General features: G+C 34.7%; 2 protein-coding genes and 1 pseudogene across 2 annotated transcripts; all 3 read left to right on the top strand.

Annotated features, from left to right (window-relative positions):
* Window positions 1-16,255: 16,255 nt before the first annotated feature.
* LOC110619574 lies at window positions 16,256-31,201 on the top strand (annotated as a pseudogene).
* Window positions 31,202-42,497: 11,296 nt separating this feature from the next.
* On the top strand, window positions 42,498-45,263 carry LOC110625945 (NAC domain-containing protein 91). The gene is made up of 6 exons (XM_021771660.2): window positions 42,498-42,865; window positions 42,974-43,251; window positions 43,454-43,702; window positions 43,796-44,128; window positions 44,267-44,674; window positions 44,764-45,263. The coding sequence occupies exons 1-6, from the start codon at window positions 42,700-42,702 to the stop codon at window positions 45,073-45,075; spliced, it is 1,746 nt and encodes a 581-aa protein (XP_021627352.1). The 5' UTR covers window positions 42,498-42,699; the 3' UTR covers window positions 45,076-45,263.
* A 10,688-nt stretch (window positions 45,264-55,951) lies between these two features.
* Window positions 55,952-70,265, top strand: LOC110625936 (IAA-amino acid hydrolase ILR1-like 5). Its single transcript, XM_021771649.2, is given in 5 exon segments — window positions 55,952-56,483; window positions 56,593-56,718; window positions 58,565-58,879; window positions 59,059-59,187; window positions 69,466-70,265. Coding segments are annotated over 5 exon segments (1,287 nt in total). The 5' UTR covers window positions 55,952-56,147; the 3' UTR covers window positions 69,847-70,265.
* Window positions 70,266-72,089: the final 1,824 nt, after the last annotated feature.

The following is a 72,089-nucleotide window of genomic DNA, read 5'->3' as shown; positions in this document are numbered from 1 at the left end:
GAGATAGCTGCTTTAGAGTCAGTAGAGCTTCAGCCAAAGGTGAGTGGAATGAACCTTAAGTTTTTAAATAAATGAAATATAACTTTTTGGAGCATGTTCATGCATCATATATGCCATGTGATATTTTAGGTTGTTTACATTAGTATTCACGAATATGTTGCATTGCATAATATGATGTGGATGCGGATTGGTTATTGGATGATCCTCTGGTCCTCCTATGGTATGATATGATGATGATGATGATACGATATGGATTGCCAGTGAGGCCCATTCTACGCCCCTGGACTATGTTAAGAGAAAGACCAGTGAGGCCCATTCTATGCCCCTGGCATATTGGAATGTTATGTTATGTTATGTATGTAAGAGGAAGACCAGTGAGGCCCATTCTACGCCCCTGGCACGATTGGACTATGTTGAGGACTATAGGTGACAATACCATCCTTATGTGATATGTTTGTGATGTGTTGCATTTCATGGAAGCATGAAATATTTAATATATGTTTTCTCCATTCTGCTCACTGGGCTTTATAGCTCACCCCTCTCCCCTAACCCCAGATGTGCAGGTGCAGGGTAGATCAGGAGGTTAGCCAGAGTATGGAAGATATGTTTATGTAATAGTTAGATTGTGGACATGACAATTGTATTATGATGTAATGTAAAAGTGTTTTAAGTTATGTTATGTAATTTGAATATTGAGGATAGAGTTGTGCTTGACCAATACAGATTGTTAATCCCACTTGTATGTACATGGTCTTTATGATATGAGATATGAGGTTATGTTTCAACCAAGCTTATGTATGATGAGATACCCCATTGGAGCATTTGATGAGGGCTCCAGTGGAGGTTTATGTTATGTTCATGTTTATGCACAGGTTGAGCTTGGTTGTCATATGAGAATGTTTACAGGTTTATGAGTATTGTTGATCATGTATGGGATTAAACAGGATTACAGGTTATGTTAGGCTTGCTACGGGTCCCGGCGGCCTTACGCCGATCTGGATCCTAGCGCCGGTAACGGTCCGGACTTCCGGGCTGTTACAGAGTGGTATCAGAGCCCTAGGTTCATATGATCGGACCTAGAGTGTCGGGCTCATAGATGTTCTAGCAGGTCAAGCACAGTAGGAAAAGTCATGTCCACTAGGATAGGATATGGAGTCCTGTCTTGCATGATGATGTGATATGCCATGATTATATACATGTGCATAAATGATATGTTATGTATGCTATGTATGTGATGAGGGTTCATGTGTGCCCACATGAACCATATGATGCTGATGTTTGTGCTATGTGTGGTTTCTCAGAAAACAGGATGAGAGGAACTCGTCGATCTGCAAGATTGACTGGAGTGCCACCTGAGGATGAGGGCATGAGCGTCCGTCCTCCAGCATTGCCTAGGGCAATGTCTAGCAAGTCCAACAGGGACAGGGTAGCAAGAGACCCTAGAAGGTCTTTAGATCTGGGAAGAAGCAGATCAGTACGAGGAACAGTTCAAGGTGGTATGTCAGAAGATGTGGGAGATGACATGGATGTGGACCAGAGGAGGGATGGCAATTTGGGGATGAGTATGTCAGAGGAAGGTGTGGGAGAGTCCCAAGGAGGCACTCAGGCCTCGGGTTTTGTTCAGCCATCTCATTACCCACCTTTCTCACAACATCCCGGGTATTCGATGGGAGGTACGTCAGATTACCCTAGTTTTAGCCCTTACCCCACACAGATGCCATACCCACCATACTACCCACCATACCCACAGTATCCTATGTATCCACCACCACCCTATCACCCAAATCCAGCGAACCCTACCACAGAAAATGTTGCCCCACCTCCACCACCTACAGAACCAGCACCCCCAGTTACTCAACCTTCTAACCCTAGCTCATCCAGTGGGAGCAAGGTCAAGATGACCGACTACATGAAGCTGGGTGCTCCCCAATATGATAATGGTGATGACCCATTTGTGTATCTGGAAAGGGTCAAAATGATAACAGACGAGATAGGGGCGGATGACAGTAGAGCCATTCAGATGGCTGGGTTCACCCTAAAATGCAAGAAGGCCCGTGAGTGGTTCAAGAGCTATGTGAAACCGAGGGTGGATAGTCTTTCATGGGAGGATTTCGCAAATGAGTTTGCAGGATGGGCTTTCCCTGATAGTTCAAGGGAATTGAAGATAATAGAATTCGAGCAGTTGAGGCAGACTGATGATATGAGTGTAGACGAATATACTGACAGGTTTATGGAGTTGCTGCCATTTGCTGGGCAGGACCTTAGCACAGACCAGAAGAAGTCGAGGAGGTATATCATGAAGCTCCATCCCAGGTATTCCTCCTTGGTACAGTCAGCAGATAGAGAGAGTTTTCACACCATAGTCGATATGGCTAGGAGAATGGAGGCCAGTGCTATCATCAAGGGAGATGTCAAGCAGTCAGTGGCACAGCCTTCCGGTTCCAAAACCCCAGGTAGGGGAAAAGTGGATCCTTCTTCCTTAAGTTCAGGTAGTAAGAGGTGGAGCAGTACCACCAAGAAGCAGAAGAAGAACAAGTTCTGGAGCAAGATCAAGTCAGGTCTGGGTTTTGGAGGTGGCTCGAGCTCAGGTGCAGACAATGTAGCATGTGTGAAGTGTGGTAAGCCACACAGGGGAGTGTGCCTCTATGGGTCCAGAGCCTGCTTCAGATGTGGGCAAGAGGGACATATGGCTCGGGATTGTCCTAGAACAGCTGTTATGGCACAGTCCCAGCAGACAGGTTCAGGCAGTGTAGCTCAGCCAGTAGCTCCAGCACCAACTCAAGCCAGTGGCAGAGGTAGAGGGAGAGGAGCAGCCTCTTCTTCAGCGGGTTTCAGAGGTGAAGGTCCGTCAGCTCCAGCGAGGATCTTCACAATGACACAGCAAGAGGCGAACACATCCAACACCGTGGTGGCAGGTAATCTCATCATTGGTTGTTCTGATGTGTATGCATTGATGGACCCTGGTGCATCTCATTCTTTCATCGCTCCGAGAGCCGTACTGAGGTTAGGGTTGATGGTCTCTGAGTTAGAGTGTCCCCTCTGGGTCAGTGGACCCAAGTGTGACCGGTCAGTGGCAGAGTCAGTCTGCCAATGTAGTCCAGTTTTCGTGGAGGGAAGATGCATGTCCGCCGACCTTGTGGTTCTAGAGTTGACTGATTTTGACGTCATTCTAGGGATGGACTGGTTATCTACCCATGGTGCTACCTTGGACTGCAGGGACAAGGTAGTTAAGTTCAGATGTCAGGATGGGTCAGAAGTCGTCTTCAGAGGAGACAAAAGGGGTACACCTAGAGGTATGATATCGGCCCTACAGGCTCGTAGGCTGCTCAGGAGGGGTTGTCAGGGTTTTCTAGCTCACGTGAGAGAGCTAGACAGTCAGGTTAGAGAGCCCGCCTCAGTGCCAGTGGTCAGAGAGTTCTTAGACGTGTTCCCAGACGAGCTTCCAGGTTTACCACCTGCTAGGGAGATAGAGTTCGAGATAGAGTTAATGCCTGGAACGAGACCGATCTCTATCCCTCCCTACAGGATGGCCCCAGCTGAGTTGAAAGAGTTGAAAGAACAGTTGCAAGATCTAGTAGATAAGGGCTTCATCCGACCGAGTACCTCACCTTGGGGTGCTCCAGTGCTCTTTGTAAAGAAGAAGGATGGATCCCTCAGACTTTGTATCGACTACAGACAGTTGAACAAAGTCACTACTAAGAATAAGTACCCATTGCCAAGGATCGACGATCTATTCAACCAGCTAGCAGGAGCGGGTTGTTTCTCCAAGATAGATCTGAGATCAGGGTACCATCAGCTGAGAATAAGGGAAGAAGACACACCAAAGACAGCTTTCAGGACCAGATATGGGCACTATGAGTTCCTTGTGACGCCGTTCGGGTTAACCAACGCCCCTGCAGTATTCATGGACCTCATGAACAGAGTGTTTAGACAGTACCTGGACCACTTTGTTATTGTCTTCATAGATGATATCTTAGTGTATTCCAGGAATGCAGAGGAGCATGCCCATCATCTGAGGATAGTTCTGCAGACCTTGAGGGAACATGGCTTGTATGCCAAGTTCTCCAAGTGTGAATTCTGGTTGAGGAGCATCTCGTTCTTGGGGCATGTAGTGTTAGAGAACGGAATTGAAGTAGACCCCAAGAAGATAGAAGCTGTGACTAACTGGCCTAGACCCACCACAGTGACTGAGATCAGGAGTTTCTTGGGTTTGGCTGGTTACTACAGGAGGTTCGTTCAGGACTTCTCAAAGATTGCAGCTCCTCTAACCAGATTGACCAGGAAGAATCAGAAGTTTCTGTGGACCGATCAGTGTGAAGAGAGTTTCGAAGAGCTTAAGAAGAGGTTGACTTCAGCACCAGTGTTAGCTCTGCCAACTAGCAATGAGGACTTCACAGTGTTCTGTGATGCATCCAGAGTAGGCTTGGGTTGTGTGTTGATGCAGAATGGCAAGGTGATCGCTTATGCTTCTAGACAGCTGAAGAGGCATGAGTTGAATTACCCCACACACGATCTTGAAATGGCAGCGGTCATCTTTGCACTCAAGATGTGGAGGCACTACCTCTATGGGGTAAAATGTGAGATCTTTACTGATCATAAGAGCCTGCAGCACATCTTGAGCCAGAGAGAACTGAACCTGAGACAGAGGAGGTGGGTAGAGCTGCTCAGTGACTATGATTGCAGAATCCAGTATCATCCGGGTAAGGCTAATGTAGTAGCTGACGCCTTAAGCCGGAAATCACTTGGCAGTCTATCCCACATCTCGGCAGAGAGGAGACCGGTGGTGAAGGAGTTTTACAAGCTCAGTAATGAGGGTCTACAGTTGGAGTTGTCTGGTACAGGTACTTTGATTGCACAGATGAAGGTGACACCCGTGTTTCTGGAGCAGGTGGCTCAGAAACAGCATGAGGACCCAGAGTTAGTGAAGATTGCCAGGACTGTTCAGTCAGGCAAGAATGAAGAGTTTAGGTTTGACAGTAAGGGGATCCTCCGCTATGGGAACAGATTATGTGTACCAGATGACATAGGGCTTAAGGGAGACATTATGAGAGAGGCTCATAATGCAAGATACAGCGTTCACCCCGGAGCCACCAAGATGTATCAAGATCTGAAGAAAGTTTATTAGTGGCCAGCTATGAAGAGAGAAGTGGCACAGTTTGTGTCAGCCTGCGAAGTTTGTCAGAGGGTGAAGCTGGAACATCAGAAGCCGGCTGGAATGCTTAACCCGCTACCTATTCCAGAGTGGAAATGGGAGAATATAGCTATGGACTTCGTAGTGGGGTTACCGGCGACGTCCAACAGATTGGACTCCATATGGGTGATTGTGGACAGACTCACCAAATCTGCTCACTTCATCCCTGTCAGGAGTGGCTATTCTGTGGACAAGTTGGCGCAGGTATATGTAGATGAGATAGTCAGACTGCATGGGGTTCCTGTTTCGATAGTATCAGATAGAGGGCCCCAGTTCACCTCCAGGTTTTGGCGGAGTCTGCAGAGTGCTATGGGTACCAGATTGGACTTCAGTACTGCCTTCCATCCCCAGACTGATGGACAGTCAGAGAGGACCATCCAGACCATAGAAGATATGCTCAGAATGTGTGTGCTGGATTTTGGCGGTTCTTGGAGGCAGCATCTACCTTTGGTGGAGTTTGCCTACAATAACAGCCATCATGCTAGCATCGGGATGGCTCCATATGAAGCTTTGTATGGAAGGAAGTGCAGGTCCCCTGTTTGCTGGGAGGAAGTTGGAGAGAAGGCCTTAGCAGGGCCTGAGTTAGTTGAGATCACCAGCAGGGTGGTACCCATCATCAGAGAGAGAATCAAGACTGCTGCAAGCAGACAGAAGAGTTATGCAGACGTCCGCAGGAGACAGTTAGAGTTTCAGGAGGGGGATCTGGTATTGCTCAAGGTGTCTCCAATGAAGGGAGTGGTTCGCTTCGGAAAGAAAGGTAAACTAGCCCCACGATACATCGGACCCTTTGAAATCTTGCAAAAGATTGGGAATGTGTCGTACAAGCTGGACTTACCTGCTACCATGGCAAGAATCCATCCGGTTTTCCATGTTTCTATGTTGAGGAAGTTTGTGTCAGATCCGAGCAAGGTTCTTAGTGAGCCTGATGTGGAGGTCCAAGAGGATCTCACCTATGTTGAACAGCCAGTACGGATCATAGACACCCAGATCAGAAAGTTAAGAAACAAGGAAATCCCGATGGTGAAAGTCCTGTGGAACCACCACAATTTGGAGGAATGTACCTGGGAGACACGGGAGTCCATGCTCTAGCAATATCCCCACCTCTTTTAAGGTTAGTCCCTATGTGTTTTATATGTATGTATGTATGTTATGTTGTTTGTTATGCTATGTACTAGTCGAGGAACATTCGGGGACGAATGTTCTTAAGGGGGGGAGAATGTAATACCCGGCTAGACTCCGGTATCGGAATCCCTACCGTCCGGTGGGATCTCGAACGTCGGGAATCTCTAGAAGGGTAAGAACATGTTTTATAAAATGTTTTCATGTATTTTAATGTTTTAAGTATGAAAGAAAATGAGTTTTTACATGAAAATAGCATTGGAGGAAAACCCAGGTTCGGCCGCCGAAAGTCAAGTTCGGCCGCCGAACATGCATGCGTTTTGGAGGCACGTTAGGCCCCCGAAAGCATGAGTTAGGGAAGTCCAGGTTCGGCCGCCGAAAGTCAAGTTCGGCCGCCGAACATTGCATGGATACGGAGGCACATTCGGCCCCCGAATGTGGCCTGGCCAGCCACCTATAAAAGGGGCACTTAGCCGAAATGGGTGAGCTTTCTCCCATTTTCGGCCACAGCAAGCTTCCGACCTTCCCTTTGCAAATCTTGTGTTCTTCCTCCAAATCTCTTCCATTCTTCTTGAGTTTTAAACTCACATTGCAAGTTTTGAGCATTTAAACCAAGTTTTGGAGCTTTGGGAACTCAGGAGCTCATTTTCTTGGATCTCCAAGTTTAGGTCGTCTCTCTCTCGATCTTCAAGAGGTAAGAGCCGATCTTAAGCTCCTTATGCGTTTTAAATAAGTTTTATGCAAGATCTATGGGTAGAAATGCATGTTAGGGTATGTGATGAGTTTATGGGTTTTGATGCTTTGATGAGCAATGTAGCTTGTTTATGTGTTGTTTGAAGTGTTGTAGATGGGGTATATGGTAGTTTGAGACCCCTAGGTGTGATGTATGTGAAGTATGCATGTTGTAGAACAAGTTTTTGCATGATTTGAGCTTGGGAGGCGAAATGGGCATAGAAGAGCTGAGTTTCTGCCCTTCGGGAGAAGCTCAGGTTCGGCCGCCGAAGTGACTTTCGGCCGCCGAACCCTCTTTTGTAGAGGCAGCATTCGGCTGCCGAAGTTGCCCCCGAAAAGAGACTTTCGTCTCTGTCTGGGACTTTCGGCCGCCGAAGGTGCCGCCGAAAGTGCCTGACTTTCGGATCTGTCCAGGACTTTCGGCCGCCGAAGGTGCCGCCGAAAGTGCCCTGTTCAGCCATTTCATGCATATTTCTATGTGATGTTTTCCTGATGTTTTAGGGGGTATTTGGGGAGTTTATTAGAATTATGTTTATGTATGATTGGTCCCTCATTGGAGTCCACCTGTGTAGGTTCGGACCCGAGGAACCGAGGACCTCAGCAGTGAGATAGCTGCTTTAGAGTCAGTAGAGCTTCAGCCAAAGGTGAGTGGAATGAACCTTAAGTTTTTAAATAAATGAAATATAACTTTTTGGAGCATGTTCATGCATCATATATGCCATGTGATATTTTAGGTTGTTTACATTAGTATTCACGAATATGTTGCATTGCATAATATGATGTGGATGCGGATTGGTTATTGGATGATCCTCTGGTCCTCCTATGGTATGATATGATGATGATGATGATACGGTATGGATTGCCAGTGAGGCCCATTCTACGCCCCTGGACTATGTTAAGAGAAAGACCAGTGAGGCCCATTCTACGCCCCTGGCATATTGGAATGTTATGTTATGTTATGTATGTAAGAGGAAGACCAGTGAGGCCCATTCTACGCCCCTGGCACGATTGGACTATGTTGAGGACTATAGGTGACAATACCATCCTTATGTGATATGTTTGTGATGTGTTGCATTTCATGGAAGCATGAAATATTTAATATATGTTTTCTCCATTCTGCTCACTGGGCTTTATAGCTCACCCCTCTCCCCTAACCCCAGATGTGCAGGTGCAGGGTAGATCAGGAGGTTAGCCAGAGTATGGAAGATATGTTTATGTAATAGTTAGATTGTGGACATGACAATTGTATTATGATGTAATGTAAAAGTGTTTTAAGTTATGTTATGTAATTTGAATATTGAGGATAGAGTTGTGCTTGACCAATACAGATTGTTAATCCCACTTGTATGTACATGGTCTTTATGATATGAGATATGAGGTTATGTTTCAACCAAGCTTATGTATGATGAGATACCCCATTGGAGCATTTGATGAGGGCTCCAGTGGAGGTTTATGTTATGTTCATGTTTATGCACAGGTTGAGCTTGGTTGTCATATGAGAATGTTTACAGGTTTATGAGTATTGTTGATCATGTATGGGATTAAACAGGATTACAGGTTATGTTAGGCTTGCTACGGGTCCCGACGGCCTTACGCCGATCTGGATCCTAGCGCCGGTAACGGTCCGGACTTCCGGGCTGTTACATATATATACATAAATTTCAATGATATAAAAGAAATATCCTAAAAATTTATATTACAACATTCTACAAATTTTCATTTTCATTTTTAATCGTACAAATTTATTTTTAAAATATATAATCAACTCAAAAATATGCCTAAAAACCCAATTATCCTCTCCTTTTCTCACTTTAAAATATGAAATCTATTACTATCATAACTTATAATTTTCTAACATTTTAAATTTTTTGTATTAATTAAAAATAATAATGTAAATTTATCTAATCATGGTATATTTTATTTTATTTTATTATTAAAATAAATCAATTTATGCCACCCATTAATTTAAAATTTAATATTATACAATATATTTATAATATATTTCTCAACTATCATAAAATTTTTATTTTCAATATAAAATACTAATTTTATATATGATTTTTTGTTTAATTCATTCTTTTTTAAAAAATAATTTAATTTATGATAAAATTTCAATAAATAGAATTTAAATGTAAAAAAATCTTCTATAATAAAATTTAATTAAGAATAAATTCAATCAATTTAAATTTAAATAGACTAATAATATAATTAAATAATTAAATTAAAATTTTTTAAATAATAATAATAAAATATAATTATTTTTTTAAAAAAATTATAGTTTAACTTATTTTTTTAAAAAAAAATTATAGTTTAACTTATGACAAAATTTAAATATAAATAATTTAAATATTAAGAGAATTCTTTCTTGATAAAATTTAATCAATTATAATTTAAATGTTAAGAGATTTCTTATAACAAAATTTCAATAAATAGAATTTAAATGTAAAAAAATCTTCTATAATAAATTTAATTAAGAATAAATTCAATTAATTTAAGTTTAAATAGATTAATAATATAATTAAAAATTAAATTAAAATTTTTCAATAGTAATAGATTATAATTATTATTAAAAAAAATTTCTTAATAAAATTTAATCAATTATATTTTAAAATTTAAGAGATTTCGTGAATCAATTTAAATTTAAATAAAATACTAATATAATTAAATAATTAAGTTAATTTTTTAAAATATCTTAATATTCCCTTTTTTCACTTTTATATATAATATAAATATAAATAGATAAGAAGAAAAAGAGAAAATATATTTTTAATTAAAAACAATATAAAAGATGTGATATTAAATTTGCAGTTTCATTCATACAATAACTTTAAATTATTTAAATATTAAAATTAAAATTTATTTTAAAAATATTATCTCAAAGTATTTACTTTACTATTTATCTATGTTCTAAAATTAAAATAATTATTTATTAACTTACATTCATTTAGATAATAAAATAATTATTCACTTTAAATTTTTAATATAATGGTTAATAATATAAACACCAACTTATTATCTTATAACATAATATTACTAAATTTATTAATATTTTATAATTATCAATATATGCATATAATTAACTTTTAAAAAATATTAAAATAATTAACATTTAAAATTAAATTAATTCGTAAAACTATAATCTGTAATGATTCATATTTTTTATAATTTTAAATTAATTTTTTATCATTTTTCAAAATTCATTAATATTTAAATGTTATTTTAGTAATTTTATATCAAAATTTTAAATTTTTAATATTTATATACCTATATCTCATAATTCAAATATTTATTTAATTAATTTAAATAAATTGAGATAATAAAAATTATTTTCAACTCTTTTAAAAAAGTAAAACTACTGATTATATTAATAAAATTTCATTAAATAAAAAGAGATATCATTCTAAACAAAGAGACAGAGACGATTATACTGATAGATTCTCTAGTCAAAGTATGAGCAGTTAGAGTAGTATTACAACGAACTCATCTAATAGAAATATCAGTTTTAGAGTCTAATAAAGATTTATAATCATTCAAAATCAAACCCCTGCGTAAAATAATTTAGCACAAATATTCTTTCTTTCTCATCTTTCGAGTATAAATCATTAAAATTTTCTGAATAAAGTCATAAAAGAGAGTTTTTACGAGATAAAACTCGAATAAGATTTCAAGACTGACGTCGTCGTTGCGATTCCGGAAATCCATAATGTAACGACCCCAAAATGGACCGTCACCGGCGCTAGGATTCAGGTCGGCTTAAGGTCGCCAGAACCCGTAGCAAGCCTGCTATACTCTCTATGTACCTGTAAATCTCATACATGTTCATACATTTTCTGTGAAAATAAAAATTTTTTTCTGAACCACGGCTTAACCTGTGCATGCACTATCTCTGTACTCTGTACTCTGTACTCTGTACCCCTTACCAGAGCTTGCTCTAGATGGGTTAACTCGTATCTGTTAAGCCTGGTTTTGTTTTCACATACTCTGTAAACAGTTATATAAACAAACCATGTATACAAAGATTTACAACACAAACATAACTAAGTCAAGCACAACGTTAACTGTATACACAACTAGTACATCTCTTTAATATTACATGTCCACTCTAAGCTATTACAAATCTATTTACTCTTTCTGTACTCTGCTGATCTCCCTGTACACTGGACACTAAACCTGCAAGACTGGGGTTAAGGGAGTGGAATGAGCTCTATAGCCCAGTGAGTAGAATAGTAAAACATATCATTAAAACATGACCTTATCGAATGCATCATAACACAGACAATCCACATCAAAGGTAAACCTGTCACCAAATAGTCCCAATATCTCATACCAGGGCGTAGTCAAAGGTACCTGGATTTTCTGTCTCATATATGTATATGTGTATATAACACCTGTACTTACCATTGCCAGGGTGTAGTCAAAGGCTCCTGGACTTTACTATACCTGTCAGGGCGTAGTCAGAGGCTCCTGGACTTTACTATACCTGCCAGGGCATAGGCAAAGGCTCCTGGACTTATCTCAGTGACTATTGGATCATTCAGCATTCACCCACATCAACAAGTAACTATGCAATGCAACATATTCGTGGATTCTAATGCACTCAACCTACTGCATAACCATGATGCATGAAATATGCTAAAAACATACCATTTCTCAAGTAAAAGAATTAAGTTTAGTTCCACTCACCTCTGGCTATCTGGACTGACTTTGCAGGCTCTGAATGCTGGAGCAGTACTCACTGCTGCTCTCTTTGGTTCCTCTAGTCTGTGTAGGCACAGATAAACTCAAATGAGGGACCAAACTAACTCAAGAACAACTCTATTAACCTCCCCAAGAATCCCCTTAAACTCACTCAAACATCCATGCAAAGCACGCAAAGGAAGGCTGGACAGAACACTTTCGGCAGCAGATTCGGCGGCCGAAAGTCCTCTCCAGAGCCGAAACTCATGCACCTTCGGCGGCCGAAGCTCTACTTTCGGCAGCCGAACCCTTTCGGGGGCAAGTTTCGGGGGCTGAAAGGCACTCCAGAGACGAAAGTCTCTAACCTTCGGCGGCCGAAACCCCCTCCAGAGCCGAAAGTCCAAAAGCTCGGGGGCAAGCTTGGGCAGCCGAAGCCACCTCCTCAGGGGTTCGGCGGCCGAATATACCTTCGGCTGCCGAACCTGAGTTCATCCGCAAGGCAGAAACTTGCTCTGCCTCTCGCCAAATGCACAAAACTCTCCCAATCTCAAACACCTCAATTCCTCAACTTGCATACACCCAAGTATATGCTCAAAGGGGTCAAAAACTACCTAAAAACCCCAACAAACAACAAGCAGAACACATATACAAACTCTTCTCACAAAATCATCAAAAACTCTCTTTTAACCCTATTCATGCAACTCTCCCCCAAAACTTCCAAAAATCTTCCATAAAACATGAAAACAAGCTCAGGATCTTCACTTACCTCTTGAAACCAAGAAGATGGACGATCCTAACGTGGAGTTTTGGAGCAACTCTCCTTCAAACTCTCCAAACTTCACAACTTTGAGTTTTTTGCTCAAACCTTCAAAAATCCATAAAACGCAATCACATCTTTGCATGATGTAATGAAAACATGAAGAAAACTAAAGAAGGTCAGGGTTTCACCTCAGAAAGGGAAAGAAAACAGCAAGCCTTATCCTTTCAACCGACTGAGGGCCTTTTATAGGTGGCTGGCCAAACCACCTTCGGCGGCCTATCGTGAAACCGAAAGCCATGCATGTTCGGCGGCCGAACCTGGCTTTTCTGCCTTGGTTCTTTTCTTTCAAAAACTCGGTTCTTGTTAACTTAACATATGAAAACATCCTACATTACTTTAGAAAACCATAAATCTTACTCGTCTAGAGATGTCCGACATCCTGGATTCCACCGGACGACAGGAATTCCGATACCGGACTCTAGCTGGGTATTACACATAATAACTAGTAAACCTCCGTTGAATATTACCTTCCGAAACAATCGAATCAATAAAATTTGAAGAAAATGTCTCCTCCCAATCCTTGTCTATTGACTGAGAGCAACCATCAAAATGTAAAAAATTATGAAAAAATTCCATACGAGAATTAAGAGTTTTTGTTTCTATCAAAAATAAAATGTCCGACTTATAATTAGGAACTAAATCTTTCAATGCAATAACTGTCCGAGAATTGTCATTATAAATCTGCCAAAGAGGTCTGCATATTCTGAAAATTGATTGGATTGCAAGTAAGAAACATTTCCACCATACAGAAATTATAAGTGACGATCGAAATATCTCTGAAACTCTTAATAGGAACAACAATATCTTTTTGTTCATCGATAGTCAATTAACGCAGATTGTCTTTCATAAAAAAGGGGAAAAAAGAAGTTAAATTTAAAGAAGAGGAAGGGGCGAAAGCATTGAGCACAAATGGACTATAGAGGAAAACTTATGTCGAAAGTAAATTATTGTAAACTTTAACATTTAAATATAATTATAAATAATTAAAGCAACAAACTTATTATATGATAATTTTATATAATTAAAATTATTAAATTTTTATAATTATATAAAGAAATTTTTAGATTATATTAAATTATTAGATTTTTTTAGATATAATTGATAATTGATTTTTAAAATTATTATGATCAATTTAATTATTATCTTATAATTTAATTTTATAAATTTAAACTTATTATCTAATAATTTAATATTGTTACAATTACTTTAATATTTTAATATTTTTAATTAAAAATTAATTTATCATTATCCAAATTATATTATTATTTATTATCCTACAATTTCTTATATTAAAATTTAAATTTTTTTATTATTCATGTGTGTATATAATTTACATACTTATTGTCAACTTTAAATTAATTTTGATAATAATAATTATTTTTACTTTAAAAATAAATTATGATTATTATAATTAAAACATCAATGCTATCATAACTACTATTTTTATATTTTTTTCATAATTAATTAATATTTAATTACAGTTTTAATATAGTTATTAATAATTAAAAGAACTACTTATTATTGAATAAATTAATATTAATAAATTTTTAATTTTATATTATTTTTCATAATTATTTAATATTTAAATACCTTATTTAAACAATATTTATTTCAAAATTTTATTTTTTTGAAAAGTTATTTTTTATATTTTAAATTAATTTAAATGATAAATTTATTAATAATTAAAAAATAAAGATATACATATTATAAATATAAACAATTGCATTACATATTCATTATTTTCTAATTAAATTAAATTAAATTAAATTTATCTCTTAACAACTTTTTTTCATTCCTCGACTTTAAATTAATAATAATTACTAAATCTTTCATCAACGAACAAATAAAAATCAAATTGAATACATTATTTTTATAATCCACTAATTTTCTTTTATTTTATAATATAAATAATATAATACGATATAATTTTAGTGTTAATGAAAATATTTAAATATTTATAATATTTAGCCCATAATATCATCTTTGTTAATTACTATTATAAAAATTCAATCATATTCAAATAATTATCTACTATTAAATTTATCATTGTTATAAATTTAATATATTAAAAAAATTTAATTTTTAAATATTATAAATATTACTCAATTTAATATAAAATTTATTATTTTTTAAAAAAATTAACTTTACATCAAATAGTTTATAAAAATATAGATATAAATTTTTAATATAAAGTTAAATATATTGATTCAGTCAAAATATTAATATTTTAATATTAATATAAATTATAAAAAAAATCATATTTATTTTATTTTATAATTTTTATCTATTTTTTTGTAATTATCTCAAAATTATTTTTTTTTCTTTTCATATTATATTAAGATATAAATTAATTATTATAATTTTATTTAATTTTATCTTATTTTTAAAAAATCTCTCCAAACATCTTTTATTATTTAATAAAATTTAATATTTTTAAAATAAATATAATTAAGAATTAATAAAAATATCTTTCTTTAATATATATGTAAAAAAATAAAATAAAAAAAATAAAAAAATATTTTAATAATAATTATTATAAGAATGATTTAAACCGTTAATATTATCTGCAAACTTTAGAAAGAAAATACTTTTGTATTATTTTGATTCATTTTTTTTTTTTAAAAAAAAACAACGTGTATATTATCTTTTTAAATAATGCTAACAAAAAACAAATGAGAGAGAGAGAAACATAAACATAGTATATAAAAAGGAGCAACGTAAATAAAGACAACAGAATGAGGTTGCACTTGTTTCAAATACGCGAGGAGTTTTTGGGAGTTGGTGGGCGGGCGGATTTTTACGGATATCCGATCCGTCCAAACTCTGTTAGGATAGATTTAAATTTTTACAAAACGGATTTGGACAAATTCGAATTAAAAAAATTTTAACCGTTTTAAATTTGGGTAGGGTTCGGTGTTAGGTGATCAGATAGCCATTATCCGAACCCGATTACCTATATTAACAAAACTAACCCTAATTTTTTTTTTATTTTACTCTTTTCTCTCTCTGTCGGCGCCTCTCCCTCGCTTCCCTTTCCTCTCTTCGTCGACGCCTCTCCCCCACTTCATGACGACTGCCGACAGCCCAGTCGGCACCGGCGACATCTCATTTCTCTTCCCGATAAATCTTCTCTCTCCACAGTGCGATATGTCATTCTCTCTCCAGTCGGCGACATCTCCCACTTCCTAGTCGCCACCGGCGACGTCTCCTTTCTCTCTCCCAAGTCGACGACAACGACGATAAATCTTCTCTCTCTAATTAGTGATATCTCCTTCTCTCTCCAGCGGCAACATCTTCAATTGAGTTTGCTGTTTTTTGTCATTGAATTGATTATTTATATACTTTTAAAAAATTTAATTATTTGTTATTTGATTAATGTAATACGGTTGATTTTTAGAATTTATGAACAATTAATTTAATTATCTAGTTATAAATAGTTATTTATTGGGTTGCTATTTTTGTCATTGAACATTTCTCCTTTTAATATTGTATTTGCTGAGTTGTGCAAATGTTATAGTTTATTTGTTAATTTTTAATTTTTATCATTTAAAATTCGGGTTTGGATATTATGCTGTTATTGTTAAAGGGTTTGAGACAGATAATAAAATTAAAATATTAAACCGTTTTGAAACGGTTCCAAAATTGTATATATAATCCGGTTCGGTTTGAATACTCTCAATCTGCGGATACCCTACCTACCCGTTTACATCCCCAGACGTCGGGGTGGTGCTGGTGGTGGTGGAGCTCCTTTTTTGTTATTGCCTTTAGCTCTTCTTTGGGTGCTAGAAGACGGCCGCTGATTCTTTTGTCATGGTCGGTAATTATCCCTCCTCCGCCACTAGGCCACCGTTCCCATTCTGAAACACATCCCAAATTCCCCTTATCAACCATTCATTGTTGAAGCCGGTTATTTTTTTTCTCTTGCAATCTTTGTAATTGTTATTACCAAAATCAATCAAACCAATCCAAATAAGGAGCCCATTTCGTAGTTTTTCTTAAAAATGGGAAAGGAAAGGAAAATAAAGACCAACGGAAGGATATCGAAAATAGGGAGTTATGCGATAGCCTCGTCAATGCCGATGAGGGACCATCGGCAACAGCCCAGCATTACCTGCACCACCTTTAACATCTTAGCACCCATGTACAAGCGCATTAACCTTGGCAGAAATCAGAATTCCCGAGAAAGCGATTGCAGAGTTTACTGGCTCGCCAGAAGCAACCGGATTTTGGATTCCTTGTTGCGGGAGAGATCTTGCATAATTTGTCTTCAGGTTTTTCTTGGCTCTATTGATTCAAATCCTGTACTCTCGCTCAATCATTATTATTTGTTTATTCTTGTTTATCCATTTTCTTTTGGCGGGGATGGCACAGGAATTCTGGTTAGGAAACGAAGAACTGGTTAGCATGTACGAGAAGAGACTGGGTGACGCTGGTTATGTCAATTTCCAGCTTGGGCGCACCAACAACCGTGGAGATGGTATGGTACCTTCTTTCGCAATTTGTTCTGTCTTTCTTTATTTCTTTCTTTGTAACTTTTTATAATCTCTTGTTTACAAGCGATTGAATTTTTTGTTTTATTAGCCTTTTTAGATAGTTTGCTTTCTTTTAAATTGCATTGCCCAACGATATTTTTGACTAAAAAGGAACAGAGCATGTAAATTAAAACAAAATATAATGCAACAGTATCATAGAAACCTCTCTTCTTTCTTTTATTTTCCCAATATGGTATGGAAATTTTTCTTCCTTCCCTTTTTTCCCAGATTGTTTCCTGGAAGTATTATAGCATTGGATGGAAAGTGCGAACTCTTTTTTCAATTTTTATTTATTAATTTTTAGAACTTATTTTTTTCCTTGGCTAATCCTCTTGAAAAAACGCTGCAGTAGTTTTACCTTTCTTATCGTGACTTTTATTTTTAGTCTTTAAGCTAACAATAAAATCAACTGATTGTCTTCCCCCTTTCACAAGAATCGTTGAAATTAGTACTGTGCAGTTGCTTGTTCTAGATGTTGGTTGAATATATGGGGAACATATTCTGGGAAAAAAATTGAAATTCTATATTCGTTTCCACGCTTTTGTTGAACTCGTGTTGTTTTTGTCCTCCCTATTCCTCAGGACTTCTGACTGCTGTGCGGAAGGACTATTTTAGAGTTATTAATTATCGAGAATTACTCTTCAATGATTGTGGAGACCGTGTTGCTCAGTTGTTACATGTAGAATTAGCTTCCCCCTTTTCACAATTCCTAAACAACAACGATATTTGCCTAGAAATTCTCATTGTGAGCACCCATTTGTTATTTCCTCATGATTCGAGTTTATGTCTAGTACGATTACATCAGGTGATTACGACTTTCATTTTATAGACTCTTTGCTATATCCCTGTAATTAATTTTTGATCTGTGTCTTGCAATTCTAATAAATAGGTATATAAAATCCTGCAATATTTGGAATTCGTATCCGAAAGAATGCAAGCTCAGCCCAATGCCGATTATACTTTGCGGGTAAACTTATAATTCTGCCCTTTGGTCTTTACTAGATTCCATGCATTAGTAAAAAGTGACACTCAATTTTTAGATGCATGCCTTCATAGAACTGCACTCAATTGTTTCTTCTTTCCTTCATATGCTCATTTTCCCCAGTGACTATTTTCCCCAGTGACTGGAATGGGAGCAAACGAGGGCATGTTTACAAGTTCCTCAGATCACAAGGTTTTGTATCATCATATGATACTGCTCATCAGTACACTGATGCAGATGCTCACAAGGTCTTCAAATTTCTATATATAATTGTTGTGAGAATATCTAGTTTATATGCAAGTTCGCAAATATATTTCTAATTTCTTCCATTTTTGGATTACAGTGGGTTAGCCACCGGAATCATTGTGGGAACATATGCGGTGTAGATTTTATATGGCTGCTCAATCCTAATAAATACCGTAAACTATTAAAAACTAGTTGGACGGACGCTGTATTCGGCATGTTCAAGGTCAGATATTTTTTGTTGTTTGCCTAACCCTACCACTTTGTGCTTTTGACTTCAACTACATTATACATGCAATGATTATTGGATCGGAGAGGAGCACATGCTTCTTATCTCACATGCATTGTGGGTCTCACAGGCTGTGACTGAACATGTGTTCCTCCTGTACATGGTAATAACTCATTTTTCTGATCAATTTGACTTCACATGTATGTAATGATGCGGGACTTTACACTAGAGATTTTTAGGTCTCTGTATCTAATGAAGATATTTGCAAATAATATTTTGGTATTTTAATTTTTAGGGTATTTTAGGTATTTGGCTTTATTATTAGCATTAGACTTATTTTCTTTACATGAGTCTTATGAAGGGTTTTTTAGAGCTTTGTGATTTGACAATTTAGAATATATAAATTTGAGAGCTTAGGGTGTTTTTCCCCAATTATGTGTTGTATTTCTTTGTATTTCTACATCAAATTGCCTTGTTAAATGAGGATTTGTACCTCCTTTAACTAATTTTTGATCAGTTCATGTTGATTGAGATAATAATAAGACATTATTAAAAAAATTTTGTTCAGCCTATTATATCAAAAGCATTTATTATGCTCCATCACCAGAGAAGATCTACTATGACCTAAAAAACTGCATATACGCTGTGAGAGGAGATCAACCGTCATTCATCCAAGTTGTATGTAATTTCTCAACTTGGGAGGTGGTTGTTAGCAAAAACAGAGAAGGACAGAACTGAACCCCACACATTTCATTGAAACAAAATATTGTTTAAATACAAAATAAAAATAACTGATGATAAAGATCATGGTCCATGATTCTACCCATGATCAAAACATGGAAACATGCTTAACAGAAAAAAAAATAATAATAAATTTCCTAAAACTTAGTTACAGCTTGTTAACAATTACAGCAATGGAGAGCAAGGGAAGAAGATGAAAAATGAAAAAAATTGAGGAAGAAGACTTCTCTATTGATCTGGTATTCTCTTACCGGAGAAGTTACAAAAGGAAGCTTTTATAGAAAGCTTTTACAAGTCAAAGTGTCCATCTTAGCATCTAACCTTTCTAACATTAAAAAAACATAATCCCACCAAATCTGGAATGAAACAGAGTTTCTGATAAAGTAAATACAACAGAAACCAAAGTGCAATAACCAAAGGATAAAACTTAACAAAAATACAAAATATTTCTAACTAGTTTCCAACTACAATCTCAACTAGACTAACACTCCTCCTTGAGATTATTTTTGGAAACACCAAGCAAGGATTTCATGAACTCAAGTTTTGCTCTTGGTAATGCTTTTGTAAAAATATCAGCCTGCTGCAAATTTGAAGTGCAATGGACCAGCTTGATTTCTCCATTCTTCTCAGCTTCTCTCAAAGCATGAAACTTCACATTAATGTGCTTGGTCCTACTATGCTGAACTGGATTTTCAGCTATGGAAATAGCTGATTTGTTGTCCACAAAAATAGTTGTAGGTTCCTCTTCAGGTTGTTGCAAACCAAATAAAATTTTTCTTAACCAAATGGCTTGATTGGCAGTAGATGCAGCTGTAACATACTCTGCTTCTGCTGTGGATTGAGCAACAATGTCTTGTTTCCTTGAATTCCAAGTGAAGGCTCCAGACCCAAAGGAAAAAACATAACCAGAGGTGCTTTTATAATCATCCAAGCAACCAGCCCAATCACTATCTGAATAGCCAATCAAAGTAGCATCCTCAACATTGGTATAATAAATACCATAGTTTGCAGTACCTTTCAAATACCTGAGGACCCTTTTAGCAACACCAAAATGCTTCTGACTTGGAGATTGCATGAATCTAGATAAAAGACTAGTTGAAAACATCAAATCAGGCCTTGTAGCAGTCAAATACAACAAGCTGCCAATTAGACTTCTGAAAGTAGAACCTTCGACTTTTGGTTCCCCATCATCTTTATGAAGCTTCTCATTCAGTACCAATGGAGTTGCAACTGATTTGCAATTCTCCATACTGAATTTCTTCAACATATCAAGAGCATATTTGTGCTGAGAGATGAATATTCCACTTTCAGATTGGTCGACTTCAATGCCAAGAAAATACTTCATCAAACCAAGATCTGACATTTCAAATTCATGCATAACCCTTTCTTTGAATCTTTGAATTTCCTCTAAGTTGTCTCTTGTTACCAATAAATCATCAACATACAAAGAAACAATAAGCAAACTCTTGCCTTTGGTGTGCTTCACATACAAAGTGGGTTCATTAGGACTTCTTTGAAAGCCTTGATCAAGTAAATGAGAATCCATTCTGCTGTACCAAGCTCTTGGAGCTTGTTTTAACCCATACAAGGCTTTATTAAGCTTGTAGACATGATCTTTACAACCAGCAATTTCAAATCCTTTAGGCTGTTCAACAAAGATTTCTTCCTCCAAGTTGCCATTGAGGAATGCAGACTTGATATCCAAGTGAAAAATCTTCCATTTGTTTTGAGCAGCAAGTGCAATCAGCAATCTCACAATATCATGCCTTGCAACAGGAGCAAATGTGTCTCCATAGTCAATACAGGGACTTGAGCATATCCCTTAACAACTAGTCTTGCTTTGTACTTGAACACACTTCCATCAGGATTTAATTTAACTCTGTATACCCATTTAACTCCAATGACCCTCCTATTCTGAGGTCTAGGGGTAAGAATCCAAGTTTCATTCTTGTTAATCATCCCAATCTCCTCCTGCATTGCAGCTATCCATGCATCATTGGTTGAGGCTTCAACATAGTTTGAAGGTTCTGAAATAGCCAGGTTACAACTCTCATAAATCTCGGCAAGAGATTTGGTTCTTAGTGGAGGTGAATCAACATAAGAATCTGTATCGAAATTAGAATCTGATTCTGGAACTGCAGGAACGGTTCTAGTTTTCTGCTGATCTGAACAACAATACTCAACTTGATTTGTTTTCCAATTCCAATAAGCATCTTCATCAATCTTCACATCCCTACACACAACCACCTTCTTGGCTTCAACTTTGACACTCTATAACCCTTCGATTGAGCTGCATAACCCAAAAAGATACCAATTTCTGCCTTATCATCAAGATTGCCTCTCTTTACTGCAAGAACATGGATGTAACAAGCGGAACCAAACACTTTCACGTGTTTTGCTGATGGTTTTGAACCAAACCAAGCCTCCACAGGTGTCATTCCTTGCACTGACTTTGTAGGAAGCCTGTTGAGAAGATATACAGCTGTATATACAGCTTCTGCCCAAAAATTCTTTGATAATTTCTTCTCAATCATCATGCATCTAGCCATCTCTATTACTGTTCTATTCTTCCTCTCTGAGACACCATTTTGTTCAGGAGAATAACTAACTGAAAATTGATGCTTGATTCCCAAATCTTCACAGAATTTGTTAAACTCACCAGAAGTATACTCAGTACCGTTATCTGATCTCAAAGTTTTTAATTTGCAGCTACTTTGCCTTTCAACAAGAGCTTTAAATTTTTTAAATACTGAAAAAACTTGAGATTTGTTGGTGAGAAAATAAACCCAAGTCATCCTTGTCAAATCATCAATAAAGAGGATGAAATACAAGTTGTTACTCATGGAAGCTGTCCTCATTGGTCCACATACATCAGTATGAACCAATTCCAGCTTTTCCTTGGCCCTCCATGTTGCATTAACGGGAAAAGATTGTCTATGAGACTTGCCAAGTTGGCAATTTCCATATACACTACCATCAAGAAAAATTTCAGGCATATTTCTAACCATTTCTTTATTTTGCATGTATTTGAGAGAATTCAAGTTGTAGTGGCCAAATCTTTTATGCCACAAATCAGATTCAGCATTTCTAGCAATATATGAGGTGTGTTGTTGAACTGAATTCCAATTTAAAGGAAAGCTATTACCCACCATATTAACTTTAACAATTTCAGCACCATGAGAGAAAAATGGAGCACACATTGTCTTTGAATGACAAGGAATAACCCTTCTTCATCATTTGAGCAACACTAAGCAAGTTTTGATCTAAACTAGGAATGAAAAGAACATCAGGAACTAGTTTGATACCTTGCTTAGTCTGAATATATACTGAACCCTTGCCTTGAGACTCCACAATTTCTCCATTCCCAAGCTTTACTTTGACCCTCACTGATTTATCAATGGAAGAGAACAAGCTTTCATCTCTTGCCATGTGACAAGTGCAACTACTATCCACAAGCCAAGTGTGTTTGCAACCGGTATTTGAGGAGTGTGTAACAGCAAAATATGATCATCTCATTGAGCTTGATCATCATGGTAATTAAGTTGTTGTGCAGGTTGCTGGTTATGATTATGGTTTTGCCTATATTGCTTGAGTCTGCAATTTTTATCAACATGACCCAGCTTCTTGCAATAACCACATTGTGGTGGCTTAACTCCACTCTTTTGCCAGCAATCTTTCTCAAGATGGTTGGTTTTGTTGCAAGTAGGACAAGGTGGGAAATTTGCTCTTCTACCTCCCTTCCTTCTATTTGCCTGTTGCTTGCTCTTGTTAAAAGAATTACTTGTAGCTTTCTTTACTTCTTCAACTAGCTTGCCCTTTTGTTTCACAAGAAACGCTTCCTCTGAGGATTCCTCCATTCTGAATGTCCTCCTTTGCTTAAGAGCTTGTAGAGCATTAACCAACTCTGAAAGAGAAATGGTGCTCAAGTTTTTAGAATCTTCCAAAGAAGAGATCTTTGGCTCAAATCTCTCGGGTAGGCTTACAAGAACTTTCTCCACAATTCTTTTATCACTAAGCTCCTCTCCTAAAAGTCTAATTTTGTTGACAACAAAGAGTAATCTATCAGAATACTCCTTGACAGATTCAGAATCCTTCATTTTAAGGACTTCAAACTCTCTTCTCAAATTTAGAATCTGCATGCTTCTAGTTTTGTCACTTCCTTGGAACTCTTCCTTCAGCTTATCCCAAGCTTCTTTTGCTGATTCACAAGCCATGATTCTTGTGAAAATAACATCAGAAACAGCAGAATGAAGACAAGAGAGTGCCTTGAACTTCTTTGCACACTCTTCACTATGTTGCTTCATTTGAGCAACCGTAGCATTGTCTCTCAAAGGAGGTGGGTCTCTACCCGTTTCCACAACTTCCCATAGATCATAGGCCTTCAAATAAGCCTTCATCTTCACTGACCAGATGGGATAGTTTTCTCCTGAGAAAACAGGTGGTGGAGGAGCTGAATAGCTACTTGAAGCCATATTTTCACAAACAACTATTTAAGGGTTTTTTGAGGAAGGTTTCCTTGCTAGTTTTCTCTCTTTTACAGGTCACACAAAGACTATAAAAGGCTCTGATACCACTGTTAACAATTACAGCAATGGAGAGCAAGGGAAGAAGATGAAAAATGAAAAAAATTGAGGAAGAAGACTTCCCTATTGATCTGGTATTCTCTTACTGGAGAAGTTACAAAAGGAAGCTTTTATAGAAAGCTTTTACAAGTGAAAGTGTCCATCTTAGCATCTAACCTTTCTAACATTAAAAAAACATAATCCCACCAAATCTGGAATGAAACAGAGTTCAACAGAAACCAAAGTGCAATAACCAAAGGATAAAACTTAACAAAAATACAAAATATTTCTAACTAGTTTCCAACTACAATCTCAACTAGACTAACACAGGTTGTAGACCAAGTCATTTAACAACCCACCTAAACAGAAAAATAGAAACTAAACATCACGTTTAACAACTTTAGCAAATCAGCAGTATCTAAGACAATTTCTAACACTCCTCCTTGTCTTTGATGCTGCAAACTTCCATTTTATTTCTTGAATATGCAAATTTGGCTTTAGGCAAAGTTTTAGTAAAATCATCAACAATCTGGTCCTCAGTTCTACAATAAACTAACAACACTTCTCCTTCTTTTTGAATTTCCTTCAGAAAGTAGAACTTAATCTTGAAATGCTTTGTCTTCCCATGAAATATTGGATTAGATGAGATTGATATGGCTGCCTGATTATCAACAAAGATTGACGTTGGCTCTAGCTGTTCTTCATTCAAATCTTTGAGAATTTTCCTAAGCCACAAAGCATGGTTTGCTGCAGCAGTTGCAGCATCAAATTCAGCCTCTGCAGTACTTTGAGCAATGATTTCTTGCTTCCTGGAACACCAATTGATCACACCTGATCCAAAATTAAAGCAGAAACCTGTAGTACTTTTCATATCATCTACCGAACCTGCCCAATCACTGTCAGAAAAACCAACTAACTTGAAATTTTGACAGCAAGCATACTTTACTCCAAAATCAATTGTTCCCTTTATGTATCCCACAACATGTTTTGCAGCTTGTAAATGTTCCTCACTAGCACAATGCATAAATCTAGAGAGGAGAGAATTTTACTCTAGGCTGTATAGGAGTGTCAACTGGCTTACACCCTTCCATATGAAACTTCTTTAGGATCTCTTTTGCATATTTGCTTTGATTGATGAAGATCTCATTTTTCCTTTGTCTCACTTCCAAACCAAGAAAATAAGACATCAACCCAAGGTCAGTTATTTCAAATTCTTTGAACATTTCAGCCTTAAAACAGTCAATAAGCTCCTGTTTGCTTCCTGTAACAAGAAGATCATCAACATAAATAGAAACAATGGTCAAATCAGCACCATTTTTCTTTATATATAAAGTTGATTCACTAAGACTTTTCACAAAGCCTAAGCTTAGCAAGTGATCATTCATACGACTGAACCAAGCCCTTGGTGCTTGCTTAAGGCCATACAATACCTTTTTAAGCAAATACACTTTATCTTCATGCCCTTGCACAACAAAACCTTCTGGTTGCTCGACATAAATTTCTTCCTCCAAAAGACCATTCAAAAACGCAGACTTGACATCTAATTGAAACACCTTCCAACCTTTTTGAGCTGCCATAGCCAACAATAATCTAATAGTATCAAGCCTTGCAACAGGAGCAAAAGTCTCCGAGAAGTCCACACCAAAGATTTGTGCATAACCCTTCACAACGAGTCTTGCCTTATGCTTATTTATTGATCCATCAGCATTAAGCTTTGTTCGGAAAACCCATTTCACCCCAATAATTTTCCTGTTTTGAGGTCTCTCAACAAGCTTCCTGGTTTGATTTTTTTCAATCATTTGCATCTCTTCTTCCATGGCAAGCTTCCATTTTTGCTCCATCATTGCTTCAGCAACACTTGCCGGCTCTAATAATGCTACATTGCATCTTGCATAGATTTCAGATAGCAACTGTGTACCACGAACTGGTTGTTCATCAACATCCTCAACAGTGGGCTGCTACATACTCGAATGTTGAACATCGTCACATGCACTCAAATTCCATTGGTCCTCCTCCATAAAAACATCTCTACTTATTATGGTCTTCTTATTTTGTGGCTGAAATATTATATAGGCCTTTGAGACACTGCTATAGCCTATGAAAATTCCAGGCTCAGATTTCTTTTCCAATTTATCTCTTTTAACCTGAGGAATATAGGAGAAACAAAAACATCCAAACACTTTCAGATTTGTGAGAGAGGGTTTGTGGCCATACCATGCTTCATAAGGAGTCTGCCTCTGGAGAGCTTTAGTAGGCAATCTATTCAATAAAAAAAACTGCAGTATTGGCTGCTTCTGCCCAAAACTTTTTAGGAAGGTTTTTCTCATGCAACAAGCAACGAGTCATCTCCATTATAGTTCTATTTTTTTCGCTCACTTACTCCATTTTGCTGGGGAGTATATGGAGTAGTCAATTGATGCTCGATCCCTGCTTCTTCACAAAATTTATTGAACTGATATGAGGTATACTCTTTTCCATTATCAGATCTTAACACCATGATCTTACATTTACTTTGATTTTCAGCCCATGTCTTGAATCTATAAAACACTCCAGCCACTTCTGATTTGAATATGAGAAAATATATCCAGCACATTCGAGTTAAATCATCAATAAAGGCAATATAATACTTACTGCCTTTGAGTGATGGTGTTTGATATGGCCCTCCAAGATCAGTATGAACAAGTTGAAGTTTTTGTGAGGCTCTCCAAGCTATTTTGGCAAAAGGCAATCTGATTTGTTTGCCAAATTGACAAGCATTGCAACCAGATATTTCCTTTTCAAGTGAAGCCATGCCCTGTACCAACTCATGTTTTTGCATAAATAATAAAGCAGAATGATGATAGTGACCCAACCTCTTGTGCCAAAGGTTAGTGGTTTTGACAGAGACTTAATGAGCTGAATACTCCTCCTCCATCAGATCAAGAGGGAAGCTTTTCCCCTTCATTTTGATTGTAAATACCTCCAATCCTTTTGCATCTTTAATAATACAGCTTCTGTTCTCAAAACACACCTTAAAACCTTTTTCAAGTAATTAGCCAACACTTAAAAGATTTTGATCAATATTTAGAACATACAACACATCAGTAATGACTTTAGTTCCAGAAATACTTTCAATTGCAATTGAACCTTTACCTTTTGCAGAAATATATTCTCCATTTCCAACACGAACTTTTGAGGTTGATGTCTTATCAAGAACCTTGAAGAGTTCGATATTGTTGGACATATGATTGGTGCAACCGCTGTCAACAAGCCAAGTATCAGCCGAACTAACGTAGCAAGATGCCACAAATAATTATTCTTCCTCCTCCTGATTCACAGCTTGAGCCTCGTTCACTACCTGATTGCCTTTGTTTTTGCAAATTTTGTCAATATGCCCCATTTGATTGCATGTGTTGCATTTTGCATCAGGTCTGTTCCAACATCTAAAATAAGGATGATTGGTTCTGCCACAATGTTGACAAGGGTGATAATTTCTTCCTTTGTTGCTTGTTGCACCATTGTTGCTTGTTGCACCATTGTTGCATGCTCCAAGAAAAGAATTGCTTCCAACACCTGCAACTAGATTGTCTTTGCTCTTCTTTCCCTTTTTTTTTCTTATTTTTCCAAGAGTCCTTAAGTTGCAACTTGGCTTGCATTGCACTTTCAATTGAACCATCTTCTCCAATCTGCCTTCTTTGCTCTTGTGCATGAAGAGCATTTAGCAACTCAGCCAAGAAAATTTTTGTAAGGTCATGAACCTCCTCGAGTGCAGAAATTTTGGCTTCCAATCTTTCTGGTAATGTTACCAGAATCTTCTCAACAATTTTGCCATCTGGAATTTTTTCACCAAGAAGCCTAAGCTTGTTGATAATATCCAGCAGCCTATCAACATACTCTTTTACAGTTTCAAAGTCTTTCATCTTTGTTAAATCCCACATCGATTGTGGAAAGGGGTAATGTGCCCCTTGTATGGGCCATAGGCACTCCTCCCCCTTGAGCTCCCTTCTGATATTCAAGATACGCATGCTTTTGGTACGCGCATTACCTTGAAACTTTGTCTTGAGATATTGCCAGATGTGAAAGGCAGTCTCCAAGTTCATAATCCTGGTAAATACAAACATGTTTTGGCTTTAAACGTCTTTGTAGTTTTCTCCTTGTGTGTTTTGATCTACTGCATAGTTGGATTCTCAGACAGTTGATCAATTTCAAGGTCTTCAGCCACTGCTTCCCAAAGATCCCATGCTTGTAGATAAGCAGTCATTTTAACTGCTCATGATTGATAATTTTCTCCGGTGAACAGTGGAGGTGGAACAGGACAATAATCTTTTGAAGCCATTTGAATCAAGATTTGAAACTTGGAGAGGGTTAGTATTTCTGTATAACCCTTAATGAAAAAAAACTCACACTCACATGATCACAGGTCCCTTAAGATAAGGAGCTCTAATACCAAGTGTTAGCAAAAACAGAGAAGGACAGAACTGAACCCCACACATTTCATTGAAACAAAATATTGTTTAAATACAAAATAAAAATAACTGATGATAAAGATCATGGTTCATGATTCTACCCATGATCAAAACATGGAAACATGCTTAACAGAAAAAAATAATAATAATAATAAATTTTCTAAAACTTGGTTACAGGTTGTAGACCAAGTCATTTAACAACCCACCTAAAGAGAAAAATAGGAACTAAACATCACGTTTAACAACTTTAGCAAATCAGCAGTATCTAAGACAATTTCTAACAAATCTGCATTAGTAAAATTTAATGGGAAATTTGTTTCTTTTCCTTATCCAGTATATTAAATTAGGCTGCTGTGAGTTGAATCAACTTATGGAAGTCTACATTAACTAGAGATATTGTTTCTGTAAATGCTGAGATGTCCTTAAACTCTTTAATATCAGTTGCAGTATTTTCTTTATATTTTGCACAACATTTTGCAGATTACAGCTGTTATCTTGAATAGGAGCAAGACTTTGCCTCTTGATTGGCTTTACTCGATATTTCTTTTAGTTAGTGACAATATGAATCAACTAAATTAGTGCTGAAACCAAACTATTATTTAATTTTTTGTGTTTGTGTGTTTCCTGTAGAAATCTGTTGGTTCCCTTTATTTTACCTAACATCTAGGCTCTAGCATTGTACATATCAACCGCAGCAAGTGGAAATAAAGTAGCAATGTGTTAGGATAGAAGCCCTCATTAGTATTTCAGTAACTGAAAATAAGAAATTAGAGAAAGGGAGAAGAAGAAGAAGGACAACTTATAGGGAGTAAGATAGAGAGAAAGGAAGAGAATTTAGAGAAAAAGATAGAGATTTTATTGATCAGAATAGCTGATACAAAAACTTCCAGCTTTTTTTGTATTTAATCCATCCAATTCCTCTAGTAACAGATTAACAACTGGTAACTGCCTCTAACAACTGACAGCTCTCCCTCCAAATTTCTCTAGCAAACTAACAAACTTCCCTCTAAAAGTCCAGTTGACTTTTCTCACCTCTCTATCTCAGTCTATACCGCCTCTCTCAACTCAACTCTACATTCTTTTCTTTATTCTTGTATTTCTTCCTTCTATATATAACAGGATGTATGAGAAAAAATTTTGTTCACCTTTTCATAAGTTAAGAGCTTGCAACTATCTGCAGTAATATCAATAACCCAGCAGTGGTAAAAATTTATTAAATTACTCATGTCGTAGCTTCAAATGCGACATGATGTACTATTCATCTATTTTCATGGATGACTAACAGCAGCATCTTTCTTTGGTACGCTTAACTGGGAAACCTCTTCTTTCACCTTTTTCTTTCCTCTCCAAAGTACATTTTCTAATTTCCTTGCTGTTAATCTGTGGTTCTCAAAAATTACTTCTCTCATAGTGCAAGTTCATTCATCTTATGGAGTTGGATGTGGCACTTAAACTAAGTAGTCAATCCTCTGGAGATTCAATCTCTGACTGGAACTTCCATATTTCAGTATCTACTACGGAGGGCTTCACTCACAGAAGAGGATGCCTTTGCTTTTCTGAAGGCTGATATTAATGGTGATTGCATTACCTACTATGGTTTCTGTGAGGCTCTTCGACAGGTGTGGTGAATCATCAAGTTGGTACCTTTTTCATTTTTCTTTGATAGTGATTACTCAGTAGGATAAATATACTTGTCACAAATTTGCACCCATCACCATCTCCTAATTATGCAGCTTAATTTAACTGGCCGCTGCCATGGACTCAGTGTTGAAGAGACAAAGGACTTGTGGGTACAAGCAGATGTTGATGGAAATGGCCTTGATTATAAAGAATTCCAGGTATCCAAAAACTTAGAATGACTATTTTCACTTGTATTAATTACAGAAACTGTCAAATTATCCCACATTTCAAATAATTTTCTGGGAAATGCAACTGCTTTAGAAACTGTAGCACCAGGACTAGCAATCAAGGGTGTTTTAAGACTTGCAGCATAAGCATTTCAGTAGCCTTTCTGTCAACGTAATTCATGTTATGAACCCAGAGGGTTTCACATGTTTGGTAACCGTACAATAGTTATTCCATAGCTGCAAGATGGCCTGCCATGTCCTTCAAAAGTGTAATTTGGTTGAAGAAATGCAACTGGTTACTGCTATGTTTTTTTTTTCTTGACATTTTTTTATACGTAAAACAATGATGATTATATTGTGGAATATGATTTAATTGCAGCATCGAATCTGGAATCCTGAATCTGCAGAACAAAATGATCAAATTAATAATGAAGACCAAAATGGCTTTCCTGAGGATGGGCAAGAGCAAGCCATTGGTTTGAGAGTGGAGAGTGCTGTGCTTTTCCCACCTGAAGTGGAGAAAGGAAGATGGCCTGAAAATTATTTTCTTTCTGACCATGCTCGGCTCACTGTGGTATTCTCACCAATAACCATGCCATGCTAAAAGGCAATTTCCTGACAGACCTTAAATACGAGGGCTATGGACAGGCTTATGAGAAAGATGGTAGAACACGCAAGGGATTCATTTGCAGAGGGCATTTCTTTAGTTCTTCCTGTGACAGAAAATCAATGATCAGTAGATCCTTACACCATCTTCACTGGGCTTTTGAGTATCAAATCTTCTGCTCCTGAAATATTTACTTGAGGATAAGTAAAGAAAAACAAGGCAAAAGAGAGGAAGAGGAAAGGAGGTGGAGTATAGAGTAAGAAGGGAAGAAGCCAAGGTCTTTGAGGATGCAAATATGCGAGACATCTCTTTCATTTTCCCTTCTTCTTTTGTAAATTGATGAATTCACCATTTTACTGCCGCTTGCGCTTGAATTGCATCCGGGGCAATTTTAAAGCAACGGTCTTGAAATGGGGTGTTCAACCAAATCCAAATTGTACAGAAATGGATAATGGAATCTAGTTTTCTGGTTTCTTAATATACTTGTGCGGAGAATATCACAAATTGTGCAGTGTTATTAGGAATAACTCCGGGCACCAGCAACCCGTCATCTTTAAAAGCCATAAAAAACAAGGAAATTCAAGTCTTGAGCGTGAAAAATCGAAATGTGATTTCCAAATAATCTTGCCAGGGCTTCAGCCTGAACAGGACCATGATCGGCTTGGGTCAATAATTTAAAGGCTTAAACCAGAAATGGCTTGGTTATTGCACTGTTTTTAATCATCTCCTAAATTCTCAATCCGGCCCATTTAACATTTCAATAGGAATTCAGTTTTAAAGGAGGAGAAGAAAGTTTTTTTTAGTAGGAAATTGAAGAATGAAGACTTAAATTATTGGAGATTGGAGGATCGAGAAAGTGGAATTTGAGATTTATTTTAATGTATTTATTATTATACTAAGTTTGTAAATGTAAAATTATAAAGAGAAAGAAAGAAAAATCATATAATAGATTGGGGCTTTTTTTTTTTTGTCAAAGAGTTAAAGGAGAATCGGAAAAAAAAAAAAAAAAGAGTTGGATGCTTTAACCAACTGAATAAGGTTAATAATTTTGATAATAAAGTTTGACGATATCATACTTTTCGGCCTTTGTGGCAGCCCACACCTCCTTTACCTTTTTCCCTTTAGAAAAGGTTCAGTGATTAGCAACTAGCTAGACCATGGAATTTTATAAAATGTAAATCCTGGAGTTCTATTTATTATATTTTATGAAAATGATTACTACCCATCACTCTCTATTTTTCATAGTTATTTACTAATTATTATTTTCCATTTTCTTAATCAAGTACTGGTAATTATACTTTTCCATTATTTAAATAAATAGGGTTAAATAATTATAGCTGGTAATTTTTATTTTATAATTTTTCAAAGCTACTTTTATAATTGAAAATAATTTCTGAATCTGCAAAATAGTATTTGATGATCTGAAATCCAGATAAAATAGAATTTATAATGGTTGAGTAAGTTTAGTTTGAGAGGAGGATGGCCCTCTCCCTTTATTCTTTTCCTTCTTTTTTTCACATGACGTCTAACAGTTTCTCTGCTATAAGGACGTCTGTCTCTATCATTCAGTTTCGTATGTACGGTGGTGTCAGTTCCCCTTACTCATGTCAGACAGTCATTTAATTCCCCCAGAACACGTGCAAGAAGGGCTGCGAAAAGACCGGATCTGCTGTCCATTCTTGGGTCCCATCACGGAGCGGGCTTCAACACAGCAGGTTTTGGGCTCGAAGGTGGCCCAGATCGGCTGATGTCTTTAGGTCCGGTCCATTGCTGTGGGCAGACTTTCTTTGAGGCGCTCTGGACTCTGAGCCGACCTACTCTATCATGGGCTCTGACCCGGTCTGGAAGGAAAAAGGACCCAGCGGTTATCAGAGTTTATATAATTAATTATAACAATGCAGTTTTATATCTAAATGAAATTATCTTTTTCTTTTGGTTGATATATAATTGTCCATTTTTTATAGATATAATTGTCATTTTTTATTTAAAGCATAACAAGTATATCTTGTATTAAGAGAGTAATTTATTTTTATTATTTAATTGTAATATTAAATAATAGTAAATTTTTTAAAAATTTAAAATGCTAAGCATAAATTAATATAATTGTATGATAAAAAGTATAAATAGATCAATTAGGCAAAAGCCAAAAAGTTAAGAAGGAAAAACAAAAGAAAAAAGGGAGGGCTTTTAGAGATCCACTAGTGGAGAGGGTAAGATTAAGAATTGGTAAACTCCAAAAGCATAAGTATAAGTGACTTCTCTCTTATATTCCACTCCTTTTCTAACAACATAACAGGTTGTTGTCTTGTTAGAACTAAGATTTGTAGTTTTGTTGTTTATATAAATCCACACACATTGTTTGGAAAATGGCTTTACCCTTCATGGGTTGATTTGAGTTTGGGGTTAAAAAACCATTCAAAACAAACAAACAAAGAAAAAGAGAGATTCTTTGATATAATATTCCTTCATTCATTCAATACTACTAGGAGTAGTTCATTAAAGTCCAAGCTTTCCCACTTGAAATTTCATCATGATGTGCACACTATCTCTCTCTATATATTTAATTAGTAGAGAAACTAAAACAATTAATTTAAAAAAAATAAATTATTTGACTTCATCATGAGAGCCATGCAAAGAGAGAGGGTTGTGATTTAGGATGGGATATTAAAAGGTGAGTATAATTTAAGTATAAAAAATTTTCTCTCATCAATCTTAACACAAGTAATAATGGGAAATTAAATAGTTGAATTTTAAAAAAAATGGATTAATCCATAATTAGTGATAAAATTAAGGACTAGATAGTAAATTAGTCAAAATAAAAACTAACATTTTAAATAAAAGTTAATGAATTAATTTATAAGAACAATTAATTTTGAATTTTACGACACACTTAGATCGGATTTAATTTTTGCTGCCGACGTTCGATAGAGACTCACGATAAATTTTGAGACGCACGACTTTTAAAAGCGTAACGAAGACCTGTTGCGGTCTGTCACAAGTTTGATATGAAAATCATATCGTTTAAGGATCAATTTTATATTTTAATTATTTTTTTATTAATTTTATAATTTTGTATATTAAAATTTTTTTTTATTATAAATAGTTTTATTAAAACTCACTTTTTAATTTTTAAAGATTTTCAATAAAATTTTTAAGTTTTTAGTCATTTTTTTATATATTATCTTAATCAAGCGATATTAATTAAAACTTATATCAGAGTCTAAATAGTTGTTGAGCGATAATAAATTTAAGAAAATTAACGCATCATTATGGGAGCCAAATAAGTCAGAGTTTTTGTTTTGTGGTTCATATACTGAATTCGTAGCTGTCAATTTATATCATTGTGATTGAATATGAAAATAATCTTACATATAATACTCACTCCTTTGAAAAACTATATATAAATAAAACTGGATCTATACAATAATAATTCATGATCTGTGAATATTATAAAATAATAACTATTTATATTTTTATACAAAAATTAGTAAAAATCTTAAATACTCATTTATACTTTGATCAATTATTTTAGGCCATACAAATTTTTTAGTATTTTAAAAATAATATAAAGTAAATTTCAATCATCGTCTCTGAATCTATGGCTATGTAAAAATATGGTTTTTAAATTTTAATTTATAATATAAAACTTACTTAATTTTAATTTAATTAACATTAAAGTCTTATAATTTATGATAGCATGTTTCTATAAAAATAATAAATAAATATAATGTTTTCATGAAAATAATTAAAAAATATTAAAATATACTGACTAATCACACATGAGTTTTTTTAGAAGATATTAGTTGTTGTTTCATTGATATATCAAAGCCCCATTGAATAAAAAAAATAAAAAGGGATTGAGATATCAAATTACAAGAGAAAGATTCATCTAGTAAGGTTTGTGCAACTAGCTTGTGCTTCATTACAATCCCTCTTACCAAAAGTAAAAGACAAATCTTGAATTTGGAGCGCCAGTCTTGATGTCTCCAATGATAACTTTGATAGCACTTGGAGGTTGAATTTGGACAAATCTTTTATCAAAACCTCTTGTAACAACTAAGGGAAGTGTCTTACGACATAAGAGAGCTTCCACCGTGAGTAGATAAGATATTGGGCTCAACCTTTTGCATAACCAGCCACAAGGATAGCCTACTTGATCTCTAGCTATTACTGTAATACTCGGCTAGACACAGGCATCAGAATTCTTACTTTCCGGCGGAGTCTTCGTTGGAATCTGGATAATCCCTTGTTACATGGATCATGTTTTCTGTTTCTTGATGAGAAATGTGTGGAACCAAGGCTGACTTGTGATATGCTGACCCTAGGAGAATGGGTTCTATGTGTTTAAACATAGTGCATGCAAGTCAAACTTAGTAGATAAAAGATAAAACTTGATCATGTATGGGATTATTCCAGCTGTGCAGAGAGTTTAGCGGCTTGCTACGGGTCCCGGCGGCCTTAAGTCGATTTGGATTCTAGTGCCGGTGGCGGTTCGAACCGTTACAGAGAGGTACCGGTTTCCGGGCTGTTACAATCACAGTCGTTGCACTCTCTTTTCTCTTCTGAGTAGAAGCACCATCAAAGTTAATTTTAATGAAATTGCTTAGGGGTTGCCAACTCTATTGATCTACTGTAAGAGTTTGGTGGACATTTCCTTGTTGGGATTAACTAGCTTTAAAATCTTCCTAGCTTTTAGAGCCAATTGAACAACATTATGAAATGCAGAGCTATCGTCTCTAAAAATAAGAGCATTCCTAGACTTTCAAAGTTGCCAAAGAAAGAAGACTAATAGGAAAACAAAATCATCACCTCGGTTCATGTTTTTCAAAGAGAAAGATAGTCGTCCAATAATCTATCATTGATGCTTCAAGAATTAAAGAATATTTTTCAAAGAAGAAGATAGTCGTCCAATAATCTCTCATTGATGCTTCAAGAATTAAAGAAGATCTAATTCTGAAAGGAGAGTGAACCCATATCTCAATAGCCTGAAGATATTTAATAAATATGTATTTCAAATATTCTCTTTTCACGTCGTATCACATTTTGAAAGTACAGAGAATATTCTTCTATGAATAAGCTCATTAGATAGCAAATGCTCCTTGAGCAAACTTCAAAGGAAATCTCGACTTTTGGAAGGAGAGAAAATTTTCACATTTCTTCCTAAAAGGAGTTAGTTGCTTGAGTAGCACTTGGTCCCTAAATCGGATGAGAATTAAAGCTTCTTTGATTTTGAAGTTTCTGCTGACTATGTATACTAATCTGACCTCGTAGACTCCCTTCTATCATAATGTCAAGTACGAGAATCTTCTTACTAAAAGAAACTAAGGGGTATGAATAGAATGTTTTTCACTCCTTGATCCTTCAAATTTTGCTTCAATAAATTGAACTTCCATTTAACATATTGGTTGTTGATCAATTAATTGTGATACTCAAATAATTGAAGGATTATACTTTGACCATCCCAAAAAGATATGCGATCAGTTATTGCCTAAAGAACGAAAGAAAGAAAATTATTTTCCTTTGAAAAATCTAGCAAAGAGTTCATATTAGAGATGAGTATCTAGCTTGTTTAGCCAAGAGGGCTCTATTAAAATATTCTATGTCCCGAAAACCAGCCATCCCACAATTTAGAGCATAACTGATTCCAAGAAATCCAATGCAACCTTCTTTCCTCTCGTTTTTGTCCCCACTAAAAATTAGCTACAAATGAAATTAATATCTTGATACAAAATTCTATTTCTTTTCCTAAAATTATTTTGTATTAATTTTCTCACTTTAATTTAATTGCAATTTTCTTTAACTAATTTAATTTATTTCTCTTACTTATTTAATTTAATATTGAAATTATTTATTGTTTTTTAAAATATTCAAGTGCTTATCTAGCCCAACCTAATTGATAAATGACTTCTTAATTTTTTTACAAGGATTGCCAAATTTATATTTATTCATTATTAATTTATCATTATATAAAGATATGCATGAAAACTAGATGAGTATTGGAGAAAAAAAGTGAATTACAATTCATTGAACAATCTCTTAAGACTTATTGTATTAATTATTACTTTTTTATCTATAAAAAATTTATTATTTAGGGGTTTCACTAATAATAACTTAATAAATTAACTAATTTAATATTTCAGTTTTACTTTCTATTTTTATCAATAATATTTTAAGATAAATTATTATTTGGTCAATTGATATTATAATTATTTATATATTTCCTTTTAATTTTATAATTAATTTATAATTTTATTCTTTATTTTTAAAACTTTATATTTCATATTCACAAAAGACTTAACTGCTTAACTAATTAGAGAATAGGGCTGAATAGGCATGACTTTATATGTAGGTTTTTCTCTGTGGTCCCTTTGTGGTTCAATATTCTCGTTTTTTCCTCTTTCTTAAACCTAATTTCTTCTTTCTCCTTTCCCATGGAAAACGATCTGCATCAATTGACTATCGATGAAAAAGAAAATATTATTGTCCCTATTAAGAGCTCCAGAGATATTCCGATCGTTACTTATGATTTCCGTATGATGAGAATGTTTCTCACATACAATCCAATTAATTTTCAGAATATACAAACCTCTTTGACAGATTTATGGCATCTTTTAGAGGGATATCTATTATGAAATTAAAGGCGAAAAAATATATGTTTCGATTTTTTAATAATGTTGATTTTGAAGATATAGGGAATGGGGGCCATTGGTTGTACAATCGATTCCTCATTGTTTGGAAGGAGATACAAGCTATGTCGCTGGGCTCTATGAGAATTAAAGTTTGTTTGGACATTCGGCAACCTTTAAAACGGCGGAAGAAGTTTGTTGGAGATGATGATACTGTATTTACTGTGAAGTTTCAATACGAAAAGTTAACTATTTTTTGCTATCCATGTGGGAAACTGAGTCATGTAGAGGCTTTCGGTGACTTGCGGCTGAGGTGGAAGAAAGAAAACATCAAGTTTGGTTGCGGTGATTTCCTCATAGCAACTGTTCGTCGGAACCAGAGACTGACAAGTCTGACTGCATGATTTCGACAAGCTCCGCTGGGATTTGTATCAAGTTTGAATAATTTCAGTTGGTTTTGTCAAGTTGATGGAGTTTTGTTTCAAGCTCAAGATTTTATTGGCTACGGTTTTGTTGTGGAAAACTATAAGAGTATATTTCAACGTGGTGTTTCTGGTTTTTTGAAAGGAAATGGTACGCCGTTAATTGTTGAAACTTTAGCTCTCCGTCACTATTTGCTCTTTGCGATAAAATTTTTGCCTTTTAATGACTGCATTTTTATGGACTATTTGCAGATGATTCAAGCTTTTCGGTCTCCATATTTAGATATTTCTGAACTGGGTTTGATTTTGAATGATCGTAAATCTTTGTTAGACTCTAGAACTGATATTTCTATCAGATGAGTTCGTCGTCATGCCACTCTAACGACTCATACTTTGGTTAGAAAATCTATTAGGCATAATCGTCTCTCTATTTGGAATGACATCCCTCTTTATTTAATAAAATTTTATTAATACAATCAGTAATTCTTCAAAAAAATATTTCGTTCTCCTAACAAAATTAAAAGAGGAAGGAATAGAAAATATAAATGAACATGACAGAGATGAAATTTAATTAATTATAAAATTAAAAAATATAAATATAAATATATATAAAATTCAAAAATTAAATTATAATTTTAACCTAAGCCAATGCTCTCTCATCCTTTATCTTAGAGCGCGGCTCATCAAGCCTAATTCTCACTAGGGGAGCATTACTGTTCCGTATGCTCTCCGTCTATCAACTTTATAGTAAAATTTCATTTATTCATTTAATTTTAATAATTTAGGAGAAGATAAAAAATATTTTATTTTTATTTAATATAATTTATTTAATAAAATAAATAATTTTTATAAAATTACATATGGTTTTAAAAAATAAAAATTTTATAAATTAAATAAAAAAATAAATTTTATATAAAATAAAAAATTTAATAAAAAATAATTAAATTAAATTCTTATAAAAGTTTTGATTTCAATGTTCGAAAAACTTATATTTTACAAATGAATAAAATTATTAAGAATCATATTATTTCAATAATGATTTTTTCACTATCTCTATAAGAAATTTATAAAATTATTTTTATTTAAAATCTTTAATTTAGTTAGATAATTATTTTAATATTCTAATTAAAGTAAAATTATTAAATACTTATACTCATATTTAATTAAAATTTTTGAGAATTTATATTAATATTTAATTTTATTAAATTATATTTTATTATAATTTAAAATAAAATTGAAAAACTAACTCAAAACATTGTATTTAAAAAAACTTAAGTATTTTTAGTGACTATTCAAGTCTCTGCTAAACAAATAAAATATATTCATCACAAAAACTTTGAATGTATATCATATTCTAAAATTTTAACAAAGAAATTTTTTTGCTGTTAAACAAAACTTTTTCAATCACTATTATACATCACAAAAACTTTAGTTTAAACCGTATAATAAAATTTTTTAAAATAAAATTCTTGTCTTCAATAACTCGTATAAGATTTATTTTAAAATAATTTTAACATATTAATTGTTATTTATAATAATTATTTTTTAATTCAATTAAAAATATTAAAAAAGGACTATTAATATTTTTATAAGTATAAAACTTTACAAATAATAATTTTTTATTATAATAATAATTATAAATAAAATAATTGATAATAAAATTAGTCATATTTTTTAAATTATAAATAACTAAAATTAAAATAAATATTAAATTTAAAATAAAATAAATATTTATATGTAATGTACAATATATTGTAAACTCATTTTTATAATTAAATTTCTCAATTATATTAAAAAAATTATAGTTATGAAAAGAATTATAATAATAAACAATATAAAAAATTATTTAATTAATAATACAATAGTTTATCTTTTTAATTATATATGTATATTTTAATTAATTCGAGGGTATTACACTATTATATAATCTAAAATTAATATGTTAATTTATTATTTTTTAATTAATTGATATTTTAAATCACTTCAATTTAATGCATCAAATATTATTGTAAAATTATTCAGTTATTGTAATATTTTGTGTACATTTATGTTAATATTTATTAATAACAATAATCACTATTATAAGTTTATCACAAACATATATTTCTTTTTTGAAATCAACAATTTTGTAATAATTTAATTAATTTTTTAATTAAATTTTCTTTATTTATAATAAAATAATTTATTTTTAAATTAAAATATCTATTTAAAAAAATTCAAATTATACCCTACTCATAAAAAATTCATTTAAATTTTTTATTATAAAATAAATAATTCCAAACGAAAATTGTAGAATTAATATAATGTCATTAGTTCATATAAAAAGAATAATGATAATGTCATTTTGTTGATTAAAATGATTTTTAGTTTAATAAAATTAAAATTTATTAATGTAAAAGAATAAAAATTTTTATTATAATTTCAAATAAAATTTATAATACATAATTAATATATATTGATAAATATATTAAATAGTTCGATAATATTCTCTTATAAATTATTTATATTTCATTATTCACTAAATAATTTTGGTATTTTATAGTATTTTAATAAAATTTAAATATTTATTTTCTATTTTTCTTATTTTAAAAAAATTGTCTATATATATTACTTTATCTTTAATTTGCTACCATTTTAATAAAAGTTAAAATATTATATTTTTTAGTCACGTAATACTTTTAATTTATAAATTAAAAAATCAATTTAAAATTTTTATATAAAAAATATGTTGATGTCCTCTGTTTGACTATAAATTTAGATTTTAGGATATATTTATATGCTTTTCATATTGTAATGGTTGAAATAAAATTTTATGTTTTATTTTACTTTTTCAATGTTATTATATTTTTATTTTATTTATTATATATTAATTTTTTATAACCAATTAAATTAAGTTCTTTGTTATTAAAATAAGTGAAATTAAGAATTTTAAATTTAAATGAAGTCTAAAATTAATTTAATAATAAAAATATTATTATAAATAATATAAAAACTTAGAGTGATTTAAGTAATTCTATTATTTCTCTTTTTCATATATATATATATATATATATATATAAAGTATTGAATATGAAAAATAATATATTTTGTCGAAAGTAAAATCAATTTATAAAAATTAAAATTACAAATAATTGTTTGAAAACAAAATTGAAAAATTAAAATATTATATATGTGTATTTTTAGAGACATAATGAATAAAATTAGTTTAAATTAATTAAAACTATTAATTCAATAAACCAAATTCATATAGGATTTCAACTAACTTTAGTGCAATTATAAAATGGATAGTAAATAAAATAAATAGTGTATTAACTGTTAACTTTATTTTAATATAATAACATTTACAATTAAGTTAAAATTATATTATTATTTAATAAAATCAATAAATTTTAAATAAAATTTAGAGTTATATTTAGAAAATTTCTAATAATAATAAATTTAGGTTATATGGAAATTAACGCTTTTTAATTTTATTATTTGATTATTTATCTTTTAAAAAACAGAATTTAATTTTTTAAACTTTTAATTCTTTTTAACAAAAATTATTAATTAAAAATATATTTTCTGAATATTAAAAAGTTTAAGTTAATCTAATCATTTTTATTCTTACTATTAACTTTGATTATAAGTTAGAAGCATCTAATTATAAAAAAATTTATTTGGATTAATGTTTATTTATCTTACTAATATTAAATCTACTAATAAATTTATATAGAAAATAATTATTGATATAATTAATTTTATATTTATGGAAAATATAAAAATTATAAATTGTACTTTAATAAAAAGACTTTTATAGAAAAATGTTATTTTTATAAATTTATAATTTTTTATTTAATTAAGAGTGAGCTATTAATATTTTTTTTCAAAAAAATTATTAATAGCTTCTTATTTTGTTTTTTTTTTTTCTTTTTGAGAATAACTTTCTTAATTTTTTAAAACTAACTAGTTAATTTCTATTTATAAATTACTCAATTAAAATATTTTTATATTTTATAAAATTAAAATTTTGATCTTTCAATAAAAGAAAATATTAGTGATCAATTAAAAGTTTTAATTATAATAATTAAACATTAAAATAACAGCTATTAAAAAATAATACATTTTTAAAAATATATATTAAATAAAAAATATAAAAATATAAAATTAAAATAAAAAATATATATAAAAATTAATAATCTGACATGTGAAATTTAACCAATTTACATAAAAAATGATGAAAAGATTAAAAATATTTATTAAAATTAAAATTTAAAAACGTTCTAATAATTTTTCAAAACACAATACCGACTTAATAATATCATTACCTAAAACTATTTTTTGGATAGAAAGGGAACCTTCCCCCGCTTTAAATATTTATTTTTGGAGTAAATTAATAATAAAAAAAAATAGGTGTGAAACCTAAGAAAGTGGGAAATTGGCATGTGAGGTTCCAAGTATTTTCATGTTTTTTTCCTCTTCCTTACCCTAGAATTTACACGTCGGACGCGTAGGTCCTACACCGGATGCTAATGTTTACGTGTCAATATTTTATTCGGCAGCTTCAGTGTCAGGTTTCAAAATTTTTTTTGTCTCATCTACCCTTGCACTTGTCCGCGGTTCTTGTTTGGAGACGCGGGCATAAGTGCAAAGGAATGGCATAATTGAAATAAAAGCAAATAATATGGGCAAATGTGATAGATACTCCCGTATAACAGTAAAGTAAAACGCGTTATTTATTTCTGCAAAGAAAAAAAGCGTAAAACCCAGTGGAAGACTGGTCTGAGTTTTATCTCGTCACAAGAAAAGCTATATGGGCCATCATCATCCTACCAAAGTCCTCCTATCTTAAAATCAGAATTCTCCAAGAATCTTTTTCTCTTCTTCCTTTTGATTCTGTGAATTCTCTTTTTTAAAGGGTGAATTGGTTTCTCTAGTGGTGAATATGGCAGTGCTGTCTCTTAGTTCGCTTCCGTTGGGGTTCAGATTCAGGCCAACTGACGAGGAATTGGTGAATTTCTACTTGAGATTGAAGATTAATGGAAATGATGAGGATGTCAGAGTCATTCGAGAACTGGATGTCTGTAAATGGGAGCCATGGGATTTGCCTGGTACTTTTATTTTCTCTCATCTTTCCCTCTTTAAATAAACTTTTTTTTTCAGCTTGTCTTTTAATTGATTTAATTTTGATTTTGGTTTTTGTAATTTTTTTTTCATAGATTTATCGATTATAAAGACGAAGGATCAAGAGTGGTTCTTTTTTTGTCCACTTGACCGCAAGTATCCGAATGGGCACAGATTGAATAGGGCAACAAGTAAAGGCTACTGGAAGGCAACCGGAAAGGATCGGAAAATAAAATCTGGGAACAACTTGATTGGTATGAAGAAAACTCTTGTCTTCTACACTGGACGTGCTCCTCGTGGTACTAGAACCCATTGGGTCATACATGAGTATCGAGCCACGGAAGACGACCTAGATGGCACTAAACCTGGACAGGCAGGTTCCATTTTCTTTCACTTTTCACTTCTCAATCCATATCTTATTTTATATTCGACTCATGAATTGCCTGTATTCAGCTAAAAGCACAATTACCAGCGATTCATGGTCTAATTAGTTCATTTGTGTTTGTTTATTTGAAAATTATTGGTCTCCTATATCAAAATTCTCACATTTCTAGTGTTGATTCAATTTCATGCAGAGCCCCTTTGTCATTTGTCGTTTATTTAAGAAACAAGATGACAGCGTGGAAGGTTTGAACTCGGAAGAACCAGAAGCTACTCTTTCTTCCCCTACGGCAGCGCAATCTTCTCCTGAAGTTGCAGAATCTGACCTAGCTCTGCCACAAGCATCTCCAGTAAATGCATCACCATCCAACATTCTATCTTTTAATAAGTGCTTAAATCCCCATCAATCAGTAGTTCAAACAGTAGATGCAACCACACTTGAGGTGAGGAGGATTTCAAATGTCTTAGAACCACTTTAAGGTAAAGAGAAATGCGATTTATTAACCATTTTATTTATTTATGCTTTTTATTCTCAGGAGGATACACAGCTGGAAGAAGACTTGAATTGGTTTGTGCAACCACCTGAGCCTCTAGATGACAAGCTTTTTTCTCCACTTCATGCACAAGTACAAGCAGAAGCAGGTTGTTCGTATTACAATGTTAATGACTGGAACAGCTGTAACAGTGGGGTGCAATCTCATCATATCACAAATGAAACAGATGCTGCTTATGTAACTAGTTTCCTGAATGACATCCTTCAGCAGCCAGTTGAACACTCTTGTGAGGGGGCTGGGAGCATTAAGAATGTTGCCTTTGATGAGTACCCTGAATCTTATGTTGGGCTAGATGCTAAAATTACCCGAACTTTGGTAAGCGGATTTCACTAAACTTATTGCTGCATGTTTTATGGTTTTCCATATTTTGCCTCTGATTTTTTTACTTGGTACTTCATATTGAAGAAAAAAAATTATTACCTTTGATTTACCTTGTATATTATACTGTAACAGCTTGAAGAGGAGTTGCAAAGTCCTGTTTGGCTTGAGGAGGAGATTGACAAAAAGCCGCCTTTGCATGTTGAAACAATCCCGGAAGATAACAGATCTGTAACTTTTCTCCAGCTTCCATTACATAATGAAACATATGGAGGCCGAAGTTTTGCATCAAGTTCTGGTACAGATCAATTAACTAATTTCCAACAAATAAGCAACCATATGAATCAAATTGGCAGCAGTGAGAGTGTTGGAACTGGAATCAGGATTAGGGCTCGGAATCCACAAAATTTACCAAATGCTGGGAACTCTGCCATGCAAGGTCTTGCATCAAGAAGATTACGTCTGCAATGTAAATTGCAAGTTCAGCCGCTTCAATTTGGTGAAAAGCTAAAAGAACATAAATTGGAACAACGTGTGCCAGAGGTGAGAGTTTGCAAGTGATGCTGAGTTGAGTAAATGGTATGGTGTTATTTAAATGTGGATGTTGAATATCTTTGAATTGAGTTGTGCAGGAGTTGAAAAACAGGGACAAGGATGCTTCTGTTGGCATTGATAGTTGTAGTACCAAGGATGAACATGAACAGTGGAGGTTTTTCCTTTCTGAAAACAAAGAAGTCTCTGAGGAACTGATGCCTAACCCTGGATCCAATGTGAGGCTTAGGAGCCATGCTTCAATGCTCAAGAAGGTTCCATCCATGTTCTTGAAGGCTTCTTCTACCCATTCCCCTATTTGGTCTATTATTATGTTTGGAGTAGTTTTCATAGCGATTTTGCTACTGATCTTAGTTAGCAAGTGGAATTGCCTTGTTTTTGAAACTGCATAGAGACCTTGGATCAACATGTAGTTTCATTCCCCCCCCCCTTCCACCCCACATCGTTTTTTTATATTTTTATTTTTTGGGGGAGTTGTGATTACCATTTGGACCTATGAAATAGTTTGCTAGGTTGTATTCTTGTATATCTGTTTTAGTTAGTTAATTAAATATATGTTCTAACCGAGTATTCCTGTTCATCCTTCACAAACTTCTTGTTTTGAGCTTGTGGGAGCTTAATCTTATTGTAATGCTTGGGGTAGTTTTTATGCAATTTTGCTGCTGATCTTAGCCAGCAAATGGCATCGCCTTATTTTTGAAACTGTTGAGGGATCTTGTATCAACGTATAGTTTCAATTCCCCACCTAATCTTTTTTTATCATAATCTTTCTGTGGGAGTTGCGATTACCAATTGGACCTATGCAATAGATTTGCTAGGTTAATATTCTTGTATATCTAAATTCGTTAGTTACTTAGTTAAATATGTGTTCTAACTGATATTCCTGTTCATCCACAACTTCTTGTTTTCAGGTGGTAGCTTAATCCTATTGTTATGCGTGGAGTAGTTTTCATATTTTGCTACTGATCTTAGTTAGCAAATGGCATCGCCTTATTTTTGAAACTGCTAAGGGACCTTGTATCAACGTATAGTTTCAATTCCCCACTTATCATTATTTTTGGGGGAGTTTGTGATTACTAAATTAGTTTGTTAGGTTAATATTCTTGTATATCTAAATTAGTTTGTTAAATATATGTTCTAACCGGGTATTCCAGTTTGTCCACAACAACTTCTTGCTTTGAGCTTTGTGTATTTCTTTCTTGTGGGAGCTCAATTTCATAGTAATACTCCGAATCAGGATTTTCTTACCTGACTTGCAAAGCTACTGGGCTTAAAGTAGCGAGTTAGAGTTTAGCTGAATAATTGAAATTTTAAATTCACTAGTAACTTGCCTGTTTTTGAGTTAAGTTATCCGAAATTATGATACCTTGAGTTCCATTCTATTCATTATTGAAATGTAATAATTAATAATTAGCAAGTCACTCTTCATTCTATTCTATTGATTGAAATGTAATAATTAATAATTAATTAAGGAGAGAAAAATAATAATTAATATAATAAATACATTTTAATCAATAGGATGGAAAGAAGTGTTGGACAATTACTTCTTACTATATTTTGATTTACTACTCATTTTGATTGAAAGAGTAGTAAATACAGGTATATGAGGTAAACAAAACAAGATATATAAAGTAAAGGAGATCAAAGTTGTGTTTTATTGAACAACATATTTCTTTGTTTAAATAGTTAGATTACAACGGAAAATAACAAAAATTTGGTCAAATAAAATGTGAATGATAATTTATTCAACATTCTCTCTCTTAAACTAACATCAGTTTAATCCTCTCGCAAATTAGACAAACTCCAAGTAATCTTCTAAATTTCTCAAAAATTGAAAATTTGAGGGTTTTTATAAATATATCAGCTAACTAGTCTTTACTCCTGCAGTAGATAAGATCAATTACTTTTTCATTGGTGAGCTTTCGCAAATAATGATACTTGACATCTATGTGTTTATTTCGACCATGTAAAATTGGATTTTGAGAGAGTTTTATAGCAGAACAGTTATCACAATAAATTACATTTGCTTCTTCTTGTATGAACTGCAATTCGGCAAGAATTTTCTTCAACCAAATTTATTGACATGCACAAGAGGTCGTTGCAACAAATTTTGCCTCTGCTGTTGATAAAGTAACAATTGGTTGCTTTTTTGATGACCAAGATACAACTGTCGAATCCAGCATAAAAACATGACCAGAAGTACTCTTCTTATCATCTTGATTACCTGCAAAATCACTGTCGGTAAAACCGATTAAATTAGGCCTTGCACCTTTCTTATAGAATAATCCAAAATCTCTAGTTCCTTGCAAATAACGAAGAATCCGCATGCCAGCTAAAAGATGATTCTCTGTTGGATTTTCCATGTATCTACTAATCAGACTTACAGAGAACATAATATCAGGCCTTGTGGTAGTTAAATACATTAAACTACCAACAATCTGCTTGTAGAGTGTACAGTTAACTTTCTTCCCTTCTTTATCATTGCTTAACTTTACTCCAAATTCTGTTGATGTAGTCACATGATTACATTCTTTCATTTTGAACCTGTCTGAAATTTCTCGCAAATACTTCTTTTGAGAAATTGAAATTCCAAGAGAGGATTGAATCACCTCAATACCAAGGAAATAATGCATTAAGCCTAAATCAGTCATCTCAAAATCTTCCATCATTGACTTCTTAAAATTATTAAACATGAGAGTATCATTTACAGTAAATAAGAGATCATCAACGTATAAACACATCAAGGGTGATCCTGTCACCAAATAGTCCCAGCATCATATCCGTGCCAGGCCGTAAAATGGGATCCTGGTCTTCCTGTTATATCATAACATTACTTACCATTGCCCCAGGGCCTCATCTGGCACCTGGTCTTCGCATTCCATATCGTGCCAGGCCGTAGAATGGGGTCCTGGTCTTTCATTCCGTGCCAGGCCATAGAATGGGGTCCTGGTCTTTCCTCAGGGACTAATTGGATCATACAGCATTCACCCACATTTACAGCCAAGAATGCAGTGCTACATATTCATGGATTCTAATGCAACAACCTATTACATCTCATGGCATTCATGATGCATGAATCATGCTAAAGCATTTATTATTTACTTTAAAACATAAAGAGTTATTCCACTCACCTCTGGTTAGCTCAGACCAGTGGAGCAACTGACTCACTGCTGGGGTCCTCGGTTCCTCAGGTCCGAACCTACACAGGTGGACTCAAATGAGGGACCAAACATCTATGAACATGACTCTAAAAATACTCCCCAAAAACTCCCTAAAACACCTTAAAACATCCATAGAAAACATGCAAAGGAGGGCTGAACAGGGCACTTTCGGTGGCAGGTTCGGTGGCCGAAAGGCCCTCCAGAGCCGAAAGTCATGCACCTTCGGCGGCACTTTCGGCGGCCGAAGGTTCCCTCCAGAGACGAAACTCATGCATGTTCGGCGGCACCTTCGGCGGCCGAAAGTCCCTTCCAGAGTCGAAAGTCCCTTCCAGAGTCGAAAGTCATCTTTCGGGGGCAAGGTTCGGCAGCCGATTCATGCTACCACAGGCAGGTTCGGCGGCCGAAAGAACCTTCGGCTGCCGAACCTGGTTTCTCCCAGAAGGGCAGAAACTCAGCTCAACATGCATAAACGCCTCCCAACACATTCAATCATGCATACTCAAGCATACAAGCTCCTAGGGGCTTCAAACTATCCTAAACCCCATCTACAACACATCAAACAACCCATATTGTTCATAAACATACATAAACTCATAAACATAACAATAACCTATCATGCATTTCTACCCCATAGATCTTCATAAAACTAGTTTAAAACATGCAAGAAAGGTTGGATCTAAGCTTACCTCTTGAAGATCGAGAGGAAAGACGATCCTAGCTTGGAGGTAGGGAGAAATCCACTCTTTGGTCTCCAAGCTTCCAAACTTGCTCTTTTTGCTCAAATCTCTTCAAATCAACATAAAGCTTGTTAAAACGTGAGAGATCGGAGGAAAAACATCAAAAACGAACCAAAGGGGAGCATGAACTCACCGTGGCCGAAAATGGGGAGAAAACTCGCCCGTTTCGGCCATGGAGCTCTTATATAGGGCTGGCAGACCACCTTTCGGCAGCCGAACGTGCCCCCACATCTCATGCAAGTTCGGCGGCCGAACATGAGGTTCGACGGCCGAACCTTTGAGACTTGCGGAAGCCTAACTTGCCCCCCTAAACCATCCCACGTTCGGCGGCCGAACCTGGAAATGCCTCCTTGGTCATTTTCATACAAAAACTCAATTTCCTTTTCACTTAAAAACACAAAATACATTAAAACATTTTATGAAAACATGGTTTTACCCTTCTAGAGGTTTTCGACATCCGAGATTCCACCGAACGGTAGGAATTCCGATACCGGAGTCTAGCCGGGTATTACACTGAGGGTTTTGTAATCCCTGAGAATTCTGGAAAGATTTGCAAGCTTCAAAGATCCATTTATGGATTGAAGCAAGCTTCTCGGAGCTGGAATCTTCGTTTTGATGAGACAGTCAGGGACTTTGGATTCATCAAGAATGAAGATGAACCTTGTGTTTACAAGATGGTTAGTGGGAGTGCGGTTGTATTTCTAGTCCTATATGTGGATGACATATTACTCATTGGAAATGATATCCCTACCTTGCAAAAGGTTAAGACTTGATTAGGGAATTCTTTTTCAATGAAGGACTTAGGTGAGGCTGCATATATCCTTGGTGTTAAGATCTATAGGGATAGACCTAAGAGGATAATCAGTCTGATTCAAAGTACTTATATTGACAAGGTGCTGAAAGGGTTCAGCATGCAAGATTCCAAAAGAGGATTCATGCCCATGTCTCATGGTATTCATCTCAGCAAAAATCAATGTCCTATGACATCTGATGAGCGAGAACGAATGAATAAGATTCCTTATACTTCTGCTATTGGATCTGTCATGTATGCCATGTTATATACTAGACCAGACATCTCATATGCATTAAGCACAATAAGCAAATATCAGGCAGACCCCGGTGAAAGTTACTGGACAGCTGTTAAGAATATCCTAAAGTACCTTAGAAGGACTAAGGATGCATTCCTAGTTTATGGAGGTTTGGAAGACGAGCTAGTTGTAAATGGTTACACAAATGCTAGTTTCCAAACCGACATAGATGACTTCAGATCGCATTCAGGATTTGTATTCACTTTAAATGATGGAGCTGTTAGCTGTAAAAGTTCCAAGTAGAGCACTATAGCAGATTCTACCACAGAAGCTGAGTATATAGCAGCATCAGATGCAGCTAAAGAGGCAGTCTAGTTGAAGAAATTCATCACAGAGTTGGGAGTGGTTCCCAGCATTGCAAATCCTATAGACCTTTATTGCGATAACAATGGTGCCATAGCACAGGCAAAGGAGCCCAGATCTCATCAGAGATCTAAACACATACTCAGGCGATATCACCTTATTCGAGAGATCATTGATAGAGGAGATATCAAAATATGCAAAGTAGACACAAATGACAACATTGCAGATCCACTGACCAAGCCTCTTTCACAGGTCAAGCATGATCAGCACACTAGGTCTATGGGTATTAGATACTTGTATGATTAGGCCTAATGCAAGTGGGAGATTGTTAGTGTATTTGCCCTAGGCCATTATCTTGGACCTTTTTGTATGTCGTTTTGGCTATTAATATTAGAGGTTTTTATCATCATTATTATTTGTTTGCATATTACATAATAATGATTATCATTCCTGGTTACTTATTATTATGTTGATAATAATAAAATATACCTAGTATGATTATTGATTGACAATCATGAGATGATTATGTATATGTTGATATAATTCAATAATTATAAACATTTGTTAGAGAACAAAGTATTGGATGGACCCGCATTGAGACCACTACACGGGTTATTGTCATAAGTGAATCTCAAAGTAGTTATATCTTAATCCTTTGACTTGAAATTGTCATAGTTTCCAACATAAGAACTATTATGTTTTGACATAACCAAACATTGTCTTTAATCGGACAATCATAAAGGTTATGATTGTGCATAATAGAAATTATGTAGAGGATATTGAACAATCAAGATAGGATTTGTTCCTCTCTTTGAGAGAGAAATCTTCTGGGCCCTTCGATAAGTGAGACTGAGAAATGCATGGTCATGCTCAAATGAATTGATAGTGTGATCAATATCATTTGAATTTATCAATCTACTTAGAGATCGAGAAAACATAAGTTTGAACATTATAAGTTTGACATTGACCATGACTTATGTTCAAACTAGATATCGTGTGACAAATGGATTAATACATCTTCTATTTATTAGGTTTTATCGGACTATTGATCCTCATATTAGTTGGGTAGTCATAATGTCTTGCTAGAGGCCACTTATGACTTATGGGCCTTGTGGGACTAGACCTATTGCCAATTAATGTGAGCCTATTGGGTCACACACAAAAAAACGTTGTTGATGTGCTATGACATATTAATGGGCTAAAAACCCAAAGCCTATTAATATAATTAATAATAATAAAGTGTTATTATTATTAATTATTTATTATTATAAGATAATAATATTTAAAAGATCTGCGGTCTATCTGTAAATGTTACAGATAAGGGACTCTATCACATAAGATATTTGAGTATCTGTGAGATTGTGATAGTGGGTTCTGAACACAACTCTTTTGGGAAAAGAGTTGTGGGAAAACAAAAAGACTGAAACATATAAATACTCCTTCTACGAATTGTGGAGCAACGATGGTTTTTAGAAAAATTCAGTCTAACAGTTGCAGATTATGGAGCACATAATCTATCCATCCTTGAGAGAGCTAGCACTCTAGAAGGATAGAAGACGTTCATGTAGATACCATTGAGGGTGTTTGTTTGAAAAAGTAGCACCATTAGTCCGGCATTGTATCTTCTTGACGAGATTAACAAATTAGTCTCATATCCTTCCCTTGAAATAAACGAAGCACTCGGATTCTGGGAAAGGAAATAAGAGATTTTTATTTTTCCGCTGCTCAATTTGGGTTGCAATAATCTCTGGATTTCCTAACACAGTTAACTCCCAAGTTTGATTTCGTTCAATCGCAACAATCTCGTCATCCATGGCCTTGCGCCATTTAAACTCCTTGACAACACTTTCAAAGGTAGTAGGATCACAATGTGAAAAGAGACTAAAGTGAGTGATAGGACTTTCGGATTGATCCACTCCAGTTACCTCATAATCTGACATCCATGCTGGTCTGCGTCTAACACAATGAGGACGTAAACTTACTGGTTCACTAGATTGCTCATCAAGTGCTGTCACCGTTGGCAAAATTTCAGAAGTAGCAGGAACTCCATGTTGAGCATCTTCAGAAGAGTCATTTGAAAGAATCAGCTGGGATGGATTCTCATTAACTTCCTCTTCAAAATCTAACACAGTAGAGACTTCATTTGTAGCAACTTTTTCATTCCACTCCCAAAATGCTTCTTCATCAAAAACAACATTACGGCTGCTTAAAATTTTCTTAGTGTTAGGATTATATAGCTTATAAGTTTTAGATTGTTCACTGATACCAAGAAAAATGCATTTTTCTCCTTTATCATCCAACTTCTTCCTTTTCTCATCGGGAATATGGGCATAGGCAACACACTCAAATATTCTGAAATGGTTTACACATGGTTTTCTTCCACTCCATGCCTCCTCTGCTGTCTTATTTTGAACAGACAAAGCTGGGCTTCTATTCAAAATATAAATGCTCCATGTAACTGCTTCAGGCCAAAATTTCTTTGGAACAACACTTCTTATTAAAATGCTTCGTACCATGTTGAGAATCGTATGATTCTTCCACTCGCAAACACCATTCTGTTGAGGCGTATAAGCTGTTGTTAGTTGCCTCTTGATTCTATTTTCCTCACAAAATTTTCTGAACTCATGAGAAGTGTACCCTCCTCCATGATCAGTATGAAAAGCAATTAAGGGTAAACCATTTTCTTTTTCAACAGATGCTTTAAAGCGCTTGAAAACATCAAATGCTTATGATTTTTCTGCAAAAAATACACCCACGTTTTTCTACTGAAGTCGTCAATGAAGGTTATAAAATATCATTTACCACCATTGAAGTTTAGTTTTATCGATCCACAAAGATCTGAATGAACAAATGCCAATACCTGTTCTGCTCTTCATGAGGTGCCTTGTGAAAATGGACTGCATGATTGCTTGCTAACAACACAACTTTCACAAGTTTCAGTAGGAGCTGCAATTTTAGAGAGACCAGTCACCATGCTCTTTTGATACAATGTTTTTAGTCCATTGAAATTTAGATGACCATATCAAAGATGCCACAACCATGCTTCATCTTTTAATTTTGCAGTAAAACATGTAAACTCAATTTTATGGAGATAGAAAGGAAACAACCTGTGTTTAGTCATCTTGACTTCAACAATTAAGTGTTGTTTGTCATCCAAAATTTTGCAAATTCCACCTTTTATGGAGATCTCATATTTCTTTTCTTGTAACTGACCAATGCTAAGAAGATTAGTCTTTAAATCTAGAATAAAAAGAATATCAGCTATAGTGTGAGTAGAATCCCCATTGATTTGAATTGAAACTTGTCCTTTCTCCATGATTGCAATTTTGGAGTTGTTTTCAAACTTCACATTGTCTTTAAAAGATTCATCAAGAGTAGAGAAAATTGACTTATCTCCATTCATGTGATTGCTGCACTCGGTGTCAAGAAACCACAGATTCTTATTTGTTTCTTTTTTTGTGTGACAAATCATAAGCAAAGAAATCTCTTCTTCATCATCCTATTCAATAAAGTTTGATTCCTCTCCATGCATTTTTGACAAATCAGTTGGACATTCATATTGAAAATGACCAAACTTGTGGCATCGATAACATTCAATATTGGATTTGTCAAAAGACTTTGAGTTGTAGCTACCTGTTCCTGTTCCACGATCATTGTTGCCTTGGCCTCTACCTCTACCATGACCTCTACCATTGCCTCTACCTCTTTCTCGTTCTGTTACATGAAAAACAGTTGAGGCTTTCAACGCTACTTCTTCTTTGTCTTGTTGAGCAATTTTTTGTTCATGAATCAACAAAGAACTTTGTAATTTGTCAACTGAGAGCACATCAATATCATGAGATTCTTCAATAGAACAAACCACAAAATTAAATTTTATTGTCATTGTACGAAGGATCTTTTCAATAATTGTAACCTCCTTCGTTTTATCACCGTGGATTCGCATCTTGTTGATGATTGACATCTCCCGAGAAAAATAGTCTGCAACTAACTCTCCAGATTTCATTTGAAGTGTTTCAAACTCGGAACGAAGTATTTGCAGCTACTACCTCTTTGCTCTTGTTGTTCCTTGATACTTTTTCTTTATGGAGTCCCATATCTACTTAGAAGTATCATATCTGCTTAGAAGTATCATTAGACAAAATAGTTTCTAAGATTGAACGATCAATTGCTTGGAAGAGGTAATTCTTCACCTTGAGATCCTTCAATTTTGTTGCATCTATCTTTGATTTTTGTACTTCAGACATTGCTGTGCCTGGCGCTGGTTCTAAAATGCCCTCAGAAACCACTTGCCAATAATCCTTTGATCTTAGAAAATTTTACATCAATGTGCTCCAATAATCATAATGACCATTAAAGCGAGGAATTGCTGGTTGCACAAAATTTTCTGCAGCCATTTTTTTTTCTTGCAAACTCTCAAATTCTCTCCCTTACGTAACTGCAAACTCTCTCTCCCTTACGTGTTTCGCTCAAAAAACTCACGTATTTAACTCTTTTAACCTGTCTTTGATACCACTGATAGAAAAACAGTAAATATAACAAAACAAGGTATATGAGGTAAAGGAGCATATAACTTGTTTAAATAGCCAGATTACAATGAAAAATAATAATAAAATAGGAACTAATTGAATGACTAAATATCGGCTAATAATCAGCCGTTATCCCAAAGACTATAAACAAAAACTTGGTGAAACAAAACGTGAATAACAATTTATTCAACAAAACCAAGGTTTACGTATCTTTTTAAGATATTTATATATAAAATTTATCAATATATTTTATTTTTTATATTAAAATTAAAGAATGAAAAATAAATTATTTTATTAAAAAATATTTACAAAAAATTTTTTTTATTTTATATATTTTTTTATTATTTTAAAATTATTTTTTTATCATAATAATATATAAATTAATTATTATAATTTTATTTTATTTTATTTTTAAAATATTTTTTATTATTTAATAAAATACTATTAAAATAACATAATTAAAATGTTAATAAAAAATATTTTTTAATATATATAAAAAATAAAATAAATAAAAATTTTAAGACGGAAAAAATATAAATTATTTTTTATAAGTAAAGAGAATTATAACTAAGTACTAAAATTGTTAAGATTATCAAATAAGGCCAAAATTATAGATCTTATTAGGTTTGTTTGTCAACTTTAATTTTTAATTTAAATATCTCTAAACTTTATTGATGTTATTTATTTTGTCACATTAAGCTATATTTTCATATATATCAACATTATTTGTTTTAAAGTTGCCCATATAAAACTAAAAATTTTAACAAATAGTGAGAATTGTATTAATATTTTTTAAACTAAATCATTTATAAATAAATAATAATTGTATTATTTTTATTTAAATCGTCTTATTAACTTTCAAACTTTTTACCAAACCATATTAATCATTATAGTATTAATTATCTTGTTACTCCTTAAAACAAATAAAAGTAACACTTAACGTCTAATTATTTAATTTTGTTTTAAATGCATTCTTAGAGTTAACGGATAAAATGGAAGATTTTATTTACAAAAATTAAGAAAAGAATTTAATTTATTTTCCTATTATATTGATTTTTATTTTTTTTAAATGAAACTTTAAAATTAAAATAGTGATTTTTTTCCCTCAAAATTGATTGAAAAACTCCCCATTCAATTATTTTAATTTCGATTTATTTTAATTAGTAATAATAATATATTATTTTTAATAATATTAAAAAATTAAATTATATTAAAATTAAAATATTCTAATTAAATTTTAAAATATTATAAATAAAATATTTATTAAAAATTTAAATTGATTAAATTAAATTAAATTAATTTATTTTAATTTAATTTTAAATAAAAACAATGAAATACTTGCGGGAATAAATAGATTTTAAAAAAATTTTGAAATATCAAATCATTCAATCTCATAAATATCATATTAAATTCCATCCATCAAATCACTGTTTTCCAAAAATAGAAGACATCTAAATTATAGAAATAAAGAGATTTATTCATCTGTAAGAGAAGGAGCACAGCTGTAGCCAACTGCGCCACCACCCGATTGATGAGAGAATTCTTAACTAATTCATTTCTCAAATGACAGGGGTTCTGTCGTTACCGTTGTTGATTACTTGTTGCAACTCCTTTGACTTAAACTCGGGAGGTAGTGGTAGTAGATTAACATGAGCAATCATCTGATAATCCTGGGTGCTTCCCTTCTCTTGCTTATTTTCCCTGATGGAATTCAGGGAAATTATGATCGGACCTATATGCAGCAGATTTTAGGCTCAGCCCAACAAGATAAAGATTGGTTAGTATCCATCAGGAGACAAATCCATGAAAACCCAGAACTCAGATTTGAAGAACACAACACCAGTGCTCTTATTCGCAGGGAACTTGACAGACTCGGCATCTCTTATGAATACCCACTTGCCAAAACCGGCGTCGTCGCCCAAATTGGTTTCGGTTCTCGGCCCGTCGTTGCTCTCCGGGCCGACATGGACGCTCTTCCCTTGCAAGTAATTAGCCTCCGATTTTCAATTCTTCTTCTTCTTTCCTTTTCTATTAATCTTTACGTTGTTTTGTTTTTATTCTCATATATGATATGCCTCGGCTTGGGTTGTGCAGGAGCTGGTTGAGTGGGAGCACAAGAGCAAAATTGATGGTAAAATGCATGGATGTGGACACGATTCCCACACTACAATGCTCCTCGGTGCTGCCAAGCTGCTTAATGAGCGTAAACACAAACTTAAGGTCAGCTTGATCTCGTGTTCTGATAAGCTTGATGTTATGTTATTGACAACTCATGGAATTCAATTGAATTCCATATTTTGTTTCTGTAGTTTGAAAAAAAAAAAATTAAAAACCTTAAGAGTTCAATATAATTGAATTGGTTGTAACTAAAATAAATTCTCATCAAATGAATTTGAAATTAATTGCGGGAAACTATGGTAGGACTTTAAAGAAAGAAAAAAAAACTGAAATGGCCATATCACAAAATTTTCTCTCAATCATAAATTTTCCATCCTACTCATCTGTTACTCTGTTAAAAAAAAAAACGGAAAAAGTGGATGTCATTCACAGTGAAAGAAGCATTTGGCCAATACAAAACCACGGCCAAAGAAGATGAAAACGATAGGCTTTTTTTTTTTTTTTTTAATCTGTATACTGACAAATATTTTATATTTTGTACTACCGATTTAATATCTAAAATTTATTATGCATTTAGTATAGATATCTTTTATGTTGTTATACAGATCTCCTATATTATGAGGCATAAATTTATTTTGTATTTATTAATGTATTGTTAATTGGCTTATATGTTTTTAATTGTTGTAAATTTATTAGGTATAAGATTTTTTTGGTAGGCAGAAAATCATAATTTTTTTTAAAAAAATTTACTGTTGAGGATAGTTTTAAGAGTTGAGGACAAATGAATATCAATATGAAATTATACCAAACATAAACTATATAATTTAATTGAATTATGCATTTTATATGTTGCATCATACTAACAGAGGGATTCACTTGAATTCCAAATGAATTCCAGCACGAACTCTAGGTTTGTAGTTGAACCCCAAACTTAAGGTCCACTTAATCTTTGCATTCTGAGGTGTTAAGAATTGGATAAAAAGATGGGAATCTGTGTTGGGAGCGGATAACCCGACACTGATTGTGCATGGGGTGGGAGAGGCTTCACGCCCTGCTGTATAGAGGGTTATAAATAGAGATTTGAGGAAACACATTGAGGTTAGGGTTTTGAGAGCTCTAAGAGATTGCGTCACTCTTTTTCGGAACTTTATTTTCTTCTTTGCTCATGGATGTAGATCTTACGGTTGAACCAAGTTAAATTTCTTGTGTCTCTTTCTCTTTTATCATGCTTGTGAGTGCTGTTTCTAGTATTGTGTGTTTGTCACAACAGTTTTATTGAACTGATTGAAACAGCAAATGATTGGCATTAGAACAAGCAGCCATAAAAATAAAAAAAATTAGTGGTGCAATGGATGCCCTTTCAAGAAAGAGATTGACTTGTGCATTTTGTGTAAAATTACGGAACAAGGCAGCACGTATCATTTTCCTCCATTATGTTTATTTTGCTTGCTGCATTTCCTATTTTTTTTCTCCACCTTGTTCTCCTTTGATGATGGATTTCCTTTTAAGTTTTATGTTTTGCACAGATTTGTAACTTAGTGGTGGATTGAGTGAGGAGGGAAACAAAGATGCCTAAAGTGACATGTAGGGCACTAGTGTCAAAAGATTTAAAATTTTAAAACTGGTCTCAAATAAAATTGAATGGCGAAAAAAGGACCCATATAGAAAACCCAAGGCTTAGTTGTTATTGCTGTTTTGTTGCTTAGAGATAGATAAATTGAACATTTTTCTCATTGTGATTTTATTGGAGATCAGGGAATGATGCAGGATGCATCAGTTTCCTCCATTATGCTTCAATTCTTAATTTTCCTTTGCTTGCTGCTTTTCCTTTTGTTTTTTTTTCTTCCTGCACCTTTGTTGTTTGATGATACTGTCTTCTGTCCCTTTGGGTTTATTTTTTGTGGCTTAGATAACTAAATGGAATATTTTCTTCTATTTGATATTGAAGGGAACTGTGCGACTGCTTTTCCAACCAGCAGAGGAGGGAGGTGCTGGTGCATCTCATATGATAGAAGAAGGTGCACTAGGTGATGCTGAAGCAATATTCGCAATGCACATAGGTACTGAATTACCCACTGGAAGCATATCGTCCCTATCAGGTCCAGTCTTAGCTGCTGTGTCCTTCTTTGAAGCTAAAATTGAAGGCAAAGGTGGCCATGCTGCAGAGCCCCATACAAATGTGGATCCAATACTTGCTGTATCATTTGCAACTCTGGCGTTGCAACAGCTCATCTCAAGAGAAGTTGATCCCCTCCATAGTGAAGTATTCCACTTGTAGCTTCCATGTTGCACTGAGATGATCGTATCTGATTACTGAGATGCTCATGATCCTTTGTTTCCTGACCTCTCCCTTTCTGACTTCATAATTCACTAAGAATATTATTATTGATCACATAGCCATCTATCTCGTTTTAATGCTGGTAGTTTATTTCTGCGTTATAGGTGCTATCTGTTACTTATGTCAAAGGCGGAACTGCCATAAATGTAATTCCATCATATGTTGAATTTGGGGGCACTTTGAGGAGTCTAACGACTGAGGGTTTGCATCAACTCCAGCGGAGAGTGAAAGAGGTGAAGCAGAAACTAAACTTTTCATTTCATATTTAGTGAAAGCTATCATTCCAGCATGTCTTTTTCTTTTTCTTTTTTAAATCACCATATCTTCTGGGAAAATTGCCACCCCACTTCCCAAGCTATTTCATTATTGTCTATAAGGAGAACTCTGAGTTACATGCTTGCAGTTGTTAGATTATTGTATTCAGACGAGGGTAAAATTTAGGGTAGCTGTGAAGTAGTTTGGTATTGTTTCAAGAGGCATGGGATTGATTTAGCTTATACTGTAGGGAGGGAAATATAATTTGAGCTGTAAATTTAAAGAAAAAACAGAGATGAAAGTAAGAAGGAACAGAAGAAATATTTGTTGATTGAACAATTTCATTAAACTGAAGTAAGGTTTAAATACCGAAAAAATTCAATAACTTGAACCTAGAATTAAGCAACTAGATTGCACATGATCCCATGATCAACAAACATGGTTCCATTATCAACAAACGCTGTAACAATTATAGATAAGAAAAAAATGAGAAAAAAACAACAAAGTTGTTTTAACTTATTCTTGCAGTAGCTGAGGCAAATTCTTCAACACTCCTTGCTTCAGTTGCTACAAATTCCAAGCCTCTCTCTGGAAAATTCAAATTTGCTCCTTGGCAAAGCTTTCGTAAATATATTTGCTAGTTGAAGATCAGTCTTGCAGTACTTAATCTAACAGATCCTTCCTTCTGCACGTTCTTGAGAAAGAATAATTTGATATTGAAATGTTTGGGTTTTCCATGAAAAACGAGATTATTTGAGATAGCAATAGCTGCTTGATTATCCGCAAACACCTCAGTACACTCGTCTTGCTCTAAATTCAGATCAAGCAATATTTTTCTAAGCCATAAGGCTTGATTTGAAGCAGTTGTTGCTGCAATGAACTCAGTTTCAGCGGTAGATTATGCAACAATCTCTTGCTTTTTAGAAAACCTAGAAATACCCCTGAACCAAGATTGAAACAATAACCAGAAGTGCTCTTCATATCATGAGAAGAACCAGCCTAGTCACTATTAGAATACCCTTGCAACACATGCTTTTGGTTTGCACCGAACTTGATTCCAAAGTTCAGTGTTCCTTTAACATACCTTAACACTCTTTTAGCCGCTCTAAAATGAGTGTTAGTTGCATAATTGGTGAATCTAGATAGAAGACTTACAACATGTAAAATGTCAGGTCTAGTTGCTGTAAGATACACGAGACAACCAACCATACTTCTACAAAGAGTTTCATCCACTTTTTCAGCTTCATCATTCTTGCTCAATTTCTCCTTCTCAGACATTGGAGTAGCTGTTTCTTTGCAATTTTTCATTCTGAACTTTTTCAAAATCTCTCTTGTATACTTCTTTTGGCAGATGAACACCTCATTTTGCTTTTGCTTGATTTCCATTCTCAGAAAATAAACCATTTCTCCTAGGTCTGTCATCTCGAAAGTATTCTGCATATCTTCTTTGAACTTCTTAACAAGTTTATCATTGATTCCAGTAACCAGCAAGTCATCTACATATAGTGAAACAACAATAAAATTGAGTTTATTACCTTTAATGTAGAGAGTAGCATCACTGAGGCTTTTTCTAAAACCCATTTGCAATAAATGCTCATCAATTCTACTGAACCAAACTCTGGATGCCTGTTTTAGTCCATACAAAGCTTTCTTGAGCTGATACACTTCATCTTCATGCCCTTTGATTGCAAATTCTTTAGGTTGCTCAACATAAATTTCCTTCTCAAGAATGCAGATTTAACGTCTAGCTGAAACACTTTCCAATCCTTTTGTACAGCAATAGCCAACAATAATCTAATGGTTTCTAATCTGGCAATAGGAGCAAATGCATCAAAAAAATCAACACCAAAGATTTGAGCATATCCCTTTACAACAAGTCTGGCTTTGTGCTTGTTGATAGAGCCATATGCATTCAGCTTGATTCTAAAAACCCACTTCACTCCTATGACTTTTCTGTCTGCCAATCTTTTCACAAGTTTCCAAGTTTGATTCTTTTCAATCATGATGAGTTCTTTCTTCATTGTAGCTCTCCATTTTGGATCCTTTTCAGCTTCACAAAAATCAGTTGGCTCAAGAATAGCCATATTATAACATCGGATAAATATCAGAGTGATCTTGTGGCTCTTACTGGATAATCATCCACTAGTTCATCTTCTTCCGATTGGAGTTTTGTAATTTGGTCTGGAATTGATGTTGGTTGTGCTTCTTTCCAGTTCCCTTGCTCATTCTCCATGAAATGCACATCTCTACTTATTAGAATTTTCTTTGTATGAGGCTGGAAAATTCTATAAGCCTTAGAAACAGTGTTGTAACCCACAAAGATTTCAGCTTCTGCCCTTTTATCCAGCTTATCTCTTTTAGTCTGTGGCACATTAGTAAAGCACAAGCATCCAAACACTTTAAGATTTTTTAAAGAAGGTTTATAACCATACTAGACTTCAAATGTGTCTTTCCTTCCGTCCACTGCTTTTGATGGAAGCCTGTTGAGTAGAAAGACTGCAGTATGTGTAGCTTCTGCCCAATACTCTTTTGGCAATATCTTCTCATGCAACAAACATCTAACCATCTCCATTATGGTGCGATTCTTCCTCTCACTAACTCCATTCTATTGTGGAGTATATGGAACAGTGAATTGGTGTTCAATGCCAGCTTCATCACAAAAAAGAGTGAATTGATCAGATGTGTATTTCTTGCTATTGTCAAACTTTAAAACTTGAATCTTACAAGCACTTTGAGTTTCAATCCACTGCTTGAATTTCCAGAATATACCAGCAACCTCTGACTTGAATTTGAGAAAATAAATCCAGCACATTCTAGTATACTCTCATCCATGAAAACTATGTAATTCTTACTCCCTTCGAGTGATGGAGTTTTGTGAGGTCCAGCAAGATCTGCATGTATTAATTTCAATTTTTCAGTAGCTCTCAAGTTGCATTCTTGAAAGGAAGTCTTGCTTGCTTGCTAAATTGACAAGTTTTGCAATTTGGCAGCTTCAAGGTGAGGTAGCCCTTGAACTAATTCTTTCTTCTGCAGATTTATTACAACAGCATGATTGAAATGTCCTAGCCTTTTGTGCCAAATTTCTGCATTGATCTTAGTTACAGAATAGGCTTTTTGCTCCTGCTCTAAAGGAATCATCATTACTTTGAATACATCTTTACATTCTACATCCTTGATTTGACAATAATCAATTTCAAAAATAACTTTGAAATCTTTCTCAAGCAACTGGCCAACACTTAACGGGTTTTGATTTATATTATGTAACGGCTAGTTGCTTGCTTCCAGCTGCCTGCTTCCGGTGCGGAAGCCGTCCCACATCGGAAGATGATGGAAAATTGGAATTGTATATGAAGAATTTTGGGAAAATTTTGAGTATTTTTGTATTTCACTCTTAATCTTTACAATTGGTCTACATGACTATTTATACACAGAGAATCATATCTAAACAGGAAGTAAATAATCAAATAATAATTACAGAGATAATTAAGGATCCTAATCATATCAAATCAAATCTCTAGAATCAGCTAGGATTAGTTAAATAAGTCAACACTCCCCCTCAAGTTGGTGCAAAGATGTCACACATGCCCAACTTGCAAATCAGATTATGGTAGATCTTGTTGTTAAGCCCTTTAGTAAACACATCCGCAAGTTGCCCCGTAGAAGTCACATGAACTAGGCTCAAGACACCGTCTGTTAATTTTTCTTTAATGAAGTGCCGATCAATTTCAATGTGCTTGGTTCGGTCATGTTGGACTGGATTTTGTGCTATACTTATAGCAGCTTTATTGTCACAATACAAAGTTATCTTGTCTCTCTCGGACAATCTCAACTCTTCCAATAACTTCTGTAACCATAAGAGTTCACATACTCCTTGGGCCATTGCTCTGTATTCTGCTTCCGCACTTGACCGAGCAACAACACTTTGTTTTTTGCTCCTCCAGGTGACAAGGTTCCCCCCCACAACTGTGCAGTAGCCAGAGATGGATCTCCTGTCATCGAGAGATCTTGCCCAATCTGCTTCTGTAAAAGTTTCAATTCGGAGATGACCATGTTTGGAGTAAAGAAGCCCTTTCCCTGGCGCAGACTTTAGGTATCTCAAGATGCGAAGTATAGCTTGCATATGAGTCTCGCGAGGGTCATGCATGAATTGGCTGACTAAGCTAACAGCATAGGCTATATCCGGTCGAGTGTGTGAGAGAAATCAACCTTCCTATCAATCTCTGATATCTTCCAATATCCACGGACTCACCAGTTCCTGCTTTCAGCTTGTGATTACTTTCAATGGGAGATTCTGCTGGTTTACACCCCATCATACCAGTTTCTTCCAAAAGATCCAGAATGTACTTTCTTTGGGAGATGAAAATTCCTTTTCCTGATCTAGCCACCTCGATACCTAGAAAATATTACAGTTTTCCCAGATCTTTGATTTCAAATTCCTGGGCCAACAACCTCTTTAGTTGAGCCATTTCCTCTTTGTCATCACCTGTCACCACTATATCATCAACATACACAATAAGAAGGGTGATCTTACCCTTATGATGTTTGATAAACAGAGTGTGATCAGCATTGCTTTGTTGGTAACCAAAGGACATCATGGCTCTGCTAAACCTGTCAAACCAAGCTCTGGGAGATTGTTTTAGCCCATACAAAGCCTTTTTTAACCTGCACACCTTTCCTTGTGTCTTCTCATCAGCGAACCCAGGAGGAATTTCCATGAACACTTCTTCCTTTAAATCTCCATGGAGGAAAGCATTCTTCACATCAAACTGTTGCAAGTCCCAGTCCAAGTTGGCTGCGCAAGATAACAAAACTCTGATTGAGTTCATTTTTGCAACTGGGGCAAATGTCTCTTGGTAATCCACTCCATAGGTTTGGGTGAATCCTTTAGCAACCAATCTGGCCTTAAACCGTTCAATTGTGCCATCAGCTTTGTGTTTCACTGTGAACACCCTTTTACAGCCAACGAGTTTCTTCTCAGGTGGGAGAGTGACGAGCTCCCAAGTCTCATTTTTAGCCAATGCTTTCATCTCTCCAATCATTGCTTTCTTCCATTTAGGATCTGCAAGAGCTTTCTTCCAATCCCGTGGAATAGACACAGAGGAAATAGATAAGGCAAAGGCTCTATAGGAAGGAGATAAAGATTCATAAGAAACAAAGTTAGAAATAGGGTGTTTAGTGCAAGATCTGACCCCTTTTCTTTGTGCAATAGGTTTATCTAAGTCATTGAAACATTCAAGAGTTGTGGGTAACTCACCAGAAGAAAGAGTTGTGGGTAACTCACCAGGAGAAGATTCTTGACTCTGAGTAGACTGCATAATGGCTTCTTCTGCCTTATCTCTCCTTGAATACCTTCTCAAATCTGGCTTGTCCAAACGACCAGTTCTCTCTCCCTGATTGGACATCTCCCCCTGTCTACTAGAACTCAAACTTTCTAGTTGAACCATATCATTCAGAATCACAGAATTCGGGATCACCTCTTCTTGCTCATTATTCTCCCCCTGAAGAGGTGAGTGGGTGGTACTGAAGTAGTGTTCAGTTTCTCAGAAGGTAACATCCATACTAACGAAGTATTTCCTAGAGGGAGGATGATAACACTTGTATCCATTCTGTGTTGGAGAATACCCAACAAACACACATTTAAGGGCCTTGGGATCCAGTTTTCCTGTCGTCCTAGTATGGACAAAGCAAACACACTCAAATACTTTTGGTGGAACAACATATAAATTCTTCCCTTGTAGAGCCGTCAAAGGACTCATAAAGTCAAGGGTCTTGAGAGGCATTCTATTGATAAGATAAGCAGATGTAAGAATTGCATCTCCCCAATATGTTTTGGGTAGATTCATGGTGAACATAAGAGATCGAGCTACCTCCAATAGATGTCTATTTTTCCTCTCAGCAACGCCATTTTGAGCACTAGTATAAGGACAACTAGTCTGATGTATTATCCCATTACTCTCCAAATAAGCAGAAAAGCTACTATCCATGTATTCTCTTCCATTGTCAGTTCTCAAAATTTTCACCTTAGTATCAAATTGAGTACAAACCATCTTATGAAAGGATTGAAAACAAGAAAAGACATCACTTTTAGCTTTAATCAAATAGACCCAAGTCATTCGAGTGCAACAATCAATAAAGGTGACAAACCATCAATTACTAGATAAGGAGACCATTTGAGTAGGCCCCCAAACATCAGAATGAATAGTTGCAAAAGGAATTTGACTTTTATTATGACTCAAAGGATAGGATGTTCTAGTGTGTTTAGCATACTCACAAGCATCACAACATAAAGAGCCAAACTGGGTTTTAGCAAACAAATCAGGATAAAGTTTTTCTAAAACAAAAAATGATGGATGCCCTAACCGCCGGTGCCACTGTATTATTTCCTGATTGACATCCTTATTTTCTCCAAAACAAGCTTGAGATATTGAAGAAGTCGGATCACCCTCCAACATGTATAAGCCATCATGCAGCCTACCATTGCCAATCATCTTCCCTGTGCGAAGATCCTGAATAACACAATGATCAGGAAAGAATTCAATTTTACAGTTAAGAGCATTGGTGAATCAATTGGGCTTTCTTGCGTATACAACCTTGGGTACCTCCTATTCTTTCACTGTTCATAAATCTTTACTATGGCAGAAGGTAAAAGGGTCTCGATTCTTAACTCTGATAATCCTTCCTTGCAAATTAGTCCTATAAAACTTGATGGAACCAATTATCTTGCTTGGTCAAGGTCTTGTTTGTTGTTTATCAAGGCTAGAGGACTGCAGGGTTATGTCACTGGTAATAAAAAGCAACCTGATGAGAGTGATCCAGATTTCCCTCAATGGGACTCAGATAATTGTCTTGTTATGACATGGTTACTGAACTCTATGCAACCTCATATCTCTAAGTCCTATTTGTTAATTGATACTGCTGCAAAGATATGGAAAGCTGTCCTTAACTTATTCCAAGATTGGGAATGATGCCCAAATTTATGATATTCGGAATAAGATTCATGGTACTAAGCAAGGAGAAATGACTATCTCTCTATTTTATTCTGAGTTATGTGGCTTATGGCAGGAGCTTGATTACTATCAAGACTTCCAGGCAGATTGCACTGGAGATGCAGTCAAATTTCGAAAAATGATTGAAAAGGAGCGGGTCTATGATTTTCTTGCAGGGTTGAATAACGAATATGATCCAATTCGGGTCCAAGTGTTGGGAAGAAATCCTTTTCCTTCTTTAGAAGAGGCCCATGCCCATGTTCAACAAGAGGAAAGTCGTCGACATGCTATGCTCCATACTACACCAGTTGAAAAGGCTGGGTTGACTACCAGTTTGAGCACACCACAGCCTCCTACTTCTGAGAAAGATCACTTACACTGTGACTATTGTGGGAAACCAAGGCATACCAAAGAGACTTGTTGGAAGTTACATGGTCGTCCCACTAGAGGTCGTAGAGGAAAACGAGGTACCTCTAGAAATCAAGCTAAGTTAGCAGAAACTGTGGAGGAGCCCTTTAAGGAGACAACAACGACTGAGTTCCTTTCCCCTAATGAACTTCAGAGTCTCAAGCGCCTCTTGTCTCATATTGACACCTCTTCATCCTCTGGTGCTACATCTAACTTTGTAAAGTCAGGTAATGCTTCCTCTTTTAATAATGTTCCATGGATTATCGATTCTGGTGCGAATAGACATATGACAGGCTCTTATAAAGGCTTTCTCAATTATTCTCCTTCTCTAACCAAAGATAGTGTCAGAATTGCTAATGGCTCTTTTACTCCCATATCCGGAACAGGTTCTGTTATTTGCACATCCAACATTAAATTATCATCTGTCCTTCATGTTCCCCACTTTCCTGTCAACCTTTTATCTGTCAGTGCTATTACTGGATCTCTAGAATCAGCTAGGATTAGTTAAATAAGTCAACAGTATATAATAGTTAGCACGAAACTACTAAATAACTTAGGTTAACCATTTTGGGTTAAGTGGAAAGTCGGTCCAAAAGTTATTTGGCCCAGTTTGGGTCGGGCTCTTTCAATTGGTATAAGAGCTTGGTTGGATCAGACAAATTGTGCGGAGCTAGTGGGCCTGCGAGGAAAGGGCTACCCGTGAGAGACGAGGTGGAGCCGCTCAAAGTACTAGCGAACCACAATACCCGAGGGTCCGGTCCTGGTTAGCAATTGTATTCGATTCAGTTGCGACGAGGACGTCGCAAATTTAGCAGGACCGAGTGTAACGGCCAGCTGCCTGCTTCCAGTGCGGAAGCCGTCCCACATCGGAAGATGACGGAAAATTGGATTGTATATAGTAGCTAGCACGAAACTACTAAATAAGTTGGGTTAACCATTTTGGGCTAAGTGGAAAGTGGGTCCAAAAGTTATTTGGGCCAGTTTGGGTCGGACTGTTTCATATTAGGTACGAAAAACATATTTTTTATTAGTTTTGTGCCTAAAGAACTTCTAATTTCCACAGTGCCTTTGCCTTTAACAGCAATATAATCTCTATTGCCAATTTGTACTTTGAAAATTACTGAAGTATCCAGCTCCTTAAAGAGATCACGATCAAATGTCATGTGGTTTGTACAACCACTATCAATAAGCCACTTGTCACTTGAGACGCTAGTTGTAAAACAAGTTGCTAAAAAGAGTTGCTCCTCCTCTTCTTGATCAGCTACCTGTGCAACATTTTTCTGTTGAGTGGAAGTTTTGCAAATCTTTTGACGATGTCCCATCTTTTGACATTTCTCACACTGTTGATATGGCCTTCTCCAACATTTGAATGGTGGATGGCCTTTCTTTCCACAATGCCTGCAAGGAGAAAAATCATATTTTGATTCCCCATTGATCCTAGGAGAATAAGAACCTGAGTTATCCTTCTTGTTCTTCTTTTTCTTCTTTCCCTTGTCGCCTTGATTTGATTGAAATTCTGCAGGTGGTGCACCCTCAACAGACCCTTCAAACCTCATAAGTCTTCTCTGTTCTTGTGCATGCAAAGCATTTAATAATTTTGTCAAACTAAGATTTGACAGATCTTTAGTATTTTCCAGCGAGGAAATGGTGGCTTCAAACTTTTTAGAGGTTGTTACAATAATTTTTTGAACCAATCTAGAATCAGGAAATTCAGAGCCAAGTAATCTTACTTTGTTGACAATGTTGAGTAATCTGTTAGAATACTCTTTGACTGTATTTGAATCCTTCATTTTCTAAAGTTCAAATTCTCTTATCAAGTTGAGAATATGCATTCCCTTGATCCTTTCGTCTCCTTCATATTCTTTCTTTAGAAAATTCCATGTCTCAAAGGTTGATTTCATTGTCATAATCCTGACAAAGATTTCTGGTGAAAAAGCAGCAAGTAACGTAGCTCTTGCCTTTGACTTTCTTATTTTCTTCTCCTTGTGATTTTTTATCTGCACCATAGTTGGATTTGCAAGCAAGGGGGAACTTCGTAGTCCTTCTCAATAGCTTCCCAGAGGTCATTTGCCTCCATATGTGGAGGATGTACCTCCATCCTTGCTGCCTAGACATGATAACCCTCACCATTGAAGACAGGTGGGGCAAGTGCAGTGAAAGGAGCTTTTGAATCCATGGAAGAAAAAAAGATTTGTTTCTTTTTCAATTACAGGTCTCTCAAGAAGACTGCTGTGATACCACTTTGCTGGGAAATATAATTTGAGCTATAACTTTAAAGAAAAAACAGAGATGAAAGTAAGAAGGAACAAAAGAAATATTTGCTGATTGAACAATTTCATTAAACTGAAGTAAGGTTTAAATACAGAAAAATTTCAACAACTTGAATCTAGAATTAAGCAACTAGATTGCACATAATCCCATGATCAACAAACATGTTTCCATGATGCAACTTAGTTAACAATAATAGATAAGAAAAAAAATGAGAAAAAACAACAAAGTTGTTTTGACTTATTCTTGTAGTAGCTGAGGCAAATTCTTCAACATATACCTTCAAAGTGCTTGTATTTGGGAGGGTGAGGGGACAAAGTTGTGAAGGAGGGAGGATTTGAGTTGTCAGCTGCATCGTCTTGAATAAAAAATTGCATTTTGAGAAAGAAGTTGAATTCCAAAGATGTGAAATTGAGCAAAATGTCGTATACTTGACCTTTTTCAAGGTCGAATTCAGGATGAAACGAGTTTTTGCAAGAACCAAAGAAAATGATTGTATATATATTAAATGACAATAACTAAGTATTTGTCAAGTCTGTGGCTTTACTGTCGAATGGTTTTTAGTGTAACTAATGCTATAGAAACTGTATGTAGGTTATTGAAGGCCAGGCAGCTGTGCACAGATGTACCGCATACATTAACATGGAAAATTAAGGCTACCCAGCATATCCTGCAGTTTTGAATGATGAAAGCTTGAATTCGCATGTTCAGAGGATTGGTAGTCTTCTTCTTGGTCCTGAGAATGTGAAGATGGGTGAGAAGTTGATGGCTGGTGAGGACTTCGCGTTCTATCAAGAAGTGATTCCTGGAATCATGCTCAGCATTGGAATTAGAAATGAAAAATTAGGTTCAATTCACTCCCCCCACTCACCTCACTTCTTTCTTGATGAAGATGTTCTTCCAGTTGGAGCAGCATTACACACAGCTCTTGCAGAGACTTATCTGAATGAGCATCAACAGTCTGTTGAACAGTAAGTAATTAAAGGTCACAAGCACAATGGATGAAATGAACAACTAAATGCTGCTTTATGTCCATATTGCCTGGGAGGAAAAGCAAATATTTGAAGGGGGACTCAAATGTAATCATGCTTGATTATTGCACTGTCCATTGAATTGAACTGAAATGAATTCTACCATGAAAATTATTCCAAAGGGGGTGAAGGAACTTCTTTTTTAAAAAATTTTAATTGACTAGAGTAACTTGGAGATTATTGATCCTACAAAGCAATGTTCATACTCCATTTGTTTTTAATTTAAAAGAACTTGCAGTCGGCTGTAATGTAATGGTACAGTCAAATTTTCTATTGAAATTCAATAGAAAACTTGATTGCATTACGGTGTACTAATAAATACACTGTCAAGTTATCAAAATTCACAACAATGTAATCTCCAAAGTCAGTTGAAATGGGATATAATAAAATAAATATAGAATAAATTATAAATTGCTTCTTGAAGTTTTGCCAAAGATACAAGTTTAATCCTTCTTTTATTTCTTAAGTTTTATTGTTAAAATAAAATAATTCTTCCAATTAAATTAGAAACCGATGTTGTTTTAGCATTTAACTTCTTACCAAAGAAAATTTGCTCTATTTAGATATAGATAGTTTGATAAGGGAATAAAATATGAAAAATGCAATCGACTCAAAAAAGAATTAACATTCTGATTGGAGAAGTAATAATTTATTATTTTCTCACTTCGCCTAATTAACATAAAATTCCTTGACTTTTTAATTGTAGTTGTTGTATAAACATAATTGGTACATAACTAGAATAGATCATAAAATTATAGGGATAATTCATTTATAAAAGATTTTTAGAAGAGATAATTCATTTATAAAAGATTTTTAGAAGAGTAATTTATTATCTTAATAAGATTTTGTAATATGTATATAAAGTACCTTGTTCAATAGAGAAAATATATAAGTTTTCTACAAATCCATTTCATTACATGGTATCAGAGCCTTAGGCTCGATTATGTCTCTATTTTTTGTGCTTTGGCTTCTACCAATTGTGGGTTTTAGTTTATGCCAGTCGTGGGTCACTATTTCCGGTAGTCATTGGATCTTATCACCATCAAAGGGAGGAGCATGCCCCTGTTTTCGGCCCATGCCTAAAATCTGGTGACCATCTGGGCAACGTGTGAGCTTCATGCGCCGAATTTCTGTTTTGGCTTCTCCTTCACTCGCTGGTGAGTGTAGCGCGTGGGACCTCCGGTGAACCTCTAATATTCTTTTTTAGTGCCACCACCATATTTTCGATTATTTTCTAGTCATCCTCCGATCATCGGAGCTCGTGCAGAAGGGTCCTTTATTGGTTAGGCATTGTATAGGTTCTTTTCTTCTAGTTCAAGCCTGTTGTTTTAGCTTTTTAATCTTAGGTGCATTGTTTTGTGGCTGGTTTTATATCTTGAATCATTAGAAGAAGGGTTTTGTGAAGTAATTTTTTAGCTTGAATTGGTTGAAATGTCGTACGATAATAAGTCTCATGTCACTAAAAATTGCAAGAAACTACAAATAAAAATCGAAGAACTACTAATGTTGTTGTAACCAACTCTTCCTATGAGAATATAGTTCTCGTCTCAGTTGAAGAATATGCTTAGTATTAGAATCTGTTGAGAGGGTCAATCCCAATAACAGCTAATACTAAGTCAGGTAAAACTTATCTTATCTCCTTCTCACACAAGTGAGTCATTGATTTTGGTGCCACAGATCATGTGACAAGTAATCCTTATATCCCTGCTTCTGTTACTATAACTGATGGGTTAATATATAATATTAAGAGTTCTGGAGCTGTTAAGTCTGCTTCTTCTATTATCCTATCCTCTGTACTAAGTTTACTAAATCTTACCTTTAACTTAATCTCTGTGAGTAAACTTACCAAAAACCTAAATTATTGTGTTTTATTCTTTCCTGATCACTGTCTTTTTCAAAATCTTACGACGAAGTAGATTATTAGTAAAGGACATGTATCTGGTGGCCTCTATATTCTGGATGAATGGGTACCTCAGTCAGTTGCCTGCTCAATGTTGTTTCTCTGCTCAAAGCACATTATCAGTTAGGACATCCTTCATTACTAGTTTTGAAAAAGGTATGCCCTCAACTTCAGGATATATCTTCAGTAGAATGTGAGTCATGCCATTTTGTCAAACACCATCAAAGCTCTTTAAGTCTTAGAGTCAATTAACATGCTGAATATGCTCTTGAATTAGTTCACTCAAA

Source organism: Manihot esculenta, chromosome 1, assembly GCF_001659605.2.
Source record: "Manihot esculenta cultivar AM560-2 chromosome 1, M.esculenta_v8, whole genome shotgun sequence".
NCBI lineage: Eukaryota > Viridiplantae > Streptophyta > Magnoliopsida > Malpighiales > Euphorbiaceae > Manihot > Manihot esculenta.
The sequence above is the reverse complement of the archived record's forward strand: the minus strand, read 5'-3'. Positions and strand labels throughout refer to the sequence as shown.

What these genes read in the sequence shown, in the direction of transcription:
- LOC110625945 (XM_021771660.2), top strand. Translation starts at nt 42,700, where the DNA reads ATGGCAGTGCTGTCTCTTAGTTCGCTTCCGTTGGGGTTCAGATTCAGG. An exon ending in GGAGCCATGGGATTTGCCTG is followed by an intron (nt 42,866 to 42,973) that starts GTACTTTTATTT and finishes TTTTTTTCATAG; the next exon opens with ATTTATCGATTATAAAGACG. An exon ending in TGGAACAACGTGTGCCAGAG is followed by an intron (nt 44,675 to 44,763) that starts GTGAGAGTTTGC and finishes TGAGTTGTGCAG; the next exon opens with GAGTTGAAAAACAGGGACAA.